At 35.8% G+C, this 62,105-nt stretch overlaps 3 protein-coding genes and 1 long non-coding RNA gene across 4 annotated transcripts in view; 2 read left to right on the top strand and 2 right to left on the bottom strand.

Moving 5' to 3' along the window:
• LOC129271921 (nucleoporin NDC1-like) overlaps window positions 1-10,609 on the bottom strand; it is a 19,182-nt gene extending 8,573 nt beyond the window's left edge. The window contains exons 1-9 of the mRNA XM_064106916.1: window positions 10,493-10,609; window positions 9,385-9,486; window positions 7,069-7,298; window positions 6,159-6,224; window positions 5,051-5,159; window positions 4,275-4,453; window positions 2,725-2,899; window positions 1,251-1,430; window positions 1-4 (exon numbers count right to left, since the gene is read on the bottom strand). The exon at window positions 1-4 is cut by the window's left edge and continues 251 nt beyond it. Of these exons, the coding sequence (XP_063962986.1) occupies window positions 1-4; window positions 1,251-1,430; window positions 2,725-2,899; window positions 4,275-4,453; window positions 5,051-5,159; window positions 6,159-6,224; window positions 7,069-7,298; window positions 9,385-9,486; window positions 10,493-10,574 (1,127 nt within the window). The 5' untranslated portion in view covers window positions 10,575-10,609. The remainder of the gene's footprint in view (window positions 5-1,250; window positions 1,431-2,724; window positions 2,900-4,274; window positions 4,454-5,050; window positions 5,160-6,158; window positions 6,225-7,068; window positions 7,299-9,384; window positions 9,487-10,492) is intronic.
• Window positions 10,610-29,119: 18,510 nt separating this feature from the next.
• On the top strand, window positions 29,120-46,543 carry LOC129270926 (tax1-binding protein 3-like). Its single transcript, XM_054908262.2, has 4 exons — window positions 29,120-29,474; window positions 32,474-32,575; window positions 41,514-41,591; window positions 43,166-46,543. The coding sequence occupies exons 1-4, from the start codon at window positions 29,436-29,438 to the stop codon at window positions 43,280-43,282; spliced, it is 336 nt and encodes a 111-aa protein (XP_054764237.1). The 5' UTR covers window positions 29,120-29,435; the 3' UTR covers window positions 43,283-46,543.
• On the top strand, window positions 34,289-38,675 carry LOC135156025 (uncharacterized). Its single transcript, XR_010295172.1, has 4 exons — window positions 34,289-34,392; window positions 35,694-35,842; window positions 36,936-37,048; window positions 37,983-38,675. It is a non-coding gene; the product is annotated as an uncharacterized LOC135156025 (long non-coding RNA).
• Window positions 46,544-51,297: 4,754 nt separating the features above from the next.
• On the bottom strand, window positions 51,298-56,274 carry LOC129271920 (zinc finger protein GLIS3-like). Its single transcript, XM_054909171.2, has 3 exons — window positions 56,256-56,274; window positions 55,049-55,405; window positions 51,298-54,253 (listed from the first exon to the last, which is right to left on the bottom strand). The coding sequence occupies exons 1-3, from the start codon at window positions 56,272-56,274 to the stop codon at window positions 54,111-54,113; spliced, it is 519 nt and encodes a 172-aa protein (XP_054765146.1). The 3' UTR covers window positions 51,298-54,110.
• Window positions 56,275-62,105: the final 5,831 nt, after the last annotated feature.

Here is a 62,105-nt window from a genome sequence, read left to right as displayed (position 1 = left end):
GACACTATGTAAAAAAATACATTTACAGAACGATTATCCAGTATTGATAGAAATTCAATGGAAGAGAATACAAGTATTGCAAACAGCTTTACTCTATTTTGAGGGTTGAAAAGCATATACTTTATACTTTTATGAGAATACAAAAAAAATCTTCTGCAATCATATGACACAATGGGGGAAGCAGTAAAACTACATCGGGGGTCAAAACATAATGAACCTTATTGCAAACAGCATATTTTCATATAATCAGGAATGGGCCATATGCACAATAAATAATAATAATAATATAGGGTATTTATATTGCGCACATATCCACCTTGTTAGGTGCTCAAGGCGCTCCTATATTACCCGGCTAAGCTAGGCGTTCATAGCGCACACAGCTTTTTAAGGAATTACTTCCTACCGGTACCCATTTACCTCACCTGGGTTGAGTGCAGCACACTGTGGATCAGTTTCTTGCTGAAGGAAATTACGCCATGGCTGGGATTCGAACCCACGACCCTCTGTTTCAAAGTCCGAAGACTAATCCACTGGGCCACAACGCTCCACAATAAAGGGATGGTCCGGGCTAAAAATATTTATATCTAAATAAATAGAGTAAAATTCACAGAGCAAAATGCTGAAAATGTCATCAAAATCAGATAACGAAGTTATTGAATTTTAAAGTTTATAAATATTTTGTGAAAATGGTTATTATGCACATCTTCATGAATATTCATTAGGTGGGCTGATGATGTCACATCCCCACTTTCCTTTTTCTTATGTTATTACATGATATCATAAATGTTTAATTTTTTTTATACATGTGTAAATGATGTGTCTCCATTATGATGAAATAAGTTGCTGCAATAAATTACTAATGCACTTAATCAGTTGTCAATCAAATTGTTTTAGTTCTTGGTAGAAAATATTTGAATAAACCTAATTTCATATAATAAAATACAAAAGAACAAGTGGGGATATGTCATCATCAGCCCATCTAATGAATATTCATAAAGACATGCCTAGAACTGTTTTACAGGAATAATGCAAATCTTTAAAATTCAATAACTTTGTTATTTGTGATCTGATTTTGATCAAATTTTCAGCATTTTGCCTTGTGAATTTTACTCTATTTATTGAGATAGAAATATCTCCAGCCTGGACCATCCCTTTAAACAATATCAATTATCCAGCACAAGCACATCTTTTCTTCTTCCATGTTCCCAAGAAACAACAAACTAGAAATCTACTCATAGCATCACTCCTACCTCTCTGTGCATTTGTCCCACTTTGTTTCTTTGTCTTCTTCTCTTCCTCTTTCTTCATTCTTTTCTCTCTGTTGATGCCGTTTGCCGCCCACTCTTGATGGACGATCAACCTATCGGTCAGCGAGGCAAGCAGCTGGAGGCATTCAGAACTGATCCTCGTCCAGTTGTGCGGGTGACCACCTGAAATGAGTTGCAAAATAACCAGTACATTTTACAATAACAAATTTATGATTCACTTTGCAAAGTCCAATTTATGGAAACTGGTAAAACAGCCAGAGTTCCAAAAAAATTTGACTAACGCAACTATAGAAACAAAAGATTTATTTATTTTGTTTATGCTCAGTTCCGACTATGTATCCTTATCTGCAAATGTAACACTGTATTGCTGTCAATATAATTATTTTACTGAAATAAGTCAATAAAACAAACAAACTAATCGAAACCCAGGTACTTAAAGCAAGCAATAATTTCATGATGAAATCTAAAATCATGCTTAATTATCACCATACCATCTCTAATAAATTTATGGAAACTCAATTTTGCGCCATAATCATATCGACGCAATTATATCAGCGCACTGAAGATTGCCAACATAGACAAGTACAAGTGGGAAAGCAGTTTTATTATTGCTTGGAAACGGGCTGCCAACCGGCAGCAATCCATGACAATGTTGCTAATTACTTAGCAATTACACATTTTCTGCCACAACTTACACACAGCTTTATGAAACACCCACCTGGTTCATTATCGACTAATAAAGAGGGATTGTCATCTTCTTTCATTGGGAATTTGACACCAATTGGATATCAATCACCCAGAGTAGAGAATTTATGAATAGCAGACATTATGTGATGCCACTGGAAAATGCCTTATGGTAAAGTCATTATCTCACTATTCTCTAGCCTGACAGGTGTCCGAAAATAAGCAGGCTTGGCTAAAGAATTTCTTGCTAGTCAGAGGCGGCGGACGTCAGGCTCATAAAATGTGGAGGGGCACCTACTGTTTGGCAGACAAAAAGTGCCCCTCCACTTTCTTTGTCCGAGCCTGATGTTCCGCCGCCTCTTCCGCTAGTACACCAAGTTTGCTTTCCCCCAAAGATGTTTCTGTTACAGGTATTTCCAATGCTTTTAACAATGTCTGGGAACAGCAAATAATGATCAACCTCTATGAATAGCTGATGCACAACTGGGGCTCATCTCACAAAGAATTGCGATTGATCCAATCGAACTCAACTATATGGAAATCCATCAATATCATAATTTTTTAACCAGGAAATTTGCGCAATGTCCCTTGTAAAGAAAGAGAAGCACATTGAATTTTCAAGGAAACAATGAATGTATGAATACATAATCATATCTAAAAAATATTTTGAATAAACATGAACTTTGAAAGTTGACGTTGCTGGCTTTCCATAGTTGTGGTTGATCGGATCAATAGCAACTCTTTGTAAGACTAGACCTTGGTTTTAAATTACCTGGCTGACTAAGAGTAAATATCTGTTTCCTCCTAGCTAGTGAGTGTTCTGAGAGAATGCTGAGGTCTTGATAAGCCAAGTATTGGACCAGAGGACTGTTCCGTTTGCCCAAGGCTCGATGAAGCGTGCACTCCTCACTTGTGTTGAAAGCCGTCTCTATTGGAAACTCATACACCTGTTCAGATTAAAGGGGAATCCAACCCAAATAAAAACTTGCTTTTTGAGGAAAAAGGAAAATCAGACAAGATGATGGGAGAAAGTTTGAACAATATCGGACAAACATTAAGAAAGTTATGAATTTTTAAAAGTTTTGAATATTGGTAATCACTGTACCTACGGAGATCTCAAATTGACCACAAATATGATGTCATAGTGATGTAGGGCAAGGACTACTCTTCCATGTACTCCAATATATAAAAGGGCTAAAATGATATTTTATTCACCAATTTTACTTCAAAATATATATTTCTTTCATGAGGACATAAAACAATATACTAACTAGGCTATATTTAGAGTACAGCCACAGGGGAATGGGTACTTAGGAGAAAACCACAAATCACTGATAAAAAAAGTACATGGCCTATGGAAAAGTTGTCCTTGCCCATAGTCATAATTTACTTACTCAGTTGCCAATTTGAAATCTACATAGTCTTAAGGATCTCAATTTTAAAACAGCCATAACTTTCTTATTGCTTGTCCAATTTCTTTCAAACCTTCACCATTCTGTTTTATTTATTTTTCTCCTTTCAAACACAACATAATATGACCAAGGCTGGATTCCCCTTTTAATAACGATTGGAGGCTTTCGATTTTATCGATTCTAGAGACTCAAGTGAATCAAAATATCCCCCTTACAGGTAACTAATTGTGAATAAGGGAGATATTTCTTTAATTACACACAACGGTTATGATCAATATGAAATTCTGGATGCAAACGTTGGATTTAGTATTGATTTGCAGGGAAAGTCAGTTTTACAGACCGTCTGCATTTAAATTTCCCTTTACATTTTCAGCTTTTGACAAGGTAAATATAATGGTATCAATAAATGTGATGATTATGCCACATGAGCTCTGATCAAACTAAATTATTTTTAGAGAAATGATTTCAAGAATTTGGCATCTATGGTAGGCTGATCAGCATAAAGCTCATTAGATTGCTTTGTGTTCTTTTAATCCAAGATTAGATTCAGTTTGGCGTTATTCCCCCCCCCCCAAAAAAAAAGCACATCCACGCCAGGTTTAGTCAATGTTACAAGTCCATAAACAGGGACAATTTTTTTTAATGAAAAAAAAAAGGACATTGCTAACATTTCTACATAACCCAATGGACAAACTGTCACAAAAATAGGGACACATGGTCATCATGGGTGAACCTTGTTTTCCTCTCCCCAAGATAGGGATTGCTACTATTAAATAGGACAGTTGGCAAGTAGGACAAATCTGAACAAAACAATCTTAAGACTCACAATGCAGGTTAAGAAATAAAACTATTAAAATCTATCTACCATATAATAATATAAATAGTATTGATTCATGCAATACAGACTCACCTCTGTATTAAAGACTTTGAAGAGGTAAAGAGAGAAAGTCCATAAATGGGTGATAATGGTTCCTAAGAGCCATGCCTGCCATAGCAGCCTGATATCCAGGAGACCTCTGATGGAGTCCACAGGGATCGCAAGCTCCTGGAGATCCAGATTGGTGAGGAGCCAGGATTTGAACAAGCAACCTAGAAATGGAGAATAGTCATGTGGGTTACCATTGTCTGAATTTCATTGAAATTATGTTTACTGATAAAACATCACAAGCCATATCAAAAAAAGGTTTGAATAAAAAAAATACACTTCAATTAATACTGGATAGACTCATGATAATATCACATTTTAATTTTCTATAATTTTTTTTCTTTTCTGATATATGCTCATTACAACAAATGAAGATTACAAAATTGTAAATGATAAACAGAAATTGAAAAAATATCTCAAAAAGATATTTTCATGTGATTTTTTATTTATAATGCCTGAATACTGTTAAAAAGTCAGCATGCTTGTCAAATGAAAAAGAATCACATGGTCTAATTATATTCTGTACGTTGAGTATTAAATTTTCCGAAAGCAACTATATATATAAATGAAGAGGAAATAGTTGATAGCTAAGAAAACGATACCAACATTTATAATTAAATACCAAAGACTCTGCGTATAAACTGAGGCTGAAGTTTTGATTACCTTCAAACAAGTTCTATTTGTTAAAATGTCAGGTACTTAAACAAATTTCAAGAGTCTCCAGAAAGATAGTTGCATCGAAGCAACATGCCATCACTTACCACATAGGTAGTAGAATGCGTAGTAGTATGTACACAGACGGAGGGACCACACAGAATTCTTCAAGACTATTTGTGGCACGTTGGACTTCACTTGGAAGAACTTCACCTGCTGTAATAAGATATCAACAGACACAGGTTGAAATCATGGACATACAGGTAATGGCTGGAAAGAATTATAGTGAATCGGTTGGAACCAGTTCCAACCACTTGAAACCGGTTCAAACCTCCAGTTATCAAATTTAAAACTTAGTTACTAACAAGTTTACCAGGCAATAAAGTATTTTTTTCTTCGCTTGGTGCCAGAGTATAACATGCATAAGTGTTACTGATAAAATGGCCTCAACTTAAACAAAATATGAATTACATTACAATTACGTACGTATTGAGTGTGGTCTTGCAAATGCCTACAACATGGGCAAAGGTTAACATATGTCAAGTCAGTTCATGCGAGACATTTATAGCATTTGAGTGATAAAACATCAAGAAAATAAAATTCTCTGGAAGGACACACTTGTAATAACACATCCTCTGATTTCTCTCTCTCTCTTGCTGCCTCTTTGATACTTTCACTCACTTATTAATGTCATAGGCCCGTATTCTGAAGTCAGATTTAACTTAGCCCTTGGTCTAACTTTGTGCTAAAATTACGGAAAGCCAAAAATGTCAAAATTTTCCTTGCATTTTATGTTTCTTATGTTTACTGTGCTCTTTCTTAGCCTCGCAAATGATGAAGAAATGTATCTTATTTATCCTTCCGAAACAGTTAAGAATAATTTGAGAGAAAAATGAGCTGATACATTGAAATTATACTGTTAGAGATTTATGTCATTGTTGGCTATCCATAGTTAAACCACAACTTTAAACAGAGTTTAAATTAAACCCGACTTCAGAATACGGGCCTTTGCCTTTAATTTCTTTGTCTGTCTCTTTCTCCCCTCTTTTAATTTCTTTGTCTGTCTCTTTCTCCCCTCTTTCTCTTTCTGTTTGTCTGTCTCTTTCTTTCTCCCACAGCCTCCGTCCTGTCCTCTGCTTTTCTGCTGGTCAGTTTGTCTCCCTTTCTCCATCTCTCTCTTTCACTCTCTATCTCGTTACTAAGTTTCATAGTTACCTGTATGATGTTGAAAGTCAGTAGATTGTGTCTGTTCAGATAATATGAAACACTGTATACAATACCCTGTGGTAGAAGGAATAAACAAGTTTAAATGCTGAAAATTTAGAACAAATATTAAATAAATAAACATGACCTATATCCTTTTCGGGAGACGGCCCTCTTTAACATGATTGTAGTGAACATGAATCCTTTTAGAGACAGAATCATTTATTTCTGGCTAAATTGATCTCATTTCTGTCTTCAAATTGGCAACTTTTCTATATACTTCCCTATTGCTGAGAGACATACTACAATGCAATGTCTTTGAAAACATTATACAAAACGCTAAGTCAATAGCACATTGAGTAATCAATGGAGAAGCATTCAATAATTGATTAACAATGCAGTAGCATTATAAAGGTTTGACATTGTTCAATATACATTTAAACTAGTGCTGGTCGATACTTGATTTCAATGTTTGTCGAATATCGCCACCAAACTATCACCGATAACACAATATATCGCTGAGTCTGAAAATTCATTAAATATGTTCATTATGAACTGCACGTCCTTAAGAGCAGGAAAGGGGGAAATGAAAGTAAGGCTTCGATTGGTACTTGCCCATGAAAAGCGGGCATTTGGGCACCAACTTACAAAGTTCTGAGTTGGTTTACATGTTAAGCAATACAGAGCAGCATTTTCGGTCAATATATAAAGATGAACTTTTCTATAATCAACAACGTTATATCATGTTACCGCGATATATCAACATAATCATAAAACCATAATCAAATATTCTATTTTTTTTCAATATCACATAATCTTTATAATATTGAAATATCAACTAGCACACGTTTCTACTGACAGAAATAATCATTACAACCTCTTTATTTCAAGTTCAATAAAAATAAAATAACAAGAAACGTACAATGAAAGCCCCAAAGAGAACAAGAAATAGATGGCGCTCATTGAGGCACAGGCCTCTCTCCTCCCCGTTACATCGTGTGGATAGGGCCAGGTAGTCGCCTCTAACTAGCTTACAGGAGGACCAGGCGGTGATCCCACCCAGGAGGGCATGGCCTGCTGCATGGAGTAGGCGTGACGGACGTGTGACTGACAGGATGACTGACAGCCGATTTCTATGGATGTAGGGGACAACTGAAAATGTAATTGATAAAAGAAGGGAGTGAGCAAAACAGGCAAAAAATAATAACATTTTCTCTTCTTTTCAAGGGATACTTTTCACAACCTATGCATATATCTGCAACATTGGAAAAGTTTTGCAGTAAATGTTGATTTTCCCGGCTCTTCTTTTCATTTTCCAGGGCCTTGTGGCACAAAAGCTACTATTATAGGAACTTGGCCATCCAATACTATCTTTCATGAAATCCTTGATTTTGATTGGCTTTTAGGCCATGTTACCATGGTAGTTACCACTGGATGGCAAAGTTACCAAATAGTAACTTTTGTGCAACAGGGCCCAAAGTAAAAGGGCCATGAGCCTCCCTGTTGTGTAATTTTCTTCCTGGAGTAAAATCAATCAAATACATAATACACATTTCAGCAAACTTGAGGCGGGGACTAAAAATAACAAAATTTTAACAAAAGACAACGATTGCAAACTTTCCTATCTACTGTATAAAGCTGCATATATTTTGTGTACAGATGTTTTCACAGTTGTGGACTGTTTAGGGCAGTTTTCGCAAGGCGAAAATGTTGAGACTTTTGTGATGTTTTCATTTAAGTTACCGTAAGTACAGACTATAAACCACACCCGTGGATTAACTGCACCCCCAACTTTGGACTAAAAAAAAAAAAAAAAAAAAAATCCTTCTCACATTTACATGCATATTTGAGGTACGAAGAAACAAAAACTAAGTTAAAGATTTCAAAGTATCCAAAGAGATTACCGGTATGCGGTAATCTGCTGTTCTTGATCAATTCATCTACAAATGTTAGCAAGAATTGAAGAAAGAAAGGTCCTGACAATATTGGCCACTTACACACTCACCTCACAGTCACAGGGTACACACACACAGCACTGCAGTTCTTGTACATTGCCAACTACGATACGGTACCAGTACATCTTATCAAATAATGATCTGTGTCTTTCCCGGCGTAGGAGGAAGAAACATTCACATTTCTTGCATCACAACCTCACAATCACTTTCAAAATTTGTCTAGCATTCGATGTCTTAGCATGAATTTTGGATACGGGATTACAGGAAGGTTCAAGAAACAAAGAAATTGGCATTTTTTTCCAGTTGATTTTACGGCTTCGTGCCGTCTCTCTCGTGCATGATGTACATGGTATCTTATGAAAAGCAAACGGGAAAGAAAAAATAAGCTGGCGCGAAACGGGACTTTGGGGGGGAGGGGTTAACACAGAGATACGATCTTACGTTAAAATGAATAGCGCCAGCTTAAGTCGCACTATAACCATAATACAACGCAAGCTAGCTCAGCTCACCCAACTCTCGCTCAGCTGTGACAAAATATTACCGAGTATGCTTGGCGTCTCTTTGAACTTAGCCGGGGAACTTCGCTGCTTTGAATCGAGAATAAAGTCAAAATTAGTGTCATGAAGGTGGGTGCGTTTGTTATGGACAATATTTGATAAGATCGTAATAATCGCTTCTCATTATCCGCGGCTCATACCCCTCTAAACGACATTACCCTGGGCGGCTATGCCCGGCCACTCGATGTGTTATGAACTGGCAGACGTCTTACATGTTCGGGAGGGGTTACGACGGGCTTGCTCAGACCCGTCACCGTGGATAAACCGCACCCCCGACTTTTGAAAAAGGTGCGGTTAATAGACCGTTACTTAAGGTAATGGCCATGAAATTGAAGCAGAAATTTTTGTAAATATAAAACAACCGCAAAACTTACCACGTATCCAGTATAACAAAGGGGTAGATTTTATTTCAAAAATTGAGTAAAAAAAGTCATCCAGAGCGAAATTGTTCTTTCCTGCTGAAACCGATCTGATATGTTCAATCTGCACATAGGTCATATGCAGAATGACTATTATTAAGATGATCTACAATTTCCAAATGCAATTACAGAATGAAGGCTTTAAAACATTGAAACAAAATTGAAAGTTTTAAATGCAAGAGCATGGCAGAATATGTGTTGTTCAGTATTAGATATATTATTCAATATTGTGTAACTGCACAATACGTACACGTAAAGGCTGTTCGTAAACTTGTTCGAAAGGAATATGACAGAAGTAAAAACTCACCAATATAAGAGAATGCATTACTGATTGCAGCAAATAATGAACAGAGAAAGATGACGAACACGCAGCTTATCCCATGTAGAGAAAAACATGTCTGTAACCATCCTATGAAATAAAGAGAAGTGAAAATGGTTAACATCAAATCTAGAGTGCAGGAAAATCAATAAATCTTATTCATTTTCTTCAAGTTAATAATTATAGTACAAAATCCAAAATGTTCTATCCCAAACTGAATATTCAACTGCTAGACAATATGTGGTGTAAATGTCAACTTACATGTAAATACAATTTTTAAACCATGGTATATCAGAGGTAAAATAAAAGCAAATTCCAGTACTTTTCAAAGCAATGTAAGATGTGCAATCATACATCATGTTGTCAAACTGCATACATTTATTCATTTTTGTTCAGTTTAATCCACAACTTTTATTCATAATCATATATTTGGGAGTTATGTTATCAAACATAAAGTCTCTAGTTATCCATATTACAGAAAATTGAAATATTTCACAGAATTTCAAAGAAAATTTAAAGGCGTAATCAATTACCAAAATACAGCAAAACCTTCATGAACAAAGCAAAATCTGAAAGATCAAAATCAAACTTGTTTGCAAAATTTTCACAAGGTAAGTTATGGTGTGTGTGTTTTTTAGCAGACTTTGCTGGAAATTTGATTTTCCTTTTGACTAGAAATCCATCTTAAAAACAAAATTTGAATTATAGAACACAAAAGGATATGAACATAGTTTGCATAAATATACCCTAGCCCCCCCAAACAAAAAGCATTGTTGGCCGGAGTGGTAAACACTTGTGGTAAATACCGCCTCAAAAATTTGTTAGAAAAATGGGAAATAGTTGGAAATACTACAAAATATACTTCTTGAATATTTTCAGGTATTGCCCAGGTGTTTCTCAATCATATTCAGGCATTTCCCTTTACCTCCCTGTAAATATTAAATACTTCCCAGTATTTACAAGCTTTTCCCAATATTTCCCACCTGGGGGGGGGGGGGTGGGGATTATACCTACATTTCCTGAGGTATTTCCAACCCTTTTCTTTTTCTGTAACTGCAGCGCTTGGCAAATAAACTGAAAAGGCTACTAGTCTTACCAAAGAGCCATGTCGTGGGATGAAGCAGAGAGAAGTGGGCTAAGCAGATGTAAATCCCTACAGCGGGTGGAAGTAACAGCATAGACCAGGCAATGCTGGCCCCTGTCCTCCAGTTAAACACCTGAAGAAAAAATAAATAAAGAGAAAGGAGTACATATACTTCAATTCGATCACCTTGTATTTTGAAGGCCTAAAATTAGAAAATAGTAAAGAAAGGACAAGGCTCATACAATATTTGTGTGATGGGTCATTCCACGGGGTTGGGGCAACAGCACTTTTTTGTGTTCCCTATGAATTGTTGGCTTTATCCTGAAAATGTGTTTGGCGTTTGGATGTTGCAATGTGGTTTTGTTGGAAGGCAGTTATGTAAGCAATTACTTGATGCAGAAATAAAAATGTTGAACCTCAAATATTTTTTATGGTGAGACTTTAAATGATGATGTCCAGACTCTTTTTTGGGGTACCAAGTGTGACATCCAAAATGGTCATTTTCAGTTGAAGATATCTAATTAAAAGATAAACTTAGTCAAATTCAAATGGCCATGATTGATAAAGCAACATTTGTTTAATAACAAAACAGTAATGGGATAGCAAATGAAAAGAGGCTTCATATCATAAATCATTCCTACAACATCGCATACCACCGTTACATGCGATGTCCGCGTTTATTTTTTTTTTGTAACGGCGGTAAAGTGGTAAATAACTAATAGTCAGAAATCATTCTTTCCAAAGTTATGTGTCAGAAATAAAGGGCAGGCAGTAAGCAACTTTTCATCAAAAGATTAGCTTTGAAAACCAATGTTAATGTCATGTAAATTAATCGAGGGTCGACGATGTTTTGGGCGATGTCCGGGCCAAATTTGTAACGGTGGATCACATTTCATCGCGTATGTAAAAAGGAGAGACCGGAGAAGAGACCGTCGTTGTATCAGACGGACGGGATGTTAGCCGAAATCCACGTGCACATGAACGGCTATGATATCGGGTGTTTTGCAGCTTTGCAATTGGGAATCTTCCCGCAATGTCCGTGTAACGGTGGATTGGATCTCCACGATGTTTTCCCTTTCAAAGCGACGTAAGTACAGAGATTTATCCCGATACTCGTATTTTCAAATCAGTTAAACCTTATCTTAAAAATGTGAAACTATATTATCATGCAGAAAGTGTTTTTAATTTTGAAAAATCTCGCTAATTTTCCATAATCTTTTACTACAGTCCCACGTGTGTCTTTTCGTGTAAGTGAAATATGTGATTGAGACATCGCCGTGTTTGTTCCAGATTTGCTAAACGGCCCCAAAGAAATAATGTTTTTATTACTGTGATTCCGTGCAAACATGTTTTGAATGTTAGCTGACATGATTCAATCGCAATTTAGTTGATTTTTTTAAACACCGAAATATGTTATTTCAAGACAATAGGCCAATGGATACTCAAAACTGCTCTATCACCGATGATCATGATGACATCTCAGATTTGGTACAAAATCTCGCCTTGTTTAAATTGGCTCCTACTGATTCTACGTAATATGGGTATCAAAGACCTAATGATCAAATTTTAATTTCCCCCAAAAATGAGAATTTAGAACCAGTGGCAGCGCCACGGGGGAGGGAGGCCCCCCCCCCCCCATTTTTTTTTTTTTTTTTTTTTTTTTTTTTGGTGTCAGCTGATCCCAATCCGAAAGAAGGGGGGGGGGGGCAAAATAATTTTTCTGTTACCCCCTGCACATAGTACATGTGCTTTGTGTATAATTACTATTAATTCTTGGCTGTAGGCCTAACCTTCCCAAAACTTTTCATCTTGTTGAATGTTATACTTTTCAGCACATTCTTTTTTTCTCTCAATATTTTTTCAATATTTTGTATTTTGATTTCTATATATTCAATTGTAAGGAGAGGGGGGGGGGTTCGTTTTATCAGAAAGCAAACGCCTGTGTGATTGTTTTCAATGTGATTTTTTTTTATTGCAATATAATGAGATTTTTAAAACATGTACAAGTGAACAAAAGAAAATGTGACACAATCAAGTTTGTTTCACAAGAGTTTATTTGCTGTATCAGAAGGTAAATTGCAGATTTGAATTCCATTAATTCATTTAATTCTAATAAAACATACATATATTATGTAATTGCTTGAACAATTAAACTTCAGCGATGAAAATTAAATAGGATGGTCATAAAAAACTAAATGGAATTGTCTAGATAATCACCCTTGATTAGAATGCAGAATAAAATTAGATTAAATTAATCCATTGAGAAATGAAATTGAAGTACAGATAATTTATGAAAAGGTAATGGGCAAGTAATTGTATTGTGAAAACAAAGAACACAACAACACAAATACAAAAACCTTCTATAAAACGTAACTTTATATTTAATTTATGAACTATGAAATGATGAATTCTATTTGCTATGAAAAAATACAAAGTGAGGGTTCCTGTGTATTTTGCAAGAACAGATCAGATTCATTGTCCCTAGTAATCCACCCCCTTTAATGAGAAAATGTCAAGACATATAAATAAGTAAATGATTTGATACACAGCAAAAACTGTGGTGTTAACCGGTGTACATAGAGGACCACAGCAGTTATTTTATACCGGTGTTAAATTGGTGGTGTTAGTTTTATACCTATAGGTGTTATTACAACATAGGTGTTATTACAACACCTATGGTTGTTTCATTTACACTCTTTGGTGTTATGTTCAATCTCTAGGGTGTTATTTTAACACCACAGTTTTTACAGTGTATAATATAAAAAATATTTGCTTATTGCTTAAAAAATATAGTCAAACTTCCAAATACTACTTTTCTCAACTACAGGTAGCCTCTGTTCAAGGTGAAAATGTATATCTTCAGTACATGAAGTGTCAATCTGGTGACCTGTACTCCTGGCCCGATGGCGAGGCACAATTCTACCTCCATCCACTTTGTGACATTGACAGAATCCTCTTCCAAACTGAAATTTCTTATTGGGTCGCCAGTCTTCTTGAAGTTCATAAACTTGTAACCTGAATGCAGAGAGAAATATTGCATGTTAATTTTAATAGTCAGGTTTAGTGTACAGTGTAATACATTTTTTTGCATTTGCCAGTAAGAAGTTTACCAAAGAGTTCTTGCAGTTTTAATTTTGAACATTAGAATAGCTTAGTACATTTTACTTTCTTGCTTACAACTCTGTTAAAAAAACAGAAGATACAAAGGTGGTGAGTTTTTTAAATTAAATTTGTCCACTAAGTACTTTACAATTGTCCTTTTCACATGTTGGAACTTAATGTTTTATCTAATGTATGTAAGTTCCAGTGATGACATGATTATATTTTAATTAATGTCCCTTCTACACTACCATTTTGAGGACATGATGTCCATGTAACTGAGGTAAAACAAATTAGAGTTAACAAATTGAACAAGTTTATATGTGTAAGGTATAAATGCGTTGTCCATGTCTTCCATGCCAACTTTGTCTTGTTTTGTCTTGAAAAACCATAGCTTAGAAGAACTAAACTAGTACCTTTTACCTACATCTTTTTCACCTGAATATTGTATCAAAGGTATCAAAAAATTGTACAATTGTGTATGAATAAAAAAAAACATTTTACCTGTTCATTGATATGTATTTCAGAAGCTTGCTTGTAGATGTTGTATTTCTACACTTAAGTAAGATGAGTTAACTTGCATTTAGTGTGTTGATACTAGAAAAATATGTCAAATATTCAAGTAATGCTATTCAATATGACCATTACAAGGACATGATGTCCGTGTAACAGAGGTATCTACATTTGAAAGTAATATTTTGAAGGAGATATTTCAAAGTAATAAAAGATTTGGAGATCGTAAGATAGCACTGTTTCGTTTTTTCCCCTTTAGACAGAAACATAAATGTTTCCAGAGACAGACAGAAGTAGAACCTTGAGGATTAGTATGATTTTAAATATAATGTCAATAATTTTGTACATTTTTCCTTGTTTAAACTCTAATTTAAAGTGCTTTTACTTGCAAAGAATTTGACATGCAAAATGTTTTTCTGCTAGTATAATCAATTGATCTTGTGCAAATATTCTAAGGCAGAAAGGGTAATTTGGTATGTAATGACCATTAATGGATCTTAACTTACAATGCTTCAAATTATACCTCTGTTACAGAGACATGATGTCCATGTAACGGTGGTAACACCAAACAAAAATAGAAGGTTAGGCCAGAGAGAGTAGTTGAGTCTTTCCAAAGAGAATATTCCATTCTGTTGAGGCATGACTTCTCTCAACTATTTAGTTCTACATGCCATCATAAATTGAATTTTCTTGACTGGTGAGAAAAAAGAACAACACATAATTTGTCAATAATTTTGTACATTTTTCTTTGTTTGAACTCTAATTTAAATTTCTTTTATTTGCAAAGAATTTGACATGCAAAATGTTTTTCTGCTAGTATAATCAATTGATCTTGTGCAAATAATTTAAGGCAGAAAGTGTAATTTGGTATGTGATGACCATTAATGGACCTTAACTTACAATGATTCAAATTATACCTCTGTTACAGAGACATGATGTCCATGTAACGGTGGTAACACCAAACAAAAATAGAAGGTTAGGCCAGAGAGAGTAGTTGAGTCTTTCCAAAGAGAATATTCCATTCTGTTGAGGCATGACTTCTCTCAACTATTTAGTTCTACATGCCATCATAAATTGAATTTTCTTGACTGGTGAGAAAAAAGAACGACACAGAACATGGCACTGGTATACACAAAGAGCATCAAGTTCCATTTATTGATGCTAAATCTTTCAAAATATATATGCCATGTTGGAAAATGTGGAATAAAGTGACTAAAAATGTTGTTAGCAAAATATTTATTAAGAGGAATTGTGATCAACCCTTTTATTTTGACAGTGGGAGAGTATAGTCTAAGTAAGGATGATAAATGATGTCCATGTAACGGTGGTATTTTGTCAAATCTTGTTTCTCAATTTACTCAAATATGCAGGGTGGTATGAAATGCCTGTAAGTGGATTTAGTTGAAGAATTGTCCCATGAAACATATAAGAAAAAAACCTTTTCATTTATTACATTTCTATTTTTTGACCCTGATGTCACAATTTTTGCCCCAACCCCATGGAATGACCCTGATATCAATGTTGTCATGTATATTATTTGCAATACTGTTTGAATATCGCAACTTTATTCAAATGTCAATTCCACCGAAAAACTCCAGAAACACAAAGAGCAGGGGTCTAAAAAAGAGCAATAGTTTTTCGAGCCAGGCATAAAATATCAAAAGAAAGCAGATACCCTATCAGACAAGATCTGCTACGAAGAAGAATGAAATTGAGAAGGAAGAGCTAAGTAAGAAATGCAGAAACCAAAAAGAGTACAACATGAAAAGTAAAAAAAAGAGAAGAAGAACAGCCATAGAAAAAAAGGAGACCTTAATAGAAAGACAGAGTAAGGCGGCCAAGAGGGGAAAAGATATGGAAGAAAAACAGAAAAGGAAGGTGTTTAAGAAAAGGAGTAATGGAAACACAATTGAAGATTTCAAAGATTTTCCAACTTCTCAGGCATTGATAGAGGCAGGTTACTGGTATATCATGAAAAAAAAAGTGGCCCAAAATCATCAAAGGTATGCTGCCCTGATCAAAGGAATGATAAATTCAGCAAGTCCAATGAAAAAAGGCTGTGTTAAGGTCAAAAGGCATTTCAACGGATGACCCATACCAAAATGGCTAACATTATGGGTTTCCTGATAAGCTAAGAAAGAGGGCGATGCAAAAATAAGCAAACAGCTTTATATTAAATTGGCAAAGGAGATCGCAAAACACTGTGAATTTGAGAAAGTTGTCAAAACTTGAAGCAGAAAGTGATTAGGATTCCTAGAAATGGAAAATGCATAAGAAATGACACAGAAGATAACATACATATGTAGAAATATTCTTTCACCGACCCAAAAGCAGCATGGAACTGCCCCACAAGAAGACGTGAAAAAGAAGGAACCACATAAAGTGCTAAACGTGGACCTCAAGGGAGCATGGGGAGCTTGAAATATGAAACAGCGGTCAGTGTTGCCCTGTCAACATTTGCAGACAGACGTCCTCCAAAGGTGAAGCTTCTTGATTCCCGACCATGGATTCAATGTCTCTGCGAGTATTACTACTGTTGCAATGTAGAACTCAAGATCAGTGCACTTACTCTGATGGCAAAACAAAAAGTCCCGAAGAGCAGGTACTGTATGGCGCTCTTGATTTAGCCCGATGCCCAAGTGGGAATGGGCATTACTGGAGGCCATGTTATGAGTGTATATATGTTGTGAATGTGGTCATCAGGGGAGCATTTTCATCAACATTTTTTGTCCAACAAGTTGTTGGATCTTAAATCTTTCCTTGGTTTTGAATCGCTGAAAAGCACTGGTAGAGTACCATGGTAACTGTCTGATTAACTGGCAATTGTGAGATAAAATGTCTACCAAGTCATTTTATGATACGCTCCCCAGAACATCAAAGCTGTGTACATAGTAATTCTGCAAGATGGGAGTACATTGTAAATAACAATCAAATGGAGGCAGTGGAAGATCATAAGAGAAAACCAATCAAGAAACAGAAGTTGGTGGACAAAACTGGAATACTGTACTCACACCATACATCAATGGATTAATCACCGATTGTAAGCCATTTGCTAAGCACATGTTAATAGCAAGATAATAAGCAGTACTAGCAATACCGGAAGGCAGTACTCAGAGATCTTAAATGATGGAACTGATACCATCTTGACTTGGCTCAAAATCACACCATTGTGAGTATCAAGATGGAATGCAATCTAAGCTGATCCTTGGAGGAAAAGCAGTGTATCTCATTGTTACTAATCACATGTCTGCAGGGACTCCAGGGAGCACAAGGTTTCAGTGAGGAACTGCATACCCGGTAGATGTAATATCAGAAAATAATCTATTATTATAAGCATGATATCCATGCAGTGCATATACCTTCCTGGAGAAAGCTCACCAGAAAGTCCAGGAAGGCAAGCTGAAGCACTTGTACCAACTTCACATTATCTTCAGATCATACAGAACTGCATTTTCTATGAAGTCCATTCACCCCTGTAAATCACATGTTCTCACATATTGCTAAGCATACAAACATTTCCTGTTTTGTAATACTTTTTGACATATACGCGCATTCCAAAGCGCCTTATAGACTTCTGAACAGCCAATCAAATTTTGTTGAGAATCCATCAATGAATGACAGCTTTTGTTTACGGTCAACAAACTTTTTTTCAACCAATCATTTTTATTCAATGCGTGGCTTTATCTTGGAACTTTTTCTGTGGAAACGTGTTTGCCTCACTTCTTCTTGTGATCTCGAGGAGTCAACTTTGTGGTGAATGAAGAAAGTCGCTAAACCTCATGGTTTTATAACTAAACCATTCTTGGATTAATATACACCCCATACTTGGATTTATACACTTGGATTTTTATATATTGGAGTTATATTATCTGCATTTCTACTTCAATTTTACATTTGTGGACATACCTGTGGATTATTTTATTCACGGTTTCTGTGTGCCACAGAGGAGCTTCATTTTTTTTTTCGCGCACAAGATAATTAGTCAAATCACTGTCCCTATCTATAGTGTTCATTTTTTTTCTTTTGTAGGAAAAAAATATATTTGGAAACTTTTCAATCATGTTTCATTATTTTGAGACTGGATTTTCTTTAGAAAGGGGAATATCATAAATGTTGACTTTTTAATTAAAATGCAAAAAAGCTGTTGTTTATTTATTTTTTTGTATATTGTTTCTTTTTTATTTTTTTTTGTTTATTTTTTATCATGTTTTATTATTTGGAGACTGGATTTGCTTTTGAAAGGGGAATATCTTAAATGTTGATATTTTTTTTAATTAAAATGCAAGAACTATGTTGTTTCTTTTGTTGTTGTTTATTTTTTTTCACTCTTGTAAGAAAATACATGAAAACTCAGAGGAAAGAATATTTCATTTGAAGATGGGTCTAAGTCCTGTATTTATGATTTTTTTTTCTATTTTTTTTTGCCTTTTCTTTTTCTTTTTGTTAGGGGTGCAGGTCGGGTTGTGTTTTAAACTGGAAAATGGGGATGGAATTGGTACAAGTTTTTGTGTAACTTTTGTTTATCTTGTTTTGAGTGTTTATTTGGAGCTTTGATGTCTGTTTTTGTAGCTTTGATTGATATCTGTTTTTTTTTTCCTGGTTGTTTTTTGTTTTGTTTTGAAAGAAATAGACCACTCTTCCTTTGCAGTGATTTCACTCTAGAATCTGAATTTATTTATTTTTCTTATAAAAGAGAGCTCAAACAGGGCCTTTGTTATACAATGTATGTATACAAATCTAAGAAATGCATTGAAAACTGATAGAATATATTAAAGCTTAATTTTTATACTTCTTGATACTTGTAATAAATTGCATACAATGCTACAAACATATTTTACACTCGTCTGCTCATCCCTCCGAAAAAAAATTGTAATCAAATTTCCATAGTCTCTAAAATCAAAAGCTACATATTATACATGTATAACAAATTGTTGAAACAATAGAATACATAAGGAATTGGTGAAACAATCAAATACATCAGAAAATAGCATACTTGTATTTTTATTTGGTCATACAAAGTACATAAGGAATGAAAATGTTCATATGTAAAAAAAGACCCCGTACATACATGTACATGTATACAATACTAAAGTTGAAAAAGAGCTTGTATTTTGTAATTTATATCAGAAAAACAAAGAAATACATTAGAAATTACAAAAACAATACTTTAAACAAATTCATTGAGGAAATTATTTACATGATGCTGTTTTGATGCCAACTAAATTTTATAAATTATCCATCATGATCACCATCATTTGGCAATAAAAAGAGGCGAGTAATTGTTATTTTGCGTAATTTGCATAATTAATTAAAATTAATTATGATAAATTATTTACACATATTAAGAAAAAATACAAAGTGACATGATTACACATCAATTGAGCTTTCTTTCAACTTTCCATGGATACCTAAATTACTTCAAAGGGCTCAAAAACAAAGAAGTTAGAGCCTGTTGAAGACTTGGGTTCAAAATGGTCACAAAAATCGGTTTTGTATTCCATTGACTTTACATTAAGACAACGACCACAAATTTGGATGAATATGCACGACTTAAACTGGAATAACTTTATAATTTCTTGATGAAAATTAGAGTTCTTGGTATCATTTGAAAGGTCTTCTTAAGAGCTTTCAAATGATACCAAATTTATTGATATGTGATGATTTTCATTTTTTTGTCACATACCTAATATATTCAATCTGAACCTTCGGCTTCTCCATGTTTTTATTTTCAATTTTGGTGGGGGTGCATATGGAACTCTTACCAAATGTCCGTAAGTTAACATTTATTTAGACTCTCGAGTCTAAGTCTCTGTTACTCATTGTAAGGCAATTCGTCTGACGGCGCGGCGACGCGTAGTCTTGAGGACGCAATGATGATGACTTTTAAAATAATGGAATATACTTCATCATTGACGTCTTGACACTCTTCCCATCGTCGCAGAAGAGAAGGACCAAAACAAAGATAGATTTCCCTCGGAAATCCATTTTTTGAAACAAAAATCACTTGAATTTTATGAATATTATTGATTTTTACACCTTCCTACGCCTAATGCGTAGGAAGGTTTTAAAAATTATACTATAAAAATGTGAAAAAATTAAGGTTTCTTACCAAACTGATGCCGAGTAGACCCGTCGATCCACATGTAAACAACGTAAGTACAATAGCGTCGACCCTTGAACCGCTTATGTATGACGTACTTCCGGTTAGCGATGCCGTTTTGATGAATAATTTATAGAAAAAAAAAGTTATCTGCAAATGTTAAAATTTATCACCTAATTATAAATAATTAGTCACATACTAATAATCACGTGATAAATTTTAACATTTGCGAAATAATATTATTTTCTATAAATTATTCATCAGAACGGCATCGCTAGCCGGAAGTACGTCATACATTACATAAGCGGTTCAAGGGTTGACGCTATTGTACTTACGATGTTTACATGTGGATCGGGGGGTCTACTCGGCATCAGTTAGGTAAGAAACCTTAATTTTTTCACATTTTTATATTATAATTTTTTTAAATCAATGAAATTCATAAGATTTTTGTTTCAAAAGATGGATTTCCGAGGGAAATCCATCTTTGTTTTGGTCCTTCTCTTTTGCGACTACGGGAAGAGTATCAAGACGTCAATGATGAAGTCATCATCATTGGCGTCCTCAAGACTAGGCGACGCGGCCGTTAGTTTTTCATGAAAAAGTATTTTTATTTCTTAGACATCCTACCGACACTGGTTCACCCCGACCATTCGCCATACAGGAAATTGTACGGGGTGGGACTGATCTGAGACCAGTGCCGCTAACACTGTCATTTCTATGTAGGAACGCGCGAAGTAAAAGAGTCTGACCAATTCTTGTGTTGACCCAAACGCAGATTTTGGTTCTACTTAAACAGGATTCCAATGCCCAATGAGTCAAATATCGTCCTTCAATTGAAGATTTTTTTCTAAATCGGGTAAAATCATAAGGAATTTTTTCCTTATTCTCGTCTGGTCCATAGTCTCCTACGTAAGTATTTCAGCACGCCCTCTTGTGCTGAATAAAAGAAAGCTAGCCACTGAACAGTGGCGACCACAGAGCTGGTTACAATAAGCTCTGGTGAAGCATAATAATAGGAAGCTCCGTGATCCGGGGACTGTAGTCTTTTTCTCACCTGACACCACTAACGTACCTAAGGGGCAGGGGGGGCAGACTGCACCCCCTGACGAGTCACAACTCATGCAAGGGACGTACCCCTGCCCCCCTGACGAGTCACAACTGATCCCTGACGAGCCACAAGTGGCCCCCTCTTTTGAACTTAATTGAAGACCTTTTTTTTCCTTTCTTTTCAAATTTTTTGGCGGACGAATTTGCCCCCCCCCCCCTTTTGGAAAATCCTGGGTACGCCACTGCCTGACACTCAATATTGTGTTCATTATTTTTTTTTTACACAAGAATTATTGTTGTCACAGGCGGGGGAGGGGGGGTACACATTCAATACCCCTTAAATTTCAGGAGGGGAGAGTTCCCCTTAAGAAATAAAGAAACAAAGAACAAAGACTGAGAAAAAAGGAAGAAATAAAAAATCAAAAGAATTCATTTACGCTCAGAAGAAAAAAGTAAGAAAGGGTAAGGGAAGAGGAAAACAGACAAATCATGCTCTGGATACAGTACTAGAAATATTATAGATAAGCCCCCAAAAATAGCCATTTGGAGTTTTTGGACTTTTTTATTCTTTAAACATGTTTATCTAGACGAAACAAAATTGCCAATCTGTCGAGGCTATCGAGACATGTTTACCAGAATGCATCACGAGTAGTGTGTCATCCATCCGGATGGATGAACCTCTATGGCTTCGTGATATTTTTTTCTTTTTCGATTTGTCACGATCAAACACCATTGAACGAACCAAGAGTAGTGACGGTCACCGGAGGTGAAAAAATCGGTGAGTTTTTAGTCATTTTTCATATTATTTTCAGCAATTAGATCATATTTGTTATATAAATTTATGTCAAGTATCACACTTGATCTAGTTCGATAAGGTCATGATGTTTGGGTGAGGAAAGGGGAGGAAAATAGTCGATGCTTTTTTGGCCATGCTAGTGTATACACCCGAGAACGAGGTTATAATTAATTTTATAACCTCGTTCATAATAATGAGTGCCTACTCAGACTCAGTAGGCACTCATTATGAACGAGGCTACCAGTAGAGGCGCACGGCCAATATGGGAGACTCTCTCCAATAGGGGAGACAATCTCCCACATTGGAGACTTGCTTTGCAAAAGGACAAAAGAAACAACACCAACAAAAGCATGATTTTTTCCACCCAAAATTTTGTCTCACTGAGGTCAGAAGCCCATTTGTTTTGTGTGTGATTGACAACAAAAATCCTTATCAAAACAAAAGTAGACGGTGAATTTTTAAAGTAGACGGTGAAAAGGGGTAATTTTTCATGAGGAATCTGCTTATCACATTTTTATTTGCCGCCAAGTTAATCCTTTTGCAGCAAATGTAAACAAAGGAAATTGGACTCCAAAACTGGAGACTGTCTCTGATATTGGATACCCAAATTCTTTACAAAAGTCTCTGATATTGCCTTGGAGATAATCTCCCACATTGGAGACAGTCTCCAATATAGGTACGCCACTGATAATTCAAATCTTCATCCAAATCTGTTGAAACTTACCTCAACATAAAGAAAATGTGTCACCCATTACGATGATGCATTGATTATGACATATGATGAAGAATAACTCAAGTTATGATTTTTTTTAAAAATGATTTCTAAGTATTATCCATTCCGAACTAATTGTCGACCATCGAGTATCAATCACCACCGCGCATGCGCATTCGGGGATTGCCAATTCGGGGCGGAGATTTTACATCGCGCATAAACGCTTCTCGCGGCATGGTGACGAAGCGTAAGTGCGCATCATTTGTGAATGAGATTGGTCATTTTCGCGGCGCTCATAAATATGCATGTGCGTTCATGATACGCATATATCGGAGTATTTTGTTGTTTTGCAAGACGATTAATTTGAGACTTGAAGTTAATTTCACATGTTTTAACTAGATTATCTGAATTACAGTGCACAATTACGACATGGAAGACCATTGGGATGGATTTCAAATATAATATGTAAGTGAGTTGATAACATTTGGTTTTGCATCTTTCTTTTTTCAAGTTGTTTTGAGATCGAGAATTTTTTCTTTCATTTTAATCATCATTTCTTGTTTCTTGTCTGTCCACCGCAATTTTTTGTAGTCCTATGTTACATTTTCCCCTTCAGTACACTGATGCTTGAATATATGAAACCGAAAAATGCACACCCCCCCCCCCCCCCCCCCCCCGCGTTCATCCTTTCTCTCGATCCCTAACAATAACATTAAAAAGGGTAATAACATAAGCTGATACTAGATACAGTTTTGACAAGTTATTAAAGTCGGTTTTTTTTTTTTGGAGAGGTAGGGTGGGGGGGGGGGGGTTGATGTAATTCCCATTCCCCCCCCTCATTTTTTTGTTTTTATTTGTGACTTGATATCCTTGCCTTTACGTGATTTCCTATGCATGCTCAATCCTTGAAACTTTACATAATTTTAAAATATTTTTACAGATCCATAGTACACCATACAGAACTTTTTTTAAAGGAGCTAGTCTCAAGTTTGTCTCTCTGTTTTGTTTCCTTTTCTGTGAGTTCCTTTCTTCTCATTTTGTTCCTTTCTTCTCATTTTGTTCCTCTCCTGTACTAACTTTACAACCATTTGCTTTTGTTTTTGCTCCTCTAGCCTCACATTTTTTCCCAATTTCATTGCATTCATTATTTTGTTTTCTCTTTCATCTACAGGAAATTTTTGTAGCCAGGAGGCTGTATCATTCGATGAAAACATCAGTTTGGATTCGACCTTACCACAGAAATGTTAGGGGCCCTATGAAGCATTGCATCCGCTCTGCCAAACTGCCTCTCACCCGAGATATTTGTAGAACTACACGATGCACTTTCTGCAGCAAGATCCAGCTAAAGTTGTGATGAACTAGCATATAATAGATTTCTTATATTCATAACATTCATCATTCCAGTTCTTAATTGATATTTCAAAAGTTTAATAAATCACTTTACATGCATTTAATATATTTCTTATATTCATATCATTCATCATTCCAGTTCTTAATTGATATTTCAAATCATTTTACATGCATCATATTGAGCTGTACATTGAATCTTGCCTCATAAGATCATTTGGCTTCATCTCTACATAATACACCCCCCCCCCAGCAATAAAAAAATGAAAATCTAATAAAACAATAGAGCTGCAGGCAGTAGCGTACCTAGGACAGGGGGGGGGGGCAAAATCGTCCGCCCAAAAATTTGACAAGCAAAAAAGTCTTCAACCACAAATAAAGGATTTCGTACCAGAAAAAAAAATTACAAGCCAAAAAAAAAAAAAAGGTCCTCAACAGGTTATTAAGTACATTTTGCACCAGAAAAAAAATTACAAGCAAAAAAAAAAGGTCTTAAACTTCAAAGGAGGGGGCCGCCGGTGGCTCATCAGGGGGGGGGCAGGGATACGTCCCTTGCATGGGTTGTGACTCGTCGGGGGGGGCAGTCTGCCCCCCCCCCCATAGGTATGCTAGTGGCTGCAGGTCCACCCACCCATCTGTATCAACCATTACCTCCAATGAGAATACCTAATTTTAAATTTTATTGAGCAACTTCATTAATACTGTTAAAATATTCAATTTATATTTTTATGTGGAGTTGATTAATGTAACCAATGCCAACAAGGAAAAAAAATAAGATGAATACTTTCATGTGTCAGTGTGGATTTGTCATTTCTTTTTTAAATTTATTTTAATATTCAGATCTGTATGTGTATCCTTTTTTAACACTATGTTCCTTCTCTTCTCTACTGCATGTGCCAAATTGTTTGTTTTTTTTGCTCATACTTCTTAAATAAATCATGAAAAAATTACATAAAGTCTAAATAAAAATATTTAAACAGACATACAAGAAAAAAAAGTGTTAGTTTGGGGTGATAGAAAATGTTAGAAGACAGTTGGGGGGGGGGGTGAGATAAATCAATTGTTTCTTTCTTGTCAATTTAAAAGCTGCAATTCACATTTGTGAATAATTAAGTAGTTGGTAGAACAATTCCTGCTTAAAGTTGCAGTCTGAATGGAATGCAGGATCGCCAAGAACAAAGCCCAGAGGCAGAGGTGGGGTTGGTTTTTTTAAGGCGGCATTTCCATCACGCTTTCTTGGAACCACAGATATTCGACGGCTCAGCCCAAGTCTGTTCATTGTTGGGCCCCTCGACTTCAGATCAGTAAGTATTGCCATGCTCAAATGGAGATAAGAAATTAATCTGAATGAAAATAAAATATGAAAACAAAAGAAAATTAAAATGATAATGAATTAAATTAGATCTAGGCCATTCATTTTTAAAATAATAAAAATGTAAAGTTTGATTAGGCCAAAAGAAATCATGTTACATGAATTTTCAACAGAATATAATCATCAAATAATAAATCAAGACTAAACTTAAAGTAAATTACCTAAAGTAAAGGCTAAAATTAACGTTAGGTACTTCGAGAAGATTCAGAAAGTTGTTGCGTCATTTGCCATTTTTTTTCAATATTTTATTCAATCAAAATGAATGTGTGTCAGTGTGGGATATATTTCTGATTTCTACATTTGTGTCTGGTTTTCAATTCCTAATTTATAAAAAAGAAAAAGTTTTTTTAATCAAAGAAATACCAGACATATCACGGTAGACGGTCTGCTACACAAATTCCAATGCGCAGGACTACACACCGCGGGCAACCAAAAACCCTAGCAGCCGCCATGAATTAGCCCGCGAAACGCGTCGCCAAACTTAAAAAAAAATCCCACGAAACAAATAGCAAGGGCGTTTAACATTCGGCCGTGGCAAATGGTGGCAAGAAATGCTGCCATGAATGAGGTAAGAAATGAAAGCTTACGACTTCAATTTTCGAGTAGCATATGTATTTTTAGCGTAATATGTCTGATAATTCCATGAAAATAACATATAATGATGATTTGATGCATAAACTGTACTTACAGACTGTTTTAGTGCAATTTTTGTTCCGATCTCGATCCTCCGTCGCAAGAGCTAACCGTGCAGTATAGCTGAATGCATTGGGAAGATGATGTCATCGTTTTCATTCCCATTGATATACGTTTACCATCCTAGACAGGAGACTCAAATAGGGCTTGCAGTTATTGCTCGCACCGGCTCCCGAAGCAGCTTGTCGCCATTTTCGTACGCGAAAATGATGACGCGAAAATCGCGCCCTCTCGCGCTAGAGTAGCGTACCTATCCAATATTGGCCGTGCGCCTCTACTGGCTACTGACTGACTACTCTAGCAAATTTTTTCATCATTCTCTCATGTATGTAATCTGACTATGTATGAGACATATCACAATACAGTTTCATTTCATTGAATCAGCACAAACAAACACACAAAAAAGTCGAAGATAGGTCTAAAAAAAACCTGCGCATGCAGTGCAGAGGAATAGAGCGCTCGCTCAATCCTCGCCCACGCCGACAGGCCGGGGAAACAATGCACACAGATTTCGCTAATCGTGACATGTGGTGCCCGCAGTGCAGTGGTGGTGGACATTTTTGCTTCACAAGACACAAACTGACAAAGACCCAAAGTTTTACATTTTAAATTTGATACATAAATAATGATGAATAGCTACTCAAGACAATCACAGCAAATTGCACTTACATCTTTCATGTACCAGTCTTTACTGGACGCCATGGATCACAAAATATTGCAGTAAATTATTAATGATGCAGATTTTTGAAAAACCGCCGATGATAAAATGATGAAAAGTTATGAAGCGCCAATTGTGAAAATATACCATAAATTTTCGATCTCTCATTTTGATATAAAAATGGATGGGAGTTTACTCTCATAGACTCTTCCCCTTAAATTATATGAATTTTTTTTCCAGATCACCGGGCCCAGCTTTGGTTTCATACATATTGGAATGTGCCACCAATGTGGACGAAATATACTTTAATTTTTGGTTTGAAAACTTTTTTTTTTCTTTTTTTGGCTTTTCAAATAGTTTCATTGGGAAAATGTGCCCCCCCCCCATATTTGCAATAGGCCTATTATCCCCTATTATTAGCAACCTAAAAATGCACCACGCCTATCCGTGCAAAAAGGGAAGGGGCATGCATGATATCCAGGGGCCGTGGAACGGTTTTGAAAGTAGAGGGGCTGACCATGCAAAAAATCACAATCAGATGGTTACATATTTACATTTTTGTACCGCGTGGTTTTGGAGAAAAAAAAGTGGGAGGGGGGCTGAAGCCCATGCACCCCGGCTGGCCCTCGTTTCTTCGGCCCGTATCAGCAAAACTGTAAATAAAAAAAAAATGAATAAATAAATAAAATAAAAATATTTAATACTAAGAATAGAAATTTAATAACTTTTTGTTTGATCTTACATTTTTTTTTATGGAGACATGCAGAGGCCCGTTATCTGACATCAGATTTTTACAACCGCGCCAAAGCCTGTGGGGTGTATGTGTGCGAGAGTGAGGCGGGAGTGAGGCGAGGCAAGGGAGGCCTTTATAGATTTAGGCCTCTATGCCATTAGGCTAGCTTCCTTTCCTGTAAATCCCCCTCCCAATGAAGGGCTCTATGCAAGTATAAAACGTAATGCGGTATATACAATTTGTTATTTTCATTAAAATCAATGAAATATGGATTCTTTAAAACATGCTCTTATGCGTAAGTTCCAGCCAAGAAAGTGAAATGTCGAGTAGAATTATTATAATTTAAGCAAAGTTGTTCTTTTTTCTTGAATCACGAGTTTAACGCATCTAGTATAAATTAATTTTTATGTGCCTTAATTTACATTATCAAGCCAAATGATTAAGATCGCCACATTTTTATTTTTAAAATATCTAAGGTAAAATGCAATTCATATAATATTGCACGGAGCCTTATAGGCCTAAGTGCCCTAGACGAGAAGATGGGAGAAAATGACGAGAAGGCGATTTGTTGAAACTTAAAAAGTCGACTTGTCAGAGACAAAATAAGATTACAATCTCTTGAAAGTCGACAAGTTAAGTTGTTTCGAGACATAAGAAAAAGGGAGTGTGTCGTCATCCCCTCATATCTATACCGACCACATTAAGCTAAACTTCCAAAATTACGAACTTTCTTATTTTACATCCAATCTCGATAAAATCATTTACGTCAATGCCAATTAGATTTTACTCTATTTATTCAAATGAAATTGATATGACCCCTGATTTTTTTTTCATTTCGCAAGAGTCGGAACAAAGATCAAGAGAGATAGCGAAGAAGATAGTTTAGTTATTTATTATTTTTAAAACAATTCTCAGGTTGGTCTTTGTGGCACAATTTAAAGTCCCATTTGGTATTATAGTCACTATAGAAACAAAGCACTATACACTCAATTGCGGCCCAAAGGGCGGAAATTCGTAAAAAATGAGACGGTCCACGGAATTTTTCATTTCATTCGACTCATATGGGCCTGGGGTGCTGGGGGTGAAGCACCTCCTGGTAATGTTGTTGGTATTTTGTAATGTATAGAGTATTGCTTCAAAATTACTTTCATGTGGAAGCGAAACCATCCCCCTTTTTTGCTTGTCAATTCTTTTTTTCTGACCAAAATCATCTTCACTTGGGAATGTCCCCCCCCCCTTTTTTTGGCTTGTCAAACTTTTCTTTAAAAAACAAACCGGCACCATTCTTTAAAAATTGTTCTGAGTCCTGATATGCCACCACTGGGTTTGGGTTAAGCCAAAGCTAAAATAAAGCATTGTTGATAGAGTTTTCAATAATTTGTGTTCTATGAATGTACTTAATCTCAGAACGAAACAAACAGTCAAATTAACATCAGTCAATCACTTCAACCAGTGGCGGACCGTGACCCAGAGGAGACAAGCATTGGAGGGGCACAGCATTGTTCACAAACAATACAGTGCCGGCCTCCAATGCTTTGTCTCCTCCGGGCCGGATCACGGTCCGCCACTGACTTCAACTGATGAATGCGATTCAGTTTGGGTTTATCCAAGAAAATCAGCTTGTTTCCTTGTCCCACGCATTCTGACTTTACAAGTCATCGTCATCACCATATTCATCATTTTGTCTTGATGTAAAACCTTGTCGTCTTATCGAGTTTCAACTGTTGTCCGGACTTGAGCTTCGGTATTATATAGCGACATTTTTTTGTTTGCGATTTGATATCTTGGCGACACCATAAAGTTAGACGCTGCGTTCGACAGTCGACGGAGTTTTGCGTTCATTCTGTCAAACACTTTCAAACAGAGGACAACATTTTACACGAGTATGACTATGAGTCTGGATCCTTCTACAGGAGTTCCATTTGTAAGATATATATTATTATTTACTCTTTTTTTAATTTGAAGTATTCATTCTGTTGTGAGATATGAATTTGATTGAGAGGAATGTCGGTCGGCGACACACCCAGTTTTTACGAGCTAGCGCCTACGGCGCGGCCGCTCTCGTTGGTTAAACCAGAGCCAGGGCTTCGGCACTGCGCTCCCCTGCGAAGCGATAGGGCCCGAGCGCGAGCCGAGGTTCCTCGCAATTCAAGCACATCACTCAAATAAAGCCAGGTTTACGTCATAGACATAACTGGCCACATTTTCTAACCCGATATAACAAGTGGCGTATTCAGATCAGCTCTCAATTCGTTAGTTTAACTTGAAGGAATACTTTTTTTAAAGCAGTTAAGGACGTTCCACAGTTATGTTTGTGCGCATTATGATCTGCGCATAGTTTACACTCTGCGCGCTGACGTCACAATGAATGAACAGGTGATTAATTAACTGCGGGTATGAGCTGATTTTTCTCATCTTCTGCACTTTAACTGCAGATCCGATGAGTTATTTCATGAAGATAAAAAATGGAGTTATTTCATGGACCATTCAAAAAAATATTCTCTACAATTTCAAAATACTTTACTCTGCAGTGCTGCCAATAATCACGAATATTACCCCGAGTTTGAATAAATGGTAGAGTGGTTTTGATTTTTTCTTCACATAGATACTAAGCATTCGGCGCATTTTTGGTGTTTTAAAAAGCACATTTGCTCTGATAAAAATGCTGATAGTTTAAAAACAAGCACATGAACCCCTATTTTTTAATGTTTGTACCTCTTAGGTATACCTTCCTCTACAACTCTGCAAATTTTGGTGAAAATGACATGGATTTTGAATAAAGTGCAGTATTTATTGTACGTTTGTAGTTTGTTACTGAAATTTTACATTTTTTAGATTGGGATTTTGTTATCTTTTACGCCATTTTTAAGAACTTACAGTGCTGTTAAAGTTAAAATTGCAAACAAATAGCACTATAAATATATTCTCCATTCTAACAATACAATTATTAACTCTCTTGCGAAATTTGATGACTTTTTCATGTATTTTGACTGAGTAATATAGGTTTAAACTCATTGTAGTAATCTGCGGCGGTCTAAAAATGCCAAATTCTTTTGAATGCGCAATTCTTAAAAACATCAATTTGGGTGAACTTTGAAGCTCTATAGCAAAAAATCAAGCACATGGACCTATGTAAATTTTTGCATATTTCGAATATTAAGGTTCTAAAGTATCTATGTGCAAAGTTTGGTGAAAATGACATGGATTTCACTTTAACTGTGGAACGTCCTTAAATTAGAGGGTTTTTTTTAGACAGGTTTAGACTGAACTTCTGAAGTAAAAATTATGATTTGAATCCGACCATGGGCATGGCCATGGCATGGGCTATGGCACCCAAGGGTTCATTACATGCCACCGCGCACCAGTTAGTTAGTAACTTACCTCGCAATACGTGTGAGTGACCGCGCACAGAAAAATCAAGCCATAGAAGTTGTGTGTTGTGGACGCCAGAAGTGAGATCCCAGCACGCGCGACCCACTAGTTAGAAATCCACTGCCAAACGCGGTTCATGGTGCGAGGTTAGTAGTATACTACTATAATACTAACCTCGCAATATGTGTGAGTGGGGCTATGGCTTTGCCGACATGCGACGTGGGGTAGATCTTCATTCAAATGACGATACATTAGATTATAAAATTAAGTTAAAAATTGCCAGAGGCAGAGCACAGACTGTCTGTGTAGACCAAAAGCTTCGGTCTCTGTTATGTTGGTTGTTCAGCTGAACTCCGTTGGCTTCACTCACCAAATACAGAGACCGAAGTTCTAGCGCGATCTGTACAGGGGACTCAATGGCCATATGTTTATGTACTTAAGATCGGATAAAACGGGGAAGTGAATTTGCGCGACAGCCGAGGTAAGTCACTGTTTTTGTTCCTTTTAACTTGATTTTTCTCGGTTTTTTGGCAATTGATGCCAAGAGGGAATATTAATTTGCATTTTGGTTGCGTGAATTTTCAAAATTTTTACTCATTAAAGACAAAAATTGAAGAGCCCCGACGGGGGTATTTTGCATTGCAAGTCCCCTAATGGTGGCTGCACGCTAGCGAGCCGTCTGTGTATGAGGAGAAATTAAAAAAAAAAAAAAAATGTTAAAAAACTGATCCTCGAAACAGACGGCTGCCAGCTGTCTAGTGTCTGTGCAGCCCTATCATTTGTATCAAGTATTATCATTCAATATAAACAAGGTTCTATAATATCAAATTTGATTGCATAATCACCGAATTCATTGTCATGATTTCCACCAGGCGTGGTGCCAGTGGGCTACTTGTATAATGCCCACAATCAAAGCGTTTTTTTTTTCACTGGTGTTGTGGTAATTCTTATTCTTGCACAAATAGCAATGTCGCCATTGGATCCACTAGACCAAGTGCATATTTAGTAAATTTCCTTGAATTTTTTGTCAAAATAAACTTTACTCATTGCTGGGTATATTTGCTAAATATAGCCAACAAAGACTTAGAAGTATACATTTGTATTGGCAGTCTGATGGCAGAGATGCATAGTGCAAAGTTAAGAAGAATTGATGCATTTATTATTTTCAAATTCAACAGTTTGATTTTTTAAAAGGACAAGTTCACCCCAACAAAAAGTTGATTTGAATAAAAAGAGAATAATCTAACAAGCATAACACTAAAGATTTCATCAAAATTTGATTTAAAATAAGAAAGTTAAGACATCTTAAAGTTTCGCTTAATTTCACAAAGCAGTCGTATGCACATCCTGGTCCGTATGCCAATGAAGAGACTGATGGCATCATCCACTCACTATTTCTTTTGTATTTTATGATATGAAATATTATAATTTTTCCTCATTGTCAAGTGAGACAATGATTAATTCCTTGTTGTAAAATCTGTAAAAAATGAAATATTCTATAATTCAAACAAATGGTTTAAATGAGGTGCATGGTCTATACTTGCTTTTCAGATTGAGCTGGAACTTCACAAGGATGGTTCAAAGCTAGGCTTCAGTGTTGTGGGAGGTATTGATCAGGATAGTTCCAAGAACCCTTTCATCAAAAATGATCAGGTAATATAGTCTTGAAATAATAATAATTACATTTCTATAGCGCCTTTTCTTGAAAAGGTACAAAGCGAATATATATAAAGAATTTACAATGAAACAAAAACATAGACATTAAAGTGAATGAGAAATTAAAGAATATTGGAAGGCCAATGCTGGCAAGCAGGCGTTAATGGAAAAGATGTGTTTTTAGATTTTTCTTGAATACATCGAGTGAAATTGCGTTCTTTATAGAATTTCGGAGGTTGTTCCATGCTCTTGGAGCAGTGGCTAGGAACGTACACTTGCCAGCATTGGTTTGACATCTTGGGATATGGGTAACTTTATTGGAATTAGATCTTAGGTTATAACTAGATCGCTTAACATGAATGAGATCACACATGTATGAGTAAATGTCTAGTAAAGGGGGAGTGAACTGTGTGTGGTCTCTCATTGACTGTGTGTTATAAATACATAGGCCCGTATTCTGAAGTCGGGTTTAACTTAAACCTCAGGTTTAAGTCCGGTCTAACTCCAGTCTAAATCTCACTTTAGACCGCGGGTTTAAGAATTCACTTTCTGAAGTCCGGTTTAACTTAAAACCTCGGTCTAAGTCGAGTCTAACTTGCGCAAAATTTAGACTCCGCCTAGGGGTAGTTTAAACCATGGTTTAACTTTCAAAATGGCTGATCTGCTAGCTGCCTTGCGACGGGGAGAGCAAATGCTCGAATGGAATCAAAGACAGATCGAGAGGCCATTGGTGGAAAGGAAAAACCCCTTTCATATATTATGAGAACAACGAATTTCTGCAGCGGTATCGCTTCACGAAGCAAACTGCGTTACACATTATCGAGGAACTGACGCCAGCTTTGGAGAGACACACAAGTCGCACTAATGCGGTGCCAGAGCACCTTCAAGTTCTCACCGCCATGCGTTTTTACGCAGTTGGTAAGTCGATCAGCATTTACATTCTTTTGATCATTAGATCTAACATCGTTTATTTTCATAAACTTAGAATTATTGTAGAAAAGTGGTACCGTATGGGTACTAGTATTCAACCCTGCATAATTCAAAGATTTTGACATATTCCCCAAAATATTTAGAAATAGGGAATTTATCTTAATTTCACACCTTTATTATTTCCAGGGTAATCTGTCGTCGATATTTTCTTTGTCAATCTGTCGACTGTATGCGCGGAGGATCGAATTATGCGGCGATGGCCTTTTGCACTGAATGGTACTAGTATTCAACCTAGTGAGGATTGATAGCAAATCTCAAAAGGGTTTAGATTGCTAAATTAGATCTAGATCTATGTAAGTCTCTGGCTTTGATTAATTCCCTGTTTGGTCTCATCTCAAATGGTCTAGTCCATAGTCGGATGGGACAAGGGCAGATTGAGAGACAGGGCCATCTTTCATCGCTAGGTTGAATACTAGTGCCGACGGGTTGAATACTAGTACCAAAATCCGTCGCCGTATAATTCGATCGCCCGCGCACACAGTCAACTGGTTGAATAAAAAAATAACGGAAAAAGAATAACCAGCATTTGCTCTTGGAAATAAGACGGGTCTGAAATTCAGGTAAATTCTATATTTCTATATATTTGAGGAAACTCTCCAAACGGGTTGAATACTAGTGCCCTTACGGTAGGCCTAGTTGAATCATCGCTCAAAATGACTCACCCTGCAGCGTAGCGCGCTCTGCATGTGATCGATAATCAGCTGTTCTGATCAGTTGATCATCGATAATAGCATCCACGAGTTAGCCAAGTCAACCACGATGTTACGGGAACTGTCGAATCGAATGCCAAGCAAATAGCTGTACCTGTAACGTTAGTTGTAATTGTAAGTTTAAGTGTTAGAATTCTAAGTGGTGATGATGATGATAACGAAATTGAGCTTTTTGAGGTATGGCATGAAGTTTTGGTCTGCGTGCATGGCATTTATTTTGAATAAACCCAGGCCAGGGACAGGTTATCGTACGCACTGGTTTTCCTTCTCAGTGCACCGCTAGTGCCCGTACTACAATCCTTCTAACCAGCCAGGGGCCAGGCAGGGAGCTCCGGCCGGAGCCCAGTAGCCCACCGTGCATAAATACACATACTCACGGGACTAGGGTATGTGGTCACACCGTCACAATTACTTGGAAAGAAAATTGTGAAAACAGAAATTATGCACTTACCACGATTATATGAATGAAGGTCTATCATCGTGTGTCAGCATCCTGACATCGAGGCACAGACTGGAACCTCTAAAAACCCTGAAAAATTGTCATGATGTACCTGATACCTCTCCTTTCATTTTCAAAATTCTTAACAAAATGGCTGATCGAATCTGGGGTAGAAATACGAGGAGAGGTATCGCAACATTGATTTTTATGATTTTCAGCTGTATTTTCAAGGTTATTATTATTATGAAAGAATAGTTCCTTATTATTTATTAAGTACCCTAACTAAAACTGCAAAAAACCTGATTAGGGAACTCTTTATCAGTTTATGAGAAAATTCATTTTGAAATGTGTTGCAAAGTACATCCTGTATATGCATGATTTAATATGCTTCTTATGAAGCACAAAGATTTGGAAGAATTTCACGGTCAAATGAATTTGAGTTCAAATATTTTATGTAGCTTAAAGTAGAACAAAAGCAGCGAAAAAATAGGTTCACTGACAGATGGTATACTATATTATCACTTGGTCTAATCATCAGATGGGCTAACAACATTTGGGCTTAACCCACTTAGTCCAATTTGCTTTTGGTCTAATGACCACTTGGTCTAATATCCAATTAGTCTAATCAACTCTAATGACCACTTGGTCTCATGGCCACTTGACCATGTGGTATTAGACCATCCGATAATTCACCAAAAATACACGGGGGTGGCGGGTGAATTCGCCCTGGAAATGCCTAAAGTCGCCCTCGAATCACCCAAAATCATGTTTTCGGGGGCGACATAAAATCTTTATGTCGCCCCCAAAATAATTGCCCAGTGATAACAACTTAGCGGCCTACGAGCGCCATATAGGCCGTGGGCCGAACGATCAAAAGTGCTTTAGTTTTTAACTTTTGCTTCAGTTGACCCTGAGGTATTTTTGATATACTATATGTTTCTAAGGGGCAATTTTATTTTCATTTCATTTTCTGTAGGCAGTATGCAATCACAATGGACTGCTAATCAACCTTGTTGCCAGGTGGCCAGGAGGAACTCATGATTCCAAAATATTCAGAGAATGCCAACTGAAAAAAAATCTTGAACGAGAAAGTCATGAAGAAAAATGGCTTCTTGGCGACAGTGGGTAAGTATTGAATTGTTTGCATAATATTAATACACATACTTTATTAACATGTCATCGTACAACAACAATTTATTTCGTTCCAGTTTTCACATATATGGCTATGGTTTGGCTCAGGGACCTCGAGAAGGATATTATTGATAAAGCTTTGGAATTGCACCTAATAATTCCTCACCAAAGATTAAATAAGTTTGCAAAATTGCAAGGATTATAAATTTCCAAGAAGGTTGCAGCTAATCCAGTTCATAAATGTAGTAGTACACAAAAGGGAAATTATGTTGCAACCTTATTGGTTTAAATGGGTGGGGGTGGTACAGGGTACAAGCTGCAGAGAAAGTGAACCATTTTTGTAAAGTATTGTAACCTTGTAAAAATAAAAAGAGTGAATTACCTAGACCAAATTCAAAGCACCTTATCAAAATGTACTGTTGTCTTGTTTATTTAAAACCTTCTCAAGTATGGAAGAACCATGTTTTTTAACTGTTATGATGAAATCACAGGAAAGGTTAGCAATTGAACATTTTGTATTGCTTAAGGGTGTTAATTTCTAGTTTTACCTTTATCTTATTTCTGGCTGTGATATCATGCATTAAAACAAAAAGTGTTATTTTATGGCCATTTACAAGTTAACATTTAGGTATGAAGTGCATAGTTCCATATTTCTATAAAGATTTTGGAAAACAGTGCGGGGGCTGAAAAATATGAAATGGCCATCTGGTTATGATTTTTTGCATGGTCAGCCGGCTCAGCCCGCTAACTGTAAAAACCTTTCCGCTGACCCTGCAGTTAACATGCACCCCCCACCCCCCAATCCATTTAGCACTACTTGCTCATGTGTATGTACATACAAGCTACATTGTGAGGAATAATTTCACTTTTTAAGTTTCTCAGCCAGAGCATATGCCATTTACTATTGTTTGTATTTTTATTAACATAATAAAAACTTGAACCCTTTATTTACCCCCTTCTATATGAAACCTGGTAATCAAAAGATGTTTTATTTCCTGTTTTTAGACATGTACACATACATGTGAGAAGAAATACCAGATTATGGCAAATATTTTAATTAGTTATTTCAATACTATTTTTCCTTCAGGTGGAGGCTACAACCAAACTTTTCAGACAGACATGAGATACAAAGTTACACAAGTATAAATGGTTGAAGGTTTAGGAGAGCCAGACAAGAAGGCAGGAAATGTGATGTCACTTGTAAGTTAAAACACTCTTAATTATGACTGCCTCACTTTGGCGAAGAAAGTAAAGTCACATTAAAAAAAAAAATTACTGGTACTGCTCTCTTCTTTATTTGGCCTACTTAAATATTTGAAAACAATGACATCTATAAGTGCTTAGATGCTTAATGGATTAATGGTGATATTTCTTGGACAGTTGTAAAACAACCAATATCAATCAATGCTAGATGGTGTGACTTGCTTTCTATTGCCAAAGTAGTAAATGAATGTTCCATTGTTCTGCATTCCTATTAGACCCCCCCCCCCCCGTCCCATCACCATCTGCTTTGTCTGGGAGTAACACTGGAAGATTACCCCCCCCCCCCCAAAAAAAAAAAAAAAAAAATCTCTTGTAGGCCTGTATAAATGTAATGCCTACAAAAGCAGTCATGAAACCTCACTAATTCAAATTTGATCTTGGTAGGGGGGGGGGTGCCTAAGGATCTTGCCTGTTGATTGTGCACTCGCTTCAGAAATCATGCTGCTGTTCCTGATGTTTTTTTTTATTTTTATTTAATATGATAACATGACTCTTGCATGAAATCGGCATTTGGCTCAAGAAATAAAGACCAAATGTGATAATTTTGGATTTTGACTCCCTTTCTTTTGTAAACCAATGAGAAAATCCCAAGTCATTTAAATCAATTGTGTATAAAAAAGAGGAAATTTTAATCATTTTCTTATGCATTTGTTTGTTATTAACTTTTTTATTTTCATTGTTTAATAAGGCTTTGGTGACAATATTTTAACCACTTAGAACTTAAAGTTCTTATTTCAAACATTAGAAATAAAAAATGTAAGTTTTAACAATGATAATTAAATTAAGAATAAATGACTGATATCAATAATGATGGAAATTGATATCTTTATTAATAAAATATCACATGCTCTATACATTAAATCCATTTCAGTTACTTCAATGAACATGGACAGCAGCAGGAGCAACAACAGCATCAGCAGCCGAAACTACAACTGCAGTAAGAGTTGCAACAACCACACCGACAACATCAACAGCAGCAGGAGCTCCAACAACCATGCAGGGAACATCGGGCGCAACATAAATAACTTCATCAAGAGATGCAACAACCACAGTGGTAAACATCAACAGCAGTAGCAACAATGACAGTAGAAACAAAGCCAACAGCAAGGATTCTAACAAGCAATCATACAAGCAACAACACAAGCGACAACATCAATAAATGCATCAGGAGATGCAACAGCCACACTCGTAAACAGCAGCAGGAGCAGCGATGACAACAGCAACCACACAGGCAACACCTTGAGCAACGTCAGTAGCAAAAATAACTTATTGCACCAGGAGATGCAACAACCACACCCACAACACCAAGAGCAGCAAAAACAAACAGCAATTCCAGCAACCACGATAACCACAGCAGCAGCAACACCAACAACACTAATGAACATTGAAAAAACTTGTACAAAAGTCAATGAGGTCGCATTTTTCAGACATTATCAGACATTGATTAAAAAGTGCACAATAATTTATTTGGGTTAAAGAAAATTATGTTTGAAAAAATGTGTACATTTGAAGATGTTTACTATGTATTGATTGATATAATATAGTTTTGAAGATGAAAATATTATTCTTGAAATGTCTACTTTTTATTTGTCATTGACTAAAAATAAATACATTTTCTTTGAATTTTCTCAATGAAATGAAAAATAAGCAATTTATTAAAATGTTATATTCAAAATCAACTGAAATTGATCGATTTTAGCTGCAAAGGCCCTCAAAAGGCTGATTAGTCGGTGAAAATTGGATTAGTCGGTGAAAATAAGTTTTGTCGGTAGGTGAAGGCCACCGACGAAATTAGTCGGTGGTTTCCAATAATTTGTCGGAGAAAATCACCGACAAATTTTGATGAAATGGAATTTAGTCGGTGATGGCAAAATTGTCGGTGAAAATGAAATTAGTCGGTGAAAATCACATTTAGTCGGAGAAAACCACCGACTAATTGTTTGATGAAACGCCCCCCAGTTGCCAAAGTTTAAATCCTGAACATCATTCATTGTCAAAAGTGAGATGAAGGGTGATAATGAGCAGTGTGTGGCAAAAGAGGTTTTCTGCATATTTTTTCTTCTCAATGCCAATGATAAAAGGGCTGCATTAACATCCACCCCCTTCCTGAAAACATCCTTGTTATTATTTTCTTAAAAAACATCAAATGTGGCATTTATAATGGAACAGCTAGGAATACAAATTTTTCATGGGGGGCAGGGCAGGTGGTTCTAATTTGCATTTCTCGATAATTTAAGAAAGGGGGGTGCAAGTTACATGCACTTTACCCATTTTTCTCTCTTTTTAAATAATTGTTTTTGTTTTGTTTTTTGGGCTTTCTGATCTTCATGAGGCTGAGAGAGGGACACAGATTTAGCGCTGTCCATGGATAAAAACGTCCTAGACATGGGTGTGAAGATAAGAAATGCATATCCAGACAAAGGCCTTGTAGGCCTATTTAAAAAAGTAATAATTTGGTGGAAGCGTGAATATCAATTGAACCCCCCCCCCCGGCCCCCCTTCCCAAGGTTCAATATTAAGTAAGTGCCCTAAAGGTTAAATATAAATTTGGCTCCCCCAGATCAAACACCAAATTGGCGCCCAAAAGGTCAAATATAAAATAGTTGCCTCAGCTCTTTTATTCAAATCATGCACTATCACCCCCCCCCCCCCTGTATTTCCCTCTCTCCTTCTCTTTTATCTATTTCCCCTTTTTTTCTCTTTCTCCTTTTTTTCTGTTTCTTCTTTTCCCTTCCTTTTTTCTTTTCTATTCCCCCTTCTATTCCCTTCCTCTTTTTGGCACACCGCCCCCCCTTCGACTACCGGCTACATGGGGACCCGGGCCCCAAAAGCCCTCCTTTATGTGCTGGATCTTGATCAGTGTTTTATCTCGGCTTTAGTAATTCAATGAAATAGTCTGAAGTACAAGTAGGAACCATTGGTGAAATACATTGATTCATTAATTTGAATAGGGCCTATCATTATTTTTATTTAAATGAGGTGTGAACGAGGAGGGGTTTTTCAGTACTGTCCCAGTTTCTTTTCCTTGCCTTCTTATGATTTTCCTCCATGGTTATATTTCGATATTGTAACTTGTTGAAGAACTTGTAGCAGAAGTCGATTATCACAACTCAACGGAGCCTGTATTTACTGCGCATGTGTAATAGCAGCAGGCCAAATTTCTGCTTCAATTGCACATGCGCAGTAATCCACTACCACTACGACCACCAACTTAAACCCGCGGTCTAACTTTAGACCGCGGGTTTAAGTTGGACGACACTTAAACCCGGGGTTTAACTAAAACGGAGTTTCAGAAACACAAATCGCGCAAAACTGGAGTTAGTACGGACCCGCGGTCTAAGTGTGGCTTAGTTAGACTCTAGTTTAACTTAGACTGAGGTTTAAGTTAAACCCGACTTCAGAATACGGGCCATAGTCTTTAAATATACGTTTTCAGATATCTACTAATACTACAGAGAATGAATTGACCTATAATTGTATTTGCATAGAGAAACTAAAATGTTTTGAGAGGAAAAGTATTTTTTTTGCTTCTTGGTAGCATAATTATTGCGGTATAAAGGTATTGAGTAGTTAATCAGCATGTTATCATTCAAGTGGGTCTATATTACTAGACTGCACTAGCATTATGGTTCAGGAAACCGGCCAGGTATCAGTAGTTGAGGAATCAAGACGGCACTATTGGTTTGTATCTGCCTTAAGAGCTTATAAGAGCTTGAAGTTATATTGATGTGATCTTAATACAAGGGATCATTCAAATTGAGTTTAAGTACTGAAGCAAAATAAGCCAAACGTTGTTGAAAATTTCTTCCAAATCTGTAAGTAACAAGAAGTAGATTTACATTGCACAGGCAGAAATTTAAGTACTGAAGCAAAATAAGCCAAACGTTGTTGAAAATTTCTTCCAAATCTGTAAGTAACAAGAAGTAGATTTACATTGCACAGGCAGAAATTTCATTTGTACACATGTTGTTACTTGAAAATGCGATAAACCTATTGGTTATGATTTTAAAAAAGATCCTTCTAAATATGCCAGAGTGGTACTAGGTCAGGTACTATATGTTCCTGAGTATAAGTACCTGAGTATAAGTATTGGAATACAGTGACATTCTGAGCCAGTGTATGAAAACTTTATTCAACAATTGGTCATGACCGTAACAGTTTCTTGCAGTTCATTTTTGTTACCATTATACCATTATAAAGCATTAGGACAACATTTTTTTTTGCTTAAAATTGTTTTTTTAATAATTTTAATAAATTGATTTATAAATTGATTTTTTTTTTATGATAAACTATTTATCTTTATTGAGAGTGATTAATTTTTTTTTTGGGAGGGGGAGGTGTAATGAAAAAAGTTATTTATTTACATAACTAAATTGCAATTTTTATTATTTTTTTCCATTAGGGTATCTTTGTTTCAAGAGTTGCTATAGGAGAGCCAGCTGAGAAGGCAGGTTTGCAAGTCGGTGATAAGTTATTGGAGGTAAGATATCTATCTATTCTCTCTCTCTCTCTATACAGTCCGACCTCTCTTATCCGGACACATTGGGACCAGCACCAATCCGGATAAGGGATTTATCCGGATCTGGGAGACCCAATATTAAATACACGCAAGCTGCGGCCTCGATCCCCGCAACGCGGCGGTAGCTACACGTTATCTATTGTTGTGGGCCGGGCGTACGGTACAGACATGTATTCACTGCAGTGTCAGTGCAAATTATAGGCGGTAATTTTTACGGAAATGAAATCGAACGATGGCCAAAACTGTTGGATAATTTACCTGCTAAAATGATTGAGGTATAAATCGAGCATACCTCGAAAGAGAGAGAATGAATGACTCGATGAAAGTAAGTTTTACAATTAGATCATCGCGGCCGCTATCGCAGCTTCGCAATGTCAGCCATTGTTATACTGACTGTAGGCTCAAACATGATAGATGGCGCTGTCCGTATTGAGGCCGAGCATTAGCTAGCGAACATGTGTTGTTTTTCCCGGGGAAACAACAAGAGAACGTGATGAAATGTTTACACTGCACCCCGATTTACTGGAAAATTATCCTGCCTAAATTCTTTTGGTGATTTGGGTGAGATATTTTCATGAAAAATAATGTTGTTTTAGGTAGACTACACTGGAAAATATATTTAATCAAAGTGAGTTTGCGTATAGGATTGAGTTTAGATTGCAATCTCATTTCCTCACGTACTAATAAAATTGAATTGAAAAAAAATCTCGGCAAGTGTGCGTCCGGATAATAGAGAGATCCGGATAAGGGGAGGCCGGATAAGAGAGGTCGGACTGTATATATATATATACTCCAAATTTAATGTAAATGAAAATGTACTTTCATCCACTCTTTTCCCCTAGATATGAACAGTTAACATTTGTTTATCATTCATTGACCTTGATATGTACTCTCAAGAAACACCAAATATGAAGGAATTTGGCTCGCGAACAACATCTATCACAGAAGCAAGCTTCATTGGCCTTGTATGAATTCAGCCTTGTTTACATTGTTTGTGGCCTATATCTACCAAACCCTTTCAGCTATTTGAATAGATAAGCCTTGTCTATTCAATCTGTAATGAAAACAAACATGTAGTGAGGGAGGAGGATGAATGGGCATACATGTAGTTATGAGCAGGATATACCCAAACAATGGATATGTAAGGGACAGTCTTGCTAAGTTTATGCATCACTGCCTTCCTAATTTCAATTCATGTATTCAGAGCTAAAAGCTTTTCATCACAGCATTAATAGATAACTGGACTTTAGCAAGAACTCTGAAGAAAAAGCATCAATAGTTGTGATAGATTAAAATTAATTTAAATTGTGATTGATCGAAAATTCCTATCACTTTATAAACTGCTCAAATTTATAACAATTGCAATCTGGTATTATTGTTCCCTTTTTTTGGGGGGGGGGGGGAGAAGAGTATAAGAGCTAGACTGTCTCAATACTGATATTAGATCCAATGTTACATGCAGTCATAGTGTTCTCCTCACGTAATTGTATTTTTTTTGGACCATTTTTTTATACCATCTATCTTCTTCATCTTAGGTAAATGGATATGATCTTACCATGGCAACGCATCGGCATGCAGTCAAGATCCTCACGAAGGAGAAGTACTCCATTCTTAAGATGAAAACGACGCGCCAAGGACTCATGAGGAGCTAACCACCTCTATTACACCCTCTGCATCCCACCCATCCACACTGTTGACTATGTCCATCCAATCAGCATGCGCCACGGGGGAATCCCCTCCACGGGAAGGGGATTCACCTTTTGTAGAATGGTAAATGACTACCGCATTTGATACACTAAAAATGAATATATCTATGCTAGTTGTTAGTGTTTGAAAGAAGATGCATGAGTTTGGGTGTAGTTGGACGAACTAGTTTTATGAAATATTTGTTAACATTATCATACTTTTGTAGTTTATCTTTTCTTGTTCTGTAGACATGATGCTTGACTGGGCGATATGCACATATATATGCAATAAAAGATTGTACTTCTGAAGGGAAAGAAATTCTGTGGCATTTTACACTGATCATAAGTATTCGATCATCCAATGCTTATTAATTGTACATTATTTTGAAGCTGTAAATTTTGAAGCTTTTTTAACTCACAAAAAAGTAAACTCTGGCAACGTTTTGGTGCCTAGTCATACATCTTTTTAGTGTAATTATCATGGATACATTGGAGTATGTGTGTGTTTCTCAAAGAAATAATTGCACTGATTTTGTTATTCAACGTTGGGTATCATAAACTTTATAACATTGATCAGGCATATTTGTTTCAATCCGATCATATTTCTTTCTAGAAAAAGTAAAGTTAGTTTTAGGATACACAAAATGCATCTCCTCAAAAATAAGTGACATACATGTTTTAATCAATATTTGAACAAAGTCAAATTATATCCTTGGTTATTCAATTTCTCTCACAAAGAGGAATAAGATATATGTAGTACATATATGTCATGATTGGGTTGACAAAAATTTTATTGGTTTTCGCGTATTTATTCATAAAACTTAAATTGATTTTCATAGCTAATGTTATATATTTGCAAAGTATATATTAGGCTGTTATTTAATTTCGATGTTAAAATGTTATGTCTTCCAATTATCATTTCATGCTGTGTAATCAATTTTAGAATAGATGAAAATAGTCATGATGCTTTGCAGATCTACATGTATGTTAATTTGTTCTACCATATATTTGTACAATGTACATTGTGGATTGTCTATTTTTAAAGAGATTTCTCTGCATATTTTTTTAAAATCACAATTTTAATATTCTTAGCTAGTATTCAAAGCTAAATTGTTTTCTGATCAGGCGAATTGTCTTTTTAAATAAGTGATTGTGTTATGCTGAGGATATTCATCAAAATATGATATTGTCTAGAATTTTGCTTGGAATCACATGCAGTAAAAACACAAAAATATGTATGTGGGACTAAGCAGTCTGAAATTGTCTGTCCACAGCATTGTGTATGGTTCATTTGACATTTATTTATTTTTAGAATTCAAACACTCTCCCATACCTTGATTTAAAAGGTATTTAATCAGATTAAATAAAATATTCAGACACGAGCTCCATACCGTATGCATGAAAATAATATATTTATTGGAAATTGAGAATACAATAGGCCTGCCACATGATCAATTGTGTATTTTTATCAGCATTTTACATAAAGTATCTATAATTGTAAATATTTACAAATTAATTTTGCAAGACCACTTTTTATTCCAATGAATTTACTAATCAATTAGAAAGCATCTTGCCAAAGAAATTTTGTTGTTTTAAACGTTTTATTCATTCCCAGAGTTAGGAATTAAAAAGGTTATGAAAAAGTTCAGTACTAACTGCAACATCGATAGGAAACCAGTACTAGAAATTAAAAAAATTGTAATTTAAATGTTTAAGAATTACTACTTAAAGATGAAGATGAGAAACAAGTAAGGTTTAAAAAATACTTGAATTGTGATGAATAAATCATGTTTTTTAAATGTTTTACTAAAATTTCAATAGAAAAAGAGGGAAAATATTTATTTTCAATTTAAGTTTAAAACACTATAGGGATCATGTTTTGTATCTATTTGTATATTTGTGTACGGATAATAAGATGCGATACTACATTGATATGTACAAGTACTTGTGCATATGTATTCATTATGTTCATATAAGAATAGCTTGTGATTACTATAGTTTATTTTAGTTGGCAGATTGACAACCTTCATTGAATTAAAATATGTATATGGTTTATGGGATATACATGAATTATCCAATTATTACACAAATAATTGTACCACATTATTGTGCTGATTTGTTTAGGGCAAGCAATATTATGTTAAAATCAAGGTTTTTGTTGATGATTCAGTGACGTGTCGTTGACAATTGCATCGTTTTTTTTAGCTCAATTTCTTCCTGGAATCGATAGTTGTTTTATAGTAATGTGCCACATGAACAAGGTGTATCACAGGTAGTCTTCAAGCACAGACTCATATTTGATACTTTAACCAATAACAGGTCTAGAGTCAAGACTAGACGCCTAAGGCTCTGTCTTTGTCAGCCACAGTAAATAGTGAATCTAGTCTCACCACTTCAGACTCTGCATGATGCACTATGTGAATTGCGAAAAACAAGGGTCTGTGCCTGCAGACTATATCACAGGTCCTCTACATATAAAATTAATGGAAGTGATACGGAAGATATATTACTGCCAGTTACTGAATATACCATTCTGTCTGGAATTAACCACATGTATTCACTTTACATATTTCTAATAAAATTTTCTTATTTAGAAGAGAGCTTATATTTATTACTCTATGCGTATGTTCCTTCGTATTTTTGCTCAGTAGTTGTTTAATTTGCCAAAGTTTTGTATTCTGAAATCTCTATGTGGTCTTTTACTTTGTATTCAATAGAGTTGTGACTTGCATACGTAATAGCAAGCAGTAAGAAGTTCACTGATATTTTTGCAAGTTATTTTTCATTATTTATTGCCTTTGTATTCCAACATTAATTACCAATGTTATTTATTTTTTTGTTTGTTTTCATTACTGGCATATATTTTAAAGGGAGAGAGGGGGGGGGGGTGATCCAAAGTTTCATCATCCATCGAATAGTGTGACACGACTTAACAATACATGTCTTTGATTTTCACTCTTACCAATTTTACCATTTTCTCTTTTGCTTGTTTTTTTTATTCTTTCTTGCTTTGATTTTTCAAATAGTAGCTTTGACTTCAATTTAATTGCCACTTATTGAATAAATTTCACAGCTTGTACTTTTAAAAGTGTAGCAATTATCTAATACGCGATTGTCATACATTCAATGTTTTAATGTGATAAGCTTTGGCTTGAAATGGCTTTTATACTGAATGATTGAATCATGGTCATAACTAATCAAATAAAATATTGATTATAAAGAAAACAAGATGCTCGCTTTTACTGTTTTAATGTTGTGTGCATTGTTTGGTTTTGTGTGTTCAGTTGGTTTGTATGATTTACAAGCAGATGGTCAAAGTCTTAAAGATCATCTATCACCATTATTGCTAAATCCACTTGGTCTACTGGTGTTTCTATCCTTTTGCCACTTGGTCTAATTTGTCTAATATTCCTTTGGACTGTCATTTAGTTTAATGCTCGGATATCCTAATTCACACTCGGTCTAATTGATCTTTTTACACTTAAACTGAAAATTTGGTTCTTAATCAGTTCGTCTAAACGTACAGAGATACAGACCAGAGTTAACCAAGTGGATACATGCAGATGGGTGACAAGACATTTCCTCCTGCGACAATTGCTCCAGGCTTAATTTTGTCTTAAGATGTAGGGTTAGGGTTGCAATAGGGTTTTTGGTTAGATTTAGGGTAGGGTATAGTGTTAAAAACAGAGTTGAAGATGGTCATTCGATTAGTGTGTGGAATTTAGAGCAGAGCAATTGTCGACAGAGCAAATGTCCTGGAACAGATACATGAAATGGGTATAGCCATACTGGAAATTAGACCTATTAAACGGTTAGTCGATAAACTGGTTGGAGACGAACTGTGATTAGACCAAGTAGGATGAGACCAAACAAACTAGAGATCAAGTGGCGATTTTATTGTTCAATTTTATAAGAACTTGGTTCTCTTGCTGAAATGCTGCATCAATGCTGAGGGTGAACCATCTGATTTAGACTATTGGAATCAATTTTAACCTTAGCAAATCAAATCTCAATTGTAACGCGGGGCAATGTATCTCAAAGTAAATCATACCATGGACCTATTACAAATAGGTCCATGATCATACACAACCTGATTTTCAGCCAGTGAGAAGTGTATATTAAGGATTTGTGTTTGACTCTTTAGTTGCATTTTTACTTGCTAGAAGGGCTGTAACCTAAGCATATTTACGGTTGCGCCCTTTTGGCATGAGGCATAACTGGCACGCATCTTCGTGAAAAAGGGCCCTTAAAGAGTGTGCGCGCAAAATAGTGACGTTTTGGCATAAAGAAGGCACGATGAATATAATAACCCCAAAGGTCTGTTGTAATGCATGGTAATACCCTTGGCTTGGGTACAATGTCGCCCTATGTAAGGCCCTTTTGGCAGACGGAAAAGCTGGATACTCGTTTAGGGCTTTATGATTATGGAATTCATAATTATAACGAATTTCGACAAATTAAGGCCATCATTTTAAAAAGCATGTCTAGATGTACACGAAGATATAAATAAATCACCCCAAAATTGGGTTTTCTAGGCCCTTTTGGACTGAGGCCGACGATATCTGTCTATCTATTTAGCTATTGTCCGTCCCTCCCTCCATCCATCTGCCTATCTATATGTCTATCTATTTATCTATCCATTTAATTCAATTCAATCTGTCCATCCAGCCATCTGCCTAAGTCTATTTCTTTATTTATCTACCTATCCATTCAATTCAATCTGTCCATCCATCCATCTGATCTGCCTATCTATATTATGTATATCTCTCTATTCATCTATCTATCCATTCAATTTAAATCAATCTGTCCATCCATTCATCCATCTGCCTATCTATATTATGTCTATCTCTCTATTTATCTATCTATATATTCAATTAAAATCAATCTGTCCATCCATCTGCCTATCTATATTATGTCTATCTCTCTATTTATCTATCTATCTATCCATTCAATCTGTCCATCCATCCATCCATCTGCCTATCTATATTTGTCTATCTCTCTATTTATCTATCTATCCATTCAATTTAAATCAATCTGTCCATCCATTCATCCATCTGCCTATCTATATTATGTCTATCTCTCTATTTATCTATCTATCCATTCAATTCAATTCAATCTGTCCATCCATCCATCCATCTGCCTATCTATATTTGTCTATCTCTCTATTTTCTAGCTATTCAATTCAATCTGTCTGTCCACCCATCCATCCATCCATATCTTTCTCCTCTCACTCTATCATTTACATTCCTCTCTTTCCCCATTGCAACTCTCAATAAAGGACTACACACAGCATAAATGTAAAGCCAATAAAATAAAAGGTTGGACTGCACTAGAAATTGTTTGGATCACACATCATATTTTAATATTTCCGTTTAAAATATTACACGACAGAAAACAGTATTAAAAAATACACTCTAGGCAACATAAACTTTGTACATTTTATGTGAAGGTTCTACAAAAAAAAATGAAGAAAAAACACTCTATATTCACACAATACTATAGACAGTTATTTCCAAAGAGTTGTTCATATTTCAAAACATAATTTGTTTAAAACACATTAATGACAAACACATTAATTAATCACAAACACAAAAGGGATGTAGAAATCATAAGTTAAACTAAGGGGACCTTTGTACCCTTTTAGTGTACATTGGTCTGATAAGTGAGACTGAATAACAGAAGTGTCAATAGTCAACGTTGAAATCGACTTATTGACTGTTTATAGTTTGCAAAACTGATAGGCACAAACAAGCTCTTAATTCATACAATGTGAATTTTAATGTTCTCTATACCTCTTTGATAACACATACCTCCCAATGAAGGTTGTAGCCTACCCATAAATCATATCATTTTTAATCTGCAAAAATAATTACTCTCCCATCGGGTTGGAACATGAGGCTATTTCAAAGAAAATTTATATTTCTGAAACTTGGTCTGGTGTAAATTACCACTGAGAGTAAATTTTGTGAAACAGGGTTCCGAGTATGGTTCACAAATGGACTGATGTAACTGACCAAGGATCAAACAGTGGAACTCTCTTTAACCAATCACAATATTGAAAAGAAAATGTATCGAGGATACCAATGTTCAAAGAAAGATGACAAGGGTTATGATAGCTATCTTACAACAAGGCAAGAGTTATTACACAAAAATGCAGCAGTTTTTCTCTCTAAAATTGGCCGACACTGTAAGCCATTTCTCTTGTGTGTCTTTTAATATATATGTATATATATTCAGGTATGCATTTTCCATTGAGTTAAACACCTTGAAAAATATGGGAAAATAAATATTTTCTTTACATAAGCTGACTTCATATGTTTTCAGGCACTTGGAAGCATATACAGAACTATGTAATTCTATGAAATGAATTCATGTATATACTAACTGCATATGTCATATCATGCATATGTCATATCAAAATAAAAAAAAGTAATCTAATTGCAATTTGTAAGTGAATTGATTAAAGGTGCACGAATCCCAGATTTAAGAGGGAGCAGTTGGACATACGTAATCGCTGCCAACGGCACCAGGTGCCCGTCGATATCAATGTTATACAACACATATGCATATGCCATGTACTGAATGCCCAGCCCAAACTCTGACGATTCTCGGTTTGCGTACACTTTGGCTGCTCTTCGAAGATCTTGGCTCCGCCTTCTGCTGTGTGAAGTGACGTCATCAGATGTTTGTAGCCAAAAGCGGCACAGCACACGTGTACTCTGAATGTGCTGAGAGACTGGCTAAAGATTGACAGCTGCATGCATATCATGTCAAAGATCCTCTTAATGAAGATGGCAGTGAGTACATGAGTACAAACCATCCAAAAGTGCCAGGGATCGTGCACCTTTAAAACAAACATTTAACCTGAAAAAAGTTAAGTGAAACTTTCATATTCATTATATTTTCATCTCATGGCATGTCATCACAATGACACTAGTCACTAGTCTTATTTCATCCTACTGCAAGCATTTTCTGGGCATAGTAACTACATCGATAACAGTACAGAGCACTGTGACAAAACATAACTACAATTGTATAAGTCTTGGGACAGAGAACATGTGATAAGGGATAAATACCTTACAAAAAAGGCACATATTTCATATATTTTCTTTCATAAAAAAAGAATGATACAAAAAGACACACAAACTATATATGTACATGCATACATTACAAAATGATTGTACAACAAACTTTTAACTCATAAGTGAAAACAGATAGAGAAAAACAGAATTGAAAAAACCCCTGATTGTAAAGTGAAATATAAAATACAAAAAAGGTAAGTAAAATTCATAAACAGATTTACGCGACTCATATGACAATGAAAATATTCATTTACTGAATAAGAGAAACCCTACACATATGAGAAATATATCTATACCTATCAGTAAATATATAAATTTATCATATATACAATTATACAGTTATAGAAAATTTACTGTACAAAGGTGGTACATAGTACAAGTACTTCTTGGACATCAGTAAGGTATCTAGTGACGGTGCATATGATACATTTTAAATGCTTACACTTCAATAAGAAAAAAGGAACAAATTTCTGCAACAAAATCCTTAACTCTCTCAACTAACTTTTCTAACTTTTATATGGTGGCCAGCAAGTAGTTTCGTGTTCAGATATTTGAACAGGATTCTTTTTCATATTTCTCAAAATGACAAAACTTACAAATATCCCATCTTTTTAGATTTGTCAAAAAAAGGCAGAATACAGACATAAAGCTTTGAAGATCATAAATAGAAAAAATATATTTTCAAATTCTCTGGAATGGTACTAATATTTTCTGAAACAAAAAGCTAAACTGAAAGTGACAGGAAACCCTTATGAAGAAAATATATTCAAAATGTAACAACTTTCATGGATTCTCGTATTTTGAAGCTCACAACAGTTTGATATTTTGGGGAGATCTAAATCATTTCTGGTACCCCTACAGAACACCTTTATCAAAACAATGCTACATGTATATTGTGCGTATGATAGCTACATTATACAGTAGAGTATCTTGCCAATATAAAAAGAAATAAGTCAAAACATTATCAGTGAATTGATTAACTCTTTGCCTGCCATAAATTATTGGTCCGTGAACAATGCCTATGAGAATGACATAATTCAGTACTCTATAGGTTATGATTGACATGTACAAGTACTTAAGGGCAAGAAAAGTTGGCATCAACTTAAGACTTATTGTATCAAATATCATGTCACTTATAAATTTCCATCAAATATTAAATGATTTTTGGTTACTTTTACATGATTTTAATAGGAAATCATTTGTTTCACTCTTTAAATCCTAGTGTAAAAATGCAAGGGTAATAATGACAATTAGCTTCTTGAACACTCCGCAGAGAGCGTATGACTACTAATAAATTCTGTCCTTATAATTATTGTAGTATTCATTTTATCAATACAGAAAAGGCCATCTATAGTGCTGTATTAGAAAGAAAGAAAATAAATTCTCATCCACAATATTGTTTTGCAACCAAGCTTTAATAAGAAAATGCTAAATTAAAAATAAAATACACTTCCATTTTTTTCATACAAAATTTGTTTTCATAATTATATATGTACTGATTTGTGTTCATAAATATATATGTACCAATATTGAATATATCTTTGATATTTTCTATAGTTTGAATTATAAAGTTTTATTCAAGTACCGTGCTTATATCTGTCTTTTTTTTCTTCAGAATTACGTTAGGAATGAAGAGTTTATAATTTCATTTTATACAGGTCTCTCTTCTAGTTGATAGACACAGATAATTGAATTCATTTTGTATACTTGCTGGGATAATAATTGTGGTTTAAACTATCTATCCCTTGATGGCAATATGTAAAAAAAAATCTAAAATAAAAGTGAAAAATCATTATAAGAAAAATATAGGGATTCCTATCATCGCTAAATGTAATTTAATTTGTTCTTAAAATAAACCATCAATTCAATTTTGTTTAAATAACTTTTCATTACAGCATGAAACTGAATTTCCAAACCTCTACTTCATCAATGGTTCCAAAACTAATTAATGAAATCAACAATTATTTCATAAATTATTAAACTAAATTACCCAGGTAAATCAACATGTCAAGGTAAATTGTCAATCCAATTGTTTATCATCAACCTACTGATAATATTATTCACGGCAGTTTCAAATTAATTCCTTGTGAAAAAATTATGTACATTTCAATATTTGGCCCCTTTCACATGTGAATCATAATTCATGGAATACATTCTATTCAAGGTAAAGTGTATGAAAATAAATATAAAAAAATGCTATGATATTACTTGATTCTGTTAGATAACCACAAACCACATGTTTATGCTATATCTGTTTGTCTACAGTAGAAAATGATTTGGCAGTTGATATGGTATAGTGGACGGACTTAAAACAAAACTTTAAAAAGAACGGAGGGAGAATGATGCCTGCTTGGATGAAAGAATGCTGTTAGAATACAGATAGGTGCCTACATTGGTATAAAAAAATATATATATATAACCAAGTGATTCGGTGGGAATTATTCTCAATGATTTATTTGCTATATCAAACAATAGGAAATTACAGTCAGAATTTAAGATATTCAATCAATTATGAAAAAATACAACAGGATATTCAACAATACAACAAGAAAATTCGAGAATATTAATTTCATTTCTGTAAAAAAAGAAAAAAACCTTTCAAATGGAAAGTACTAGATAGTTTCATTCAAAATGTTAACTACATAACTATAGATTCAATTTAACAAATGATTTGCTCTTTTTCAATTCGACCCCTGAATATCAGATTTATATTCATAATATCATCACATTAACAAGGCACTTTAATTGTAGAAAGGGAATTCGACTGCCCTCTCTCCCTCTAAGTTAACTCCTTCCTTTATTCTAAACTTTGTTCTCTTGCAAGGTATTGATATAGTCACTGGCGTAAATTAAAACAGTGAAACTATTGTTGGGGGGGGGTGAAGTATTGCATCACCCCCTCCCACACTTAAATAGTATGACGATACGTATTTACGCCCATGGATATAGTCATCAGCAACATCATTGTGACGATTAACTTCAGTACCCGGATATCAACATTTTATATATATCCTTCACAGTGCACAACTCAGCGAGATGTTAGCTCCTGCCATTCCAAGATGATCGGTTCTGCTTCTTTACCATTCCAATATGTCAGCCTTTAGAGCAACTGTATCTAGCCGATGATCCGACAGCATGGACATCACCAGATATGCAGTGCTTCATGGGGTATGTCTTTGAGGGACAATGCCTGTGCATCATGTTGCCTATCTCTTGTACATGCTATGACTACATGGTCTTCCAGGCGAGGCCCTCCATTACATCCCACATGCGATTGTCTACAGCTTACCAACCAAACTTCCATACGATGCAAGCAAGGCGACAGGCAATCCTTGAACCACCACGTCCCTCAGATAGGACTTGCAGCTGTAGGTCATCTAATTGCATACCAATAAGCATTGGAAAAACTCTTTTAGCAATTGGATAGAGTACATGATAACGTGGAATTCAACATGATCTTCCTTGCTAGTTTCTCCATTATATCCCGCATGCGATTGTCTATTGCAAACCAAACTTCCATACGACACAAGCAAGGGGACGAGCCTCTACCCCATGATACACCATATCCTTGAATCACCAAGTCCCTCAGAAAGGTCTTGCAGCTACAGGTCATCTCATTGCATATTAATAAGCATTGGAACAGCTCTTTTAGCAATAAGATAGAATACATGATATTGAAAATAAATGCACTGTTTTGTGCCCGTCCTCCTGGATCACGACGCACCATCGGCATAGACTGCTGACAGCTGACTGGGACATCGATCGATGGCACTCATTTGGAGGAGGTTGTTGTCGTCGGACGAGGGTCCTACCGTCAACAGAGGGCTGTGAAAGTCCCCTCCTGTTGTACCAAGTCCTAAATTTGAAAGTGATCGGGGGGTAAAACAAAAGGATTGTAAAAGATTATTGGATTGAAATTAATTGATGCAAAGAGAAAACACCCATAGATACTGTCAAAACACAGATAGGGAATACATGAAAAGAGGGACAACCAATGAAAGCAGAAAGTTTAGTCAGAAAGGCAGGAGTAAACAAAAATATACTTAATAAGTAATCATATATGTTTAAGCTTATAAAGAGGTATATTTGTATAAGCTGGAGCTTTCAGAGGTTCTAAGTTTGCTGATAGGGCAAGTCAAACTTCATTGATATTTTAACATCTGTATTGCTGCATAAAACAAAATCTAAGATATAATATAAGAACTTGCAAGTGTGCTGCAAAAAAATCATGAAAATATTAGTACACTAAAATATTGGCTTACATAGTCCAGCACACATGAATTTTGATATTTCTTCTCTTATGGATACTATTTAAATAGAAATCAGAGTGCATAGTTGAAACCAAGAATCAAGAAAACTGATGCATAAAAAATTTGGGTTAGTTTTTCTCATCAAAGCAAGATGCTCTCAATAACGTTTTTTCAATGATGAGGTGCAATAGGGTAACAACTTCTGATACAGGAAGGTGAATGTGATATAGGTGTGTGTGTGTGTGTGGGGGGGGGGGGGGTGATGCCATCGTGCCCCATGTGGCATCGCCCCTGTATTAATGGGCATGGATCTGCCTCTTGGAAACATACCAGTAATGACTCCAAACAATTTCAAAATACATTTTTAATCACCCCCATTATAAACTTAAAAAAAATCTTACCTTTCTCTGCGATGGAATGTGCAGACAACGCCCTCTCTAGGTTATCAAACGGAGAGAGGCAGGAGTTGTCGAGCATGGTGAGCCCCCTGGTCTTAACCAGGCCCTTATTGCCTAAGTGATTGTTGTTGTTGTTGTTATTGGTAGCCGTCAAGGCATTGATGCTCAGCTGACGTTGGTTGATTGGTTGGAGGGTCTGGAGAGTGATGCCGGGGGAGGGGCGGCTGTTTGGGCGCTGGGCAGGGGGGTAGGGCTGCCGGAAGACTGGGCGGGGTGAGGTGGCTGAGGGTGAGAGCGGTCCTCCAATGCCAGGCAGATGAGGAGAGGAGGGGAGGGGTTGCTTGGGTGATAAACTGTGACCTGGATGGAGAGACCAAAAGAAAGATTGAAAAGAATGATGAGTTATGAATATGATATTGTTCTTGCTCCTAATAATAGTAATATAATAAATATAATAATAACATTAATAATAACAACAACGATAATAATAACAACAACAATAATAATTCAACAACAACAACAATAATATTAATAATAGACATTTAGAAAATGCATCCATCTAAAAATACTTTTTTTGTGGTACACAAGTTAAATAGAAACAATAAGGGAGTTTGGATAAGTGCCATAATGTCAAGAATTAATGAGATCACAGAAGATGAGACTTCAGTTTAAATTTGAAAGCATCTGATGATGATATATTTCTTAACTTTAAAAAACTATTCCAAAGTTAAAAAAAAATCTGTGGCAGAGAATGCCTGATCACCACAAGCTATTCATGTTTAGAGGGTCTCTTGAAAATAATAAAAGTTTTAAAAAAAATGAGAATGAGTAATAAGACGAAAATTGTTATGACTCTACGAAAGCTAATGAAACACAGAAATTAAAGTTATAGTTTGGTTCTTTCAGGCAATCTTCACTCAAAAATTAACAAAATTCACACCGATACACACACAAATACCTTGCTCCAAATAATACAAATTATTTGCTGTAAACATTATAAAACAATGTACCCTCTAAAGTCAGTTTGGTTACAATCAATAGCAGGCATGTTTTATTAAGAAAAGCTACAGAAAATTTCTAGGGAACTTTAGCGTTGCAGCATTGTCAAGGATCTTTCCAACATCAAGTTAAATGTCGCCCTCTACTGAGAATACATTTTCTATTATTATATTTTGACCGATCCATAGATTACAAGAGTTGTACAATGTACTCTCAATAGGAACATACATGGTTGACCACAAAATAGGTTGATTTTTTTTTCCTAAGTAATAAAGTAATAAAAACATTGAAGAGATGTGAGCCTACTGAAAAAGTAAATAATAACACTTAAAAAAATGTTCACATAAAAGTTATGGATGTGTTCTATATTCTTTTTCTCCAAGTTTGTCTTTAAAGATAAATGCCAGCTGAGGTAACTATTTCTAAATAGGTTCAAACATAATCCAATAAAATGACTACTCAAGTGTCTGCTTCTTTTAGTCTACTGTATTTTTGAAACATTAAATATTAGGCAACTAGGGTGAAAAAATCAAAGTTGAAAAATATAATTTGAAGTTGGGAAGAGGAATTCAAAGTTGAAAAAGGTAATTTGAAGTTGGGGAAAAATAATTCAAAGTTGAAAAATTGAATTCAAAGTAGAAAAAGTAATTCAAAATTGAAGAGTAATTCAAAGATGATTCTCAATGGTGAAAGCAGAATATAGATATTCCTCTTGTTAACTCCACAAACGTGAACAAGATCAGGGTTCACAAGTCTGCAGAGTCTGCATAGGCGAAGCATTCACCACGTTGAACCATATAGGGTCCATGGTTGAACCCAGGGTGCGTTCTGGGATAGCTTGCCTTGCCGGCACCTCAGGGGGACGGCCTACTGTGTGCTGAGGACACTGTCTGTAGGTGCGAGACGACCTCAGCTTGTAGCCATGAAAAATACCACATTGCTTTCATATCACAGTTTCCATATACTTTGAATTGTAATAAATACCTGGAGCATTTTACAAAAATAATAAAGCACATTTTAAACAGCTCTAATAAGGGATAAAACAATTAAATATCTGAGAAATAATACTATTAGAATGTAGCCATGAAAAAGACCACAATGATTTCAAATCACAGTTTCCATATACTTTGAATTGGAATACATACCTGGGGCATTTTTTTCAAAAATAATAAAGTACATTTTTAACAGCTCTAAGAGATTAAACAGGTATACACCTGATAAATAATACTATCAGAAGAGAAAAGAAGAAATTATGAAGTTTGAGGATGACCGCAAGTCCAGAAATTACAAATGCTATATAAAAATATAGGCCTACTCTATACTTTGATACTATTTATAATGCAAGTGCTGTATTCAGAAAGTATCAAGATTTGTGAAGGTAATTTTTTGAAAGAATAGGTCTCGCATCAGTCAAATGGTTTCATTTATTTATTACAAGCTTTTCTTTTTCGTATTGCTTACATAAAATCTTTTTTGTCAAAAAAGTTGTATTTTTGAAACCTATATCATAAATCAATTATAAGTATTTTGGTGACCTTGCTAAAATGTTGATCTTCTTGTACCATGGGAACTTAATATTCTACACTCTAATGAAATAAAGAATTTGTTTTCCTTTCAAAAACTCGCATGTACAATTCATCAAGAAAAGAAAAACCTGATTTATTTCTCCAAACCAAGTCAATAATCCTGATCTGTTTCATACGACTGACTTTATTAAGAATCCAGAGAATGAGGTTTGTATGGGAACCCCTTAGGCAAGGTTGAAGAACATCCTCCAACGAGATGGAGATTCAAAACCACAAGCCGGTGCCCCCTCCCTCCACCTTGCGACAATACGAAATGGAGACATGGAGCCCTGAACATGCATAACGGGGCTAAACAGGGTGAAAATCTTATCCAAATTGCCCCCTAATCCGGGCTTTATACAATTGTTTACGGTTACCGAGTAACACAGCTTCCCCCATTCACCCTTGTCATTCATCTTTCTTGGGGATTTTTTATTCTTCATGAAGCTCATGATGATGGGAGTTGTTTTTGAAGACATAGATGAACTGTTTTGCACGTTCGGTTTGCTGGCGGGTGCACTTTGGGTGAAGGGCGCTTCTTCGGGGCAATGTAGCGTTAACGTCCCAATTATCTATCGTATCATGTCCCATTATATGCGGCATTTAGAGCATTACTTGGTGTTGAGTGCCTTCGTACATATCTATTCATCAGATTTGCTGCTTCTATAGGTATATACTACCATGACTCTGATAATGCATAAAATGCCCCAAGCTACATTATGGGAAGGGATTACCGAGCCTACGTCACTCAAAAGCATATTCACCACCGTGTACTTTTTATGTGTTTGTTTAAAAAAATCATATTATTTTCTATTTATCTATATTAACATGTTTACACAAATAATAAAGCTATTGTACGGTGCATCTTGGTGATAGTAGGGCTAAATATCTATGGTTTGTGAATTTTGATTTTTTTTTTAATGACTCCTCCATGAACCATGTAATACTATTTTATAAAATGTTGTTGAAATTTCTTGATTTATTTCCAATACAAAGCCCCTCATTTTCAATTTAATCAGTAGTTTTTTCCCATATTCAAAGTTACCAAAATTTGCTCAAATACCCCTACCAAGGTGAGAACTGCATAAAATTTACATGATTTGTTTATTTTTTTGTTTAATTAATGTTGTTATTGATTCATTTCTGAAACATGAACATCCATGAAACAGTGTGCAGGAATTACACAATAGACATTTAAAGAATTCAAACACAAATGATCAGGCTACGGGAGTCTTTAATCAATTTCCTAAACACAATATTAATAATGATGATGATGATAACAATGATTCTTTTTTCCAGGGTAGCCACTTCAGCAATTGGCTGATTCCTTTCCCTTCTCCATTCTCAAAAGTCAAGCACCTGACCAGAAGGCATAAGGTCCCATTATCAAAATCTTTGGTATGACATAGCCCTTTTGGAGGCACTCTACCTCTGAGCAACATTGCCCCGATGGTTCCATTAATCTACCCATTTCTTGTTCTTCACTGACTCTCCTCCTGGAATTTTATAAAGAATAGCAGCCAGTTGAGAGTTGAAAGAAAAACAGATTTTCAAATCGTGGGCTGATGATGACTGGGCCTCCATCTCTCTCTCCTTATGAATTCTCTCAAAGTCACCTTCTATCAGCACACCGCAGGTGGACTGGTGGTACCCTGTCCAGTTCACCTGTGGTCAATTGCCTTTCACCTTGGCTGAAACGGTACCACGGTAATCTGCTCAAAGCTACCCAAACATGACAAGGCTAATGTCAAGACCTTGCATTCTGGCTCAAGATTGCACATGGACCAACAAAAAAGGGAAGGAAAGCTCGATTTAAAGGGGAAATTGCAGGAATTATAGCTAAAATTGTCCATGGCATTGCATGAATGTACCTCTGTAATTTGCTTAAATCTCCCTAAACTTGATGTCAAGACCTTGCATTCTGGCTCAAGTATTAGGCCTACATGGACCAACAAAAAGAAAGAAGGAAAGCTCCAGTTAAAGGCAAAATTGCTGAAATTAACACTAAAATCTTGCACAGCAATTCGTTGCTTCATGAAAAGTATTGGGCCTAATGTCACTCGCGGCCATTGTTTAATGTAAGAAGAGGGAGCAAACAATTTGGCATGAGTACACGTTTTCTATTATTAAAATTGTCCCTAAAACTGGAGAGCAAAAAAAATGATGCACAGATGTAAGTATGACTTCGAAGAAGAGAGATAGAGGAGGGAGTAGGCGTAGGGAAGGAAAGGAAAGAGAACAAAAAAAAAGAGAAGGAAAAGGAGGAGAAGTAGAAGAACAAGATGGAATGGACAGGGAATGAACATGAAAAAGAACACAAAGCTGTAGAGGACAATTGAGATCGAAGGAGAACATCTGAGGATATAATCAATGAAAGAAACGAGACAGATATAGATAGAAGAAGATATTACAAATGAGAAGAAAAGAGAAGAGACTGAGAAAGAGAGGGAGAGAGAGAGAGAGAGAGAGGGAAGGTGGGGGCAGATAGAGATTTCAGAGGGCTGAACTTAGTCTGCAGGGAAAGACCTTTGGTTTTCAGAATTTGCAGAGTGCATAATAACGCAAAGTGAGACTAGATGCACTATGTGCTGTGACACAGACAGAGAGGCTGGAGTCTAGTCTTCACTCTAGACATGGGATAATTCGTCGGCGTTCATCCGAACCATCGTATCAGTCAATTTTGGTCAAGAAATCAAATTTGAGATTTTTGCAGAAAATGCAAGTACAAGTCCTATTCTATTCATAACTAAATTTCTAGGCAGCAATTTATTTTAGTTTCTGAGATATGAAGGGATTTTCAAGGCGATGCCATACAAATTTGTAATAAAATGAGCAAATCCCATTGGAAATGTGTACTGTAGCAGAGCGATACAACTTTTTGACTGACCGCCATTTCAATGCGCGCGGTTAGCCAAACCGTCGTATCGGCCATCGGCACTGCATTGACTTTGCACGTGAAAAGCGATACGACGTTTTGACTGACCAGCATTTTTTGTACAGGGGAAATCTAAACCACTCAAACAGAAATTACAAGCATGGAGCTCTTAATTGCGATATTTTTTCTGATCCTTGGTTTTGTGTAAAGATAAGGATACCAATGTCAAGCAATTGTCTTGGTCTTTCCAACCATGTATTTTTCTAGTAATGAATATGTTAGGAAACTAAGTGTGAAAATTATAATAAACTTTGAAGTCGATTATCGCTCAAATGGGTTTGCACCGTCGTATGTATGATACGATGGTTCGGATGAGCGCCGATAAATTGATTGGTTAAAGTGTCCAATATGAGTCTGTTTTTGCAGACTAGGCTGAACTGGCCAGGTAACCTCATCTGCACTCTGTCCTCCCCATGAAACCAAGAGGGTTGTTTGTTATTGCTTCACACGTTGCCATGGAGACACACATATCTGACCACATCACCATTCATTGTGACAGATGCAAGTGAGAAAACACCCTCTCCTATCAAATATAGCCCTCCAAGACAATTATAGGCATTTAAAGAGCAATACAAGACTCTGAGTATACACAGAAAGGAGGTATTTGTTGGAGAAATTCAAGTAACATAGAGGCCGTTCTCATTACGCTTTCTAAAACTAGTTAACTGGAAACCCGATTCAGGAAACCAGTTTGAAAGATCGCTTTGCTAGCGTTCCCACTTGATCACACAAAAGTGGTTTTCAAACTTACTTCACGTAAAGCGATCTTGTTGCTATGGAAATGCTCTCATTGGAGTGACAGACACATTTTGTGCAAAATTCGAAACCGCAGCGTAGGCATTCTACACCTGTCGTGTGGAGTAGCGCGCTCAAAATGTGTGAAGATCGCTTCCCGAAGAACAGTTGTGTCCTCACTTATGCTAAAACCAGTTTATCGAGGCAAAGCGATCTTGAACACTACATCGCAAGGTGGTTTTCCGAACTGGTTTGGAAGATCGCTTCGACCTTTCTCACTACATGTTAAACTAGTTTCTACTAAACTAGTTTAATGAACATAGTGAGAACGGTGTCATAGAACAGAAGATGATCCTTGCAGATTTCACAGGCATAAACAATTGGCATTTCCAAGTGTATGCTCCACGAGACTTGCATAAGAATATTTAATATTTGCCATCACTGGTATCTGATAAAAACTTATAGACCTCTCTCTTGACTCCATTCAAGCTGTGCCTCTGTATAGATGTATATTAGCTGGTTTAATAATAGGCAGCGACAAATAAACAAAATGGTAATACAGGCTTTTTTGACATAGAACGGAATTAACTACATACAAACTTTGAGATGAAATTTCTTGAATATTAATCCTGCTAAATGAATATAAGTCATGCAAATAAAATGTTGTGTTGCAATAGGCAATCTATAGTCAAATTACCTTTTATTTGAAATGTTACTCAACTAAAGCAAAACAAAACTACAATTGGTCTGTAAGTATGTAACACAAAGTGCACAGCAGCGACAACAAAATATGAACAAATAAAATTAAATATGGTCTTCTTATAAT

Source organism: Lytechinus pictus, chromosome 11 (genome assembly GCF_037042905.1).
Source record: "Lytechinus pictus isolate F3 Inbred chromosome 11, Lp3.0, whole genome shotgun sequence".
In the NCBI taxonomy this organism is placed as follows: domain Eukaryota; kingdom Metazoa; phylum Echinodermata; class Echinoidea; order Temnopleuroida; family Toxopneustidae; genus Lytechinus; species Lytechinus pictus.
Note: the sequence above shows the minus strand (reverse complement) of the source record. Positions and strands in the feature narration are given on the sequence as shown.

Coding starts and splice junctions, on each gene's coding strand:
- LOC129270926 (XM_054908262.2), top strand. CDS start 29,436: ATGACTATGAGTCTGGATCCTTCTACAGGAGTTCCATTT. Junction 29,475..32,473: donor CTTCTACAGGAGTTCCATTT/GTAAGATATATA, acceptor CTTGCTTTTCAG/ATTGAGCTGGAACTTCACAA. Junction 32,576..41,513: donor CTTTCATCAAAAATGATCAG/GTAATATAGTCT, acceptor TTTTTCCATTAG/GGTATCTTTGTTTCAAGAGT.
- LOC129271920 (XM_054909171.2), bottom strand. Junction 54,254..55,048: donor ACATTCCATCGCAGAGAAAG/GTAAGATTTTTT, acceptor TTTCAAATTTAG/GACTTGGTACAACAGGAGGG.